We start from the raw sequence: 53968 nt of genomic DNA on the forward strand, positions 1-53968 counted from the left end.
GGGAAAGGAAACGTGCAAAAATCTCAGCGCTCCTTGCGGGACAGGAAAGGCACCATTTCCTCCACGGCCGTGCCCGGAGCGGCCGGCCGGGCGGCAGGGGAGCGCGGGGTGCTGGTGGATGCTCTCCCCAGCTCGCTGCCCGGCAGCGGGGCTGGCAGGCACGTCGAGCACCGCGCCGCCGGCTGCCAAGGAGGAGCTGGGGCCATGCTGTCATAAATATTCCAGGTTTTGTGGAAGAAAGAGAAAATAAGCCAACAAGGAGTCCTTAATGTGCCCTGGAAAGGCTGCACAGCCTGAAATTCATTTTTTTTTTTAGCATTTTCCTTCATGCAAAGTTCAGTCTCTCCATCGCTCGCAGAGCTCTGGCTGTGGTCCCCCGGCTCCCAGCGTTGCCTCACATCCCTCACCCAGCCTTGGGCCACCACCAGCCCCTGACCCTGTCTCCACCAGCTCCGTGCCACCCATCCGCTCATCCAACACCATACCAGGGTCCCCTCCGGACCATACGGGAGGCAGGTTTTGTCCTCTTTGTGAGAGTCACGGGGGAGTCTGGGGGAGCTCTCAGCCGAGCTGAGCCACAGCCGGCCATCAGAGCCACTTTGTGCTCCTCTTCTGAGCTTAGTCAGCAACGCTGAGATGCACTCAGAGGCCAAAGAATCATGGGAAGGTTTGGAAGTGCTCTCCAGTGATCACCTAACTCAACCCAGTACAACCCATGCAACCAACACAAAGCAATCTAACCAAACACAACCCAGCACAACCCAGTATAACCCAACCCAGCCAATCCAACCCAAAATAAGCCAACTCAACTGAAGGTAACCCAACCGAAGGCAACCCAACCCAACCAAAGGCAACACAACCCAGCCTAACCCAACCCAACTAACCAAACCCATCCTAACCAACATTACCCGACACAACCTAATCAACCTATCCCAGCCTAGTCCAACACAACCCAACCAACTCAACCTAGCCTATCTAACCCAACCCAACTAACTTAACTCAACCTCCTGTGCAAAGCAAGTCTCCCCATCGCCTCCCATGCAGCCGAGCTCAGCCCTTCTGGGACGTTGTAGGGGTTTCGGTGGAAACATCTCCCTCCTCTTGTGCTCAGCAGCCCCCAGGGGGCTGAGCCCAGCAGGGAGCTGAACCATGTCCCCCCCACCAGCACAGGAGCGTCATAGACTGTCTGAGGCTCGTCAGGAGAGTCAGGCCAGGCCGCGCGGGGCCGTTCTGGGAAGCTGTCCAGCCATTCGCTGGAGAGAGGAGTCTGCCTAAAAATGACTCTCCTGGCTCCTCTCCACGCTCCGACCATCCCATATGGAACAAATGTACATTTTCCATCAATTGTTTGTATTTTTCATTTAAAGAAAGAAGGAGGGAGGGGGGGAAAGACAGAAAGCAAGCGGGCTGTACATATATACGAAGCGTCGGTGACAGCAGATAGGCCCCATCGCAGAGAGAGAGAAACACTGGCCGGCGTTCAAGAGACTCAAACGTATGGTATGAAACAATAAATTTTAAGTGTTTTGACATATTTGGTGGTCTCTGCCTCACGCTTAATGAGCGTTGGTCCACGTTACGGGGGAACCGCACAGCTCGGGGTGGTTGGCAGGCTGTGCCGGGCGGGGCCGGTGGCCAGCGAGGCCGGAGGTAGACGTCGAGGTGGTCCCGGCATGTGTGCCCTGAGGGGACGGGGCACGGGGATGTGGCAGGGGGCATCGTGCCGGCGGGCTCAGAGGAAGGGACGCTACAGGCAGCGCGGCGCCTCGGCACCCGTGGGGGACGAGCCGTGGCAGCGGTGATGCCAACTTGCAGGAAGAAGAATCGGGAGGTGGAGTTGGGTTGAAGGCGGTAGCGGGGGACGTGAGGCGATGGCGATGTCCGAGGGCAGCATCCCTCCCCACCGCAGGGCTTGGGCAACCTGCGCTCTCGTCCCCAGGCTGGGTCGCGGCCGGGCTGCGCTGCTCTGCCTGCGAGAGGACCGCGGGCTCCCACATCCCCATCGCCGCGGGGAGACAGCCCAAGAGGGTGGAAGACGCGGCAGGAGAGGCCAGCGCAGCTCTCTTGCGCCCCCGGCATCCCCCGCCGCTGTGCCAGGCTGCCCGGCTCCCCCCGTCTGACAGGGCTTGATCAGAAAGATGGACATGAAAGTGGAGCTTGGCTCTGGTTTCTCTCTCATTCAGAACATTCAAAAGCTATTAACTGTGGTGGGGGTAAGCAAGCAGCTGGTTTTAATATCGTGCTCTTCCAATTGTGTTGGGATTTTTTTTTTCCCCCTGCTTTTCGCGAGCACTTTAAGTGACATGGTTACATGTATTTGATTAAAAAGCCGTAATTCAACGAGTGCGTTTTCTTGTACTGTAGCAAACGGCTTAAAGACGCAGGATTTATTTACGGTGGTCCCCCAGTTTTCCAGCTCTGCTGAAAGAGGAGATGACAGGGAAATCGTGGAAGGGGGGGATGGATAGCAGCAGAGGAGGACACTCTGGCTTTTCCAGCATGGGGACCTCGACCAGATCCTTTCCTCGGCTGTGAGGCTCAGGAGGAGCCTGGCCAGTCTGGTCCTTGGGGCTGGCCACCACACGAGCCCCTTTTCGATGTCCCCCTCAGCTTATGATGGCTGGCAGAGAGGGCACAGCGAGGCAGGGACACCTGGGTTTTGACCAAACCAGTCCCCATCTCACCCACAGAGAGATGCTGCAGGACCTGGTGAGGTGGGGGAGATTTTTTGGCCCATGCCCACCCCCTGCCCGTGCAGGACTGCTGCCAGCGCTGGGGAACCTGTCCCAAGGCTCGGCTCCTTTTTCCTAAGGAGGAAAAAAAACCTGTGTGAGATGCCACCAAGGAGCCATGGCCCAAGGAGAGCCCTGGATCATCTCCCACTAACCCCAGCATCTCCCGCGGCACGGCCAGGGCTTGGAGCCACGCGCACCCACACCCTGTCCGCTCGAACGCTTTGGAAGCGATGTGTTTCACCCCAAAAGGCAAGCAGGACGCTGTGGAGGGGGCGATGAGAGAGCTGGAGGGGGGCTGCTCCGCACCCCCTTGAGCACCCCCATAACCCTGTCTCCCTGCTCTGCCGGCCCCGAGGAGCCGCAGCACGGCCCCATCCCATCCCCGAGCTGGCTGCGTTCCCATGCGTTTCCCGGGCCTGGGATGCAGGCGTGTGCGTGTGCGTGTGCATGTACCTGTGCGTGTGCGTGGGTGCACAACAACATCCCTGCCGCAGAAAGCCGCTCCACCCAGCGCAGCTTCACCCCTCTCACCCGGATTTTTCTTATATCTCATAAAAAAACAACCCAGCCATGCCTCCGCCTCACCTGCCCCAAAGCCCCTGGCGTGCAACCCCAGGGACAAGGACGTGGACCCTGCCATCCCTCACAACACCCCAGAGCATCCCACCCCATCCCGGCCGTCCCCCCCCTCCCTGCCTGGGGGGCCGGGGTCGGCCCGGCTGCCGTGGCTTTTCCTCGGCCCGCTGCTGCCCGGGGATCACCTGCAGTTCGGCTGATTTATGAACGGAGAATTTTTCGAGCTCCGTTTCCTTTTCATTGTTGTTTCAGTTGCTGCGCTCGCTTCCGCCCGCCTTTGAATAACTCCTGCCGCACTGCGAGCGGTGAGAAAGGCGGCGAGTAAACACTCACACTCGGCCCGAGACAGGGGGGCGACAGCCTTCTCCCCTCCCCAAAAGCAGGGGGACGCGGGGTTACCCACCAGCCGGCCCCACCTGCAGCGGGAGGATGCTCAGAGGGAGCAAAGCCCCGGAGCGGATCCCGCTTTTCCCGCGGCTGTGGTTTGGGATGGGGGAGCAGCCATCCCGGCCCCCCGCCTCGCAGCACGGTCCCCGGGGGGTGGCAGTCCCGTGGGGATGCTGCTCTCCCACGCTGCCGCTGGTGGGGAGGGGTCGCAGTGGGTGGTTTTATTGCAGGGACCCTAAAAAGTGTTTCTGAGTGTGTGGGGGGGGTCATTTCCCCGCAGAGGGCAGGCTCCCCCAGCCCGGGGCTTTGCTCCACCGCATCTGGGCTCAGTCGTGGTACCCGGCTCCATCCCCGTTCCGACGCCGGGGTGATGCCCAGGTGGAGTGGGATGCGGGTGGGGGGGGGGGTCCTCCAGCCAGCACCACCCACCGCGGCGCAGAAAGGATGCTCTGGAGGGAGCTTGGCTTGGTTTACAGCAAAACCCGTAAAGAAAAGGAGAAACAATAAAAGGAAAAGAAAGAAACCCAAAGAAACCCCATCCGCAATCTCAGCTTGGCCCGGCACCCGCGTCCCCACCGCTGCCACCTGCCAGCCCCGCTGTCACCCTCCTGACCCCTCCCTGCCAGCCCCATCCAGGGCCACCCACCCCCCCCAGCACAGACCCCCGGCAGCTGCCCCATCCCTGCCTGCCCCCATTGTCCTGCCCTTCCTCCCCGCGCCCCGCAGCCCCCCGTCGCCGCCCCGGGGCCTGGGGGGGGCGGGGGGGCGTAAAAAACAGGAAACTCTCCCCAGCACGCTGCTGCGGAAATGAGACAAGCGGGCTGGAGCGGCGGCGAGGACGGCGGGAGGAAGCGGACGGGATATTTGGAACCGACGGCGAATTCTTGGGCTTATCTCTGCGCCGCAGAGGCCCAGGAGTCCTTACAAAACAGCGCCCAGTTGGAGCGTGGCCCGCAGTTGGGGACGCGTCCTCATCCCCGCCACCAGCCCTGGTACCCTGGCTCGGTGGCGGGATGCTGGCGGCAGGGAGGGGCCACCCGGCCTGCACGGTGGGTGACGCCCGCGTCCCATCGGCGGTCACAGAAGGGACCCGACGCTTTGTTGCGGGGTGGGGTGGGGATGGGCAACCTCCAGGTTGGGTGGTCCCCAGGGTGCGGGTCCCACCCTTCAGCGGGGATTTGGAGAGCGGGGCACCCCAGGGTGAGATTCCTGCTGGTTTGTGAGCCTCCGGGGCCAAACCCCCCTTCGCCCACGGGGAACCGTTCCCAGCCCTGCCAGTGCTCTGCACTGGGACACCTCACGCCCATCCCTTCCCCTTCCGCTCCCGCAGGCGCCGGTGGCCGAGCTGGGATGCGGGATGCTGGAATGTGGGATGTCAGTCCCCTGCCCGCCCCACAGCCCTGCGCTGCCCACAAAGGGTTACGGCCAGCCCAGCGTGCTCTGATTTCACCCTTCCAGCTGCTGCTCGCCCCTTTTTGTTGGGTTTTAATTATTTTTCGTAACAATGCCGCCCTGCTTTATATTCAGTGTTGCTGGGCCTGGCTGGGGAATAGAAAGCGGATCTGGGCTGGGAGCTGGCGAAGGTTTCTGCAGCGCTTCCTAAAAGCGGGCGGGAGAGCAGAGGCAGGACGATGGCACCGTCCCAGGGGAACCAGGGCTGCGGCCAGCGCCCCGGGATCCACAGTTAGACTTCGGTGGGGTCAGCCCCTCGTTCGTTCACCAGTTGTGAAAATTAGGCAGGAGCCCCACGGGGTCAAGGCCAGGAGGAGCCGGAGATGAGGCACGGCCATCGTGGCATGTCCCCACAGCCAGCAGGGACCCTTCGGCGGCGGGTGCCCAGCGTGACGGCAACAAGGAGGCACCTTTGGAGCTGCAGAGCGCTGGTGATGCCGACGGCTGGGACCCTCTGGAGAGGGCTGCGGCAGCCAGCAGAGCCGAATTTGGTGGCTGGGAGGGGGGACAGGGTGTGACGGGTCACCCTGGCAGAGGCTGAGACTCCTCCTCTGCGGGGAGGAGGACAAAGGATGGAAGCGGCTGGCCCGTTGCAACACATCCCCGGCGAGCACAATGGAAATGCCATCCTCCGTCTTGTGAAACAGGAACCTCATATGATCTCGCTGAAGGGCTGGGGACGCTCTTGTAGGTCTGAGCGTGACGCTCCCTGGGATCCTTTCTCCACCCGCGGGGAACGGGGACGGCGAGGACTCCCCCTCTTCCATCCCCTGCCTCGGCATGGACCAAGCTGCCACTGCCATCCCTGGCAGCGCCGGGAGGAGGGGACCGGGGCTGACCCCACAGCGGGAGAAAATCCATGCCCTGCGAGCCGCCCCAGGGCCAAAACACCCCCAGGTGCCCCCTAAAACGCTGTCCCGTGGAGTCACACGTGCCCGTGGCCCCGCTGAGCATCCCCCATCCCACCTCTCGGGCCCCGCTCGAGAGCTCCTAAACAAACTTCGTTCTCCCTTTATGTTCTTGACCCCAGATTTAATTAGCCCCCCTGCTTCCTGCCTGTATGAAAAATCGCTTCCCCAAGCAGGTGGCTCCGATACCACCGGGGCTGTTGTTGTTTTCTTCAGGGCGGGGGGAAGGTGGTAAATGGGAGGAAGAGTTTGTTGTTTATTTTTATATTTACAAAGCGCAGCTTTTTCCTGGTGCCGGGCATCGGAAGAGTGGCAGGATGTGACCTTCATCCATCTCCTCCTCGCTCACACAATACGGCCGCGAGCGCGACGGGCCATGGCCGGCATTGTCCCCCCGCGGCCGGCGGGCACCTCCCGCCTCGCCCCCGCCGGCACCTGGCGCCCGCCGACACCCGGCACCGCTGCCCCCCAGCTGGGCCCCGCCGCGCGCGGGGAGAGAAAAGGAAAAAAAATAATAGCGGGGAAAAAATAATAATAAAAAATAATAGCAAGGTTGCCGATTTCCTCTCTGGAAAACAAGCGCCGAGCGGGGCGGCGTGTGGGAAGGAGGGAGTGGGGTCCCGTTGAGTCCCCTGGGAATGTCCCTTTCTGCAGAGGGGGGGTCCAGGGCACGCTGCCCCCCACCTTCGCTCTGTGCATGGGGCAAATGAGCCCTTCTCCCCCGTGCATGGGGCAAACGAGCCCTTCTCCCCCATGCGTGGGGCAAACGAGCCCTTCTCCCCCATGCGTGGGGCAAACGAGCCCTTCTCCCCCCGTGTGTGGGGCAAACGAGCCCTTCTCCCCCCGTGTGTGGGGCAAACGAGCCCTTCTCCCCCCGTGCGTGGGGCAAACGAGCCCCTCTCCCCCCATGCGTGGGGCAAACGAGCCCTTCTCCCCCCATGCGTGGGGCAAACGAGCCCTTCTCCCCCGGTGCGTGGGGCAAACGCCTCCAGCCCCAGTCCTGGCCGCAGCGGGGCCGCAGGCGAGGAGGGGGTGCAGACCAGATGTGGTTCCCCCCTCCGAGGCCATGGGGAGCACCCCGCAGGCAAGAGCCCACCCAAACTCCAGCCGGGACTCGCAGAGCGGGTGCTGCTTCCCCATCCCCATCCCACGCGGCTCCTCCAGCCCTCCGGAGCGTCCCAGTCCCCACAGCGACGCGGGGCCGGTGGCGGTTGCCGGCCACAGCGGCTGTTGGCCGGCTCGGGCTGCCGGCAGAGCCGCGGTGGGCTGCTCGACGCAGCCGGCCTCGGCGCGGCGTTGGCACTGCCCGGCTTCCCGGCGCCCAGCGTGGGCCGGATGAAGACGTAATGAGGCAAAATCTGCTTTCCGTCATCCTTCTCGAGAAGCGCCCGCGCTCTGGAGGGCTGCGCTGCCGCTCGATCCGGGGAGAGACGCGCTCCCACCTCGACTCCATCCGTTTTCCCAAATTTGCGTCTGCGGTGATGAATGTCTGACGTGACCTCACCCCCCCGCAAACTCAATGCGTGCTACTCGCCGGTGGCATCGCTGCCTCAGATAAAGGCATTTTGCAGGGACAAAGGGTCTGTCACCCAGGAGCATCTCCCTCGGCTGGTCCCGCCGCGCGGCCGAGCTCTGCGCCCCATCCCACCGGCCAAAGGGGCCCCGTCCCGCCGTGAGCGCCCGCGGGAGCAGGTGCGGCCCCGCCGGGGCATGGCACCCCCCCGTCCCAGCACAGACCCCCCCCACCCCAGCACCCCCCCCCCCCCCCCCCACGGGACCCCCACCCGGGGACCCCCACCCACGGGTGCCCGCGGGGGGAGCGGGAGGCGCGCTCGCGCCCGCGCCACTCGGCGCAGTTGGTTATCGTTACGTTTGGCATCAGTCGCTGCCATTGGGCTCCATAGGGGAGGGAGAGAGAAAAAGGAAAACTCAGCTCAGGGCGATTTAATAAGTTCAGCGTTACGAGCTGGGGAAAAGCTGTGGAACACACAAGTGGTAACGCAGGATTAATCTTTGCTTTAGTCTTGGGAATTATGTTTTCATTAATCCTAATTTTTCCAGATGTTTCACTCCTTATACCATGCTCTTCAAAGCCTCTGTGGCTGCAAATTCTAATGAAGCCATGAGAACATTTTAAAGAGAAAGATTCAAAGCTTAAATTGCTTCCTTTTTTTTTTTTTTATTTTCTTTTTCTTGATTTTTTTTTTTTTTTTCTCTCCTTCTTTTCCCCCTGGTTGGGCTGTCGGGGAGTGCATGCGTGTGCGGTCCCCGCGCCTCCACATGTTGTGTTACACAATGTGCTAACAAGATGGAGAAGGCCACTCGGACCGCGTGATGCCGGCGTGACGTCTGTTCGGCTTTGTGTCGTGTCCCCCCCCCCCCCTCCCTAGGACCCATCTGCGAGGGGCTGGGGTTGGGGTGGGGGGGGTGGGTCTGGCCCCCTGCCCGCCGCCTGACAGCCAGCACCGGGGCTCCTGGGGTCAGAGCTGGACCAGGGCTTTTAAATCCCTCACTCCCGGCTGGCTTAGACAGCACGTGGGTGTTTTTGTAGGACCTACAGAAAGGTCGGAGTGGGAAGCGAGCATCATTCCACGGGCAGCCCAGCTTGCTGGCAGGGAGCGGGAATTTTTGGGGTGCTCCAGGGGAGAAGAGCGATGCTGAGGCCGAGGATGCTGGCAGCACCACACGGTGCCATGGCTGAGCCGGGCATCCCCTGCCCCGCCGGGATGAAGCCGGAGCTCCCGCTCCGTCCCACCCGTCTCCAGGTGGCAGCGCCCCGCTGCCCCTGCATCACCGTGGCATTCCCAAACCTCACACCCATTCGGGATATCTCCAGCCAACCTGCAGCCGGCGTGACCGCGGGATCCGGCCGCTGCCGCCCGGCTGGGCTGAGCATCCCCGTCCTCGCCGGGAGCCCTGGTCTGACGCAGGAGGTCAGACAAGACGATCGGAACAATCCCGCCGGTCTCCAGCGCCCGGGATTCAGATCCATGTACTTATATGGCCTGCAGAAGGCGGCGGGAGCGTGACCAACGTCTGGAAATCCAGATATGACTAGATCCCTTCATTAGTAATTTCTTGTACATGACTTTCTAGGCCGTAGGGATTTGTTAAATTCGCAGGAGTGTTTTCTCACAGTGCCATGGGCCGGCTGCTGCCAGCATACATTGGCTCGGATCGGTCGGATCCCGTTGCCTTATATGACCCTCGGTTAATTCAGCTTTTCTTTGTATCCAGCCCTCAGCGGGGAACTCCTCTCGCGGCCCCAGCGCCGATCATGCTAAAATGGTTCCGCGGCCCTCCCGCCGTAAAACAACTGCCCACACAGCGAAAGGGGGACGCGGGGGGGTGGAATGCAACCGTCCCCTCCCCGCCGCCCCGGCCCTCGCCAGATGCTTCCTCCGTCCCCGAGTCCCGCTCTTTCAGTGCCGAGAGAAAACTCTTCATCCCTGGAAAATGTTACTGGAGGGACCGGACCTTCCCCCTCCATCCCAGTGCCGGGGACCGCGGCATCCCGCCGGCGCTGCCGGTTAATCATTGGCCACCCTCGGGAGCGCGCCGGGGCCGGGGTGGGGGGGGACTTTCACCTTTTTGTCGACCTCTTGAAACTTCGACCTTCTTTTATGGGTGCCATAAAGGTTGTTTTTTAATCTGCGCCCCAGCAGGGTTTCCCCCCTCTCTGCAGCGGAGTCTTCGGGCATCGCCGCTCCTTGCGCCCCGTCTGGTTTGGGGAGCGAGGGGGCCGAGCGGGATGGCTTTTGTCGCAAGGGAAGGAGGTGGAGGCACCCAACGGTGCAGCAAAGGAGCATGGCTCAGGCCCGTGTTGGATGCAGCAGATCCGGAGATGCTGGTGGGAAGGATGCGAGGGGGTCGTGGGGAAGCCCCTCCATTGGCCTCTGCCCCTCTGGCAGCCTGGATGGGCATCCCAGATCCCTGAGTGCCACCAGGCGAGATCTACATCCCAGACCTCCCAACATGATGCTTGTCCCCAGATCCAGCAGTGTCGGGATGCTCTGGGAGGCTGCATCTCCTCCGGCGCCTTCCTCCTCCTCCTCCTCGCAGGAGGCACCATGCCAGAACCTTGCCATCTTCAAAGCTCTCTGCTTCTTAAAAAACGTGTTCAAAAGCTTTTTCTTTGAGTTTTTTCTTTATCTTCACCTGAAAAAAAGCCCTGGACCGAAGCGGGAAGGGGAGGGGCGCGAGCACGCGGCACCGCGCGCTCCGGTGTCCGGCACGCCGGGGTGAGCCGTACCCTTGCTCACGTGCAACTCCCACACTCAGTCAGGGCCAAAACGCTTCCCGCAGCCCCTTAAGAGCAGCCCGGCTCCTCCATTTCGGGACGGCGTCCCGCTCCCAGCATCACCCTGGGGTTTGACCTCACCCACCGTCAGCCCAAAAAATCCCTTTGGCGGGCTGACGCGGCATGCAAGCGGTCACAGGTGAGGGGTCAGGGGGCTGGAATCGCCTTTTTCTGCCCTTTTTACACCAGCAAGAGGCGGGGGAGGCTTTGCCCGCGTCCCTCCCCGCTGCCCCGGCAGAGGTGGGAGCCAGCAGCAGCCGCGGGCACTGGGTTGGGCTGTGGCCCAGTGTGGGCGCGGGCGCGAGCAACGGGAGCATCCTGCCCACCCGTCCCACCCCGTCCCCAGCCACCCCGGGGACACCGGAGGGAGCCAGACGGCACCGCCGGGACCCCGGCCCCACGTTTCCTTGGGCAAGGGATCCCCAGGGGAGCACCCGCCGCCATTAGCGCCATCGGCCGTGCCGCAGGGACACGTTACGGGTGGACGAAGCAGCCCGGGTCCCATCCCGCAGCCCCCTGCAGCCCTCACCACCCCTCCATCGCCGCTGGCCATGGCTTGGGCACAACCCAACCCCTCCCCAGCCCCCAAAGGCGCTGCCTTCAAGGCGCCTCCTCCTCCTGTACGTTGCCCCCATTTCCAGCATCTTGGGGTTGAAAAATGGCCGGGGAGGGTTTGGCAGAGGAGCCTCGCGCGGATTATTCAACAATTGTTTCCCATTTTGCGCCCTCGCCTGCCTCATCCTCCAGTAACAATGACGAAGAGCGGCGCGGAGCCAGCGCCCGCGGCAGGGGTGTTGAGATCAGGGACAGCACAAAAATATCTTCTCTCTGGAACAAATATTTACCAACCCTTCTGCCTTTTGTTCTTGTGGTTCTCATATATTTCTTTTTTAATTTTTTTTTTTTTTCCAGACATTCACTGGCAAAATGTCACACTAAGCAGCAACCCAGAAACTTCGGGGTAGCTGCTTGGCTGCTCTGGGCTTTGTTTTTCTCGCGCGCTAATTGTTAATGAATTTCCAGCCATTCAAGCCAACGCAAACCTGTGAGAAAACGAGCTTTTCGGCCCCGGTTTCGGAGCTTTGTGGCGCTTCGCGAAATCCGGGCGGTTGTTGAGCAAAATGTGCATCATCCCGCGGCGTGGGGCTGTGGCGGTGCCGGAGCCGTTCCCGGTGGGATGCGGCAGAGCCGGACTGGGAGCTGGGGGGGGTCTGAGCTCCCAGCATCGCTCTGGGGGCTTCGGCTGCATGGTTCCCCACTCCCGGGATGGGTTAAATGGGGGTGCGTGCCGTGGTACCCTCGTCCCTCGTTGGCTTCTCGCAGGTCAACCTTCTCCCCGCGCCGCTCCACGGCAGATTTTTCTCGTTTCCCTTCAAAATCATCACCCCCCTCATGTCCACTTTTTATGGCGGCCAAACAAGAGCACGCGGGTCGTTTATGGGCATTGTGTTTGAAGAAGGGCACGTGAACTTACATCGTCAGTTAAAAATTAACCGCGGCCATAAAACCCCCACGTAGGGGTGAGCGCAGCTCGCCCCGCGGGTGCCGTTGCCCTGCGCCCAGCCGCCCTGCCGGTGACCGTCCCCTCCTGCCTGCCCCGGGATGGCCACGCCACCCCCCACCCGCCCCCGCTGCCTCCTGCCCCTCTCCCTGGGGCTCTTCCAGGGCGCCCTCCTCCTCTTCTTCGCCCTCTTCGTCACCTACGGCGAGCCCTCGGCATGGGAGGAGGAGGCCAACTTGGTGGCCAAGCAGGTCTACAGCATCTTCCCCTTCTTCCAGGACATCCAGGTGATGCTGGTGGTGGGACTGGGGCTCCTGCTGACCTTCCTGCCCCACTACGGGCTCAGCGCCCTCACCCACAACTTCCTGCTGCTCAACTTCTCCACGCAATGGGCACTGGTGCTGCAGGGCTTGCTCCATCACTTCCACCATGGCCAGGTCCACCTGGACCTCCGCAACCTCCTCACCGCCGAGTTCGCTGCTGTGACTGTGGTCATCTCCGTGGGGGCTGTCCTGGGGAGGACCAGCCCCTTCCAACTCCTTGTGGTGGCCGCCTGCGAAGTCCCCGTCTACCTTGCCAGTGAGTGGGCCATTGTCACCCGGCTGGGCGTCCTGGACGTGGGGGGTACCATCACAATCCACGTCTTCTCCTGCTATTTCGGCCTCGGCGTGTCCAAGGCTCTGTTTGGGGCAGCGCGGTGGCCGGGGCACCCCAAGGAGACCCCAACACCCCACTCTGACCTCCTGTCCTTCGTGGGGACGCTCATCCTCTGGGTGTTCTGGCCCAGCTTCGTGGCCGTCCTCTGCCAACCAGGAGATGCCCAGCACCGCGCCATCCTGAACACCGTCCTGGCCATGAGCGCCAGCGCCGTGACCACCGTGGTGGCCTCCAGCCTGACGGAGAGGGACGGCAAGCTCAGCCCCAGCCACCTGCAGAACGGCAGCCTGGCCGGCGGGGTGGCCATCGGCGCGGTGGCCAACATAGCGCTGCCGCCAGTGGCCGCCCTCGCCCTGGGCAGCCTCTCGGCCACGGCGTGCGTCCTCGGCTTCAGGTTCTTCACCCCGCTCCTGGCGAGGAAGCTGGCGCTCCAGGACCAGTGCGGTATCCACAACCTCCACGGCTTGCCTGGCATCCTCGGCGCCGCGGCCAGTGCCGTGGCCATCCTGGTGACACCCGAGGACACCTCCGCGTCCCGCTTCTCCCAGGTGTCCCCCACTGGAGGCAACGCCAGCGAGGTGGCATGGGGACGGCAGGGGGACGGCGGGGCGGGCGGGCAGGCACTGTGCCAGGTGGCCGGGCTGGCGGTGGCCGTCGGCGGCTCGCTGCTCGCCGGGCTGCTGACCGGTGCCGCGCTCCGGCTGCCCTGCCTGGCCCGGCTGCCCGAGCGGCTCTGCCTCGACGACTCGCTGTATTTTAAGATCCGGGATCAGACTGAGAGCCCGGGGCGGGGTGACACCGCCGAGGAAGGAGTCCTAGCTCTGAAGGAGCGGGTTTAGGCACTGGCATGTACGCAGCTCTGGCAAGGGCCAGCGGATCAGCTGAGGGGTCAGCGCTTTCTGCCCCCGTCGCGCTGCCTGCGCCCGCTCCTTGCCCGACACCCGGCTCTGGACACCGAGGATGCTGGCAGGGCCAGCGGCATCGCTCAGGGTGCGCACCCTGACCCCCAGCCCCAGCTCCTGCTCGCAGCTCCCGGCTCGCTGCCGGCCCCGGCCGCGGCACCGGGCCAGGAACTCAGCATCCTCTGCCTGGAGGCTGGAAACGCAGCAGTGGGGTGAGGTGAGATGAGCTGAGCTGGCCTCAGGCGAAGGATTTCTCAGGGATTCGATAGCCTGCGCTGGGCAACCGGCTCTCCGGGATACACCGCAAAGAGAGGTGCCGGCTTTTTTTACCACCGGAGCAGCAAGCGGCGACGGAGGCTCAGCCCGAGCACAGCAAGGACCCTCGGAGAGAGACGGGATGCAGGAGGCACCCGCGCCCCACAGCACCCTCATCCCGTCCCAAAGCCAGGGCTGGGAAAGCTGCGGGGCCCCGCAGAAGAGCGGCGGCCCCATCCGTCCCATCCCACCCCGGGCAGCGAGCCGCTTCCACCCCGCCGAGGACAAAGCCTGCGGTCCATGGCTCGCATGTGGCCAGCTGCGAGCGCGGGGCCACATCCTGCCCAGAGCGCGAGGGCCGTGATTCACATCCCCCCACCCCGAATCCGTGAGTCACCGCCGCGGATCCCGCTGCTGCAGAGACAATGGCGGCAGCGATGCTCATGGGCTCCCGAGGGGGTCGAGGCAACCGAATCCCCCCCCCCCACCAGCGCCGGCGGCAGAAGCGGGGGGCTCTTGGCACGGTTGGGGGTCCCCAATCCCAAGGATCCCCTCAGCGCAGCGCGGCCCCAGGCGGAGCCGACACCGAGAGGGAGCGAAGCTGGGGAATTTGCCCTCCAATAATCACAAACAGGCTCGAGAGCCCGGGCGTGTTTGGTTAATTGTTAGAATAAAATATTGCCGAGCTCTGACAAAGGAATCCTGCCCCGCAGCCCCGCGCGGCCGAACAATGGGCCCCGGCGCGGGACGCCGCGGGCCGAGCAGCGGGCCTGGGGGCCGCGGTGGCGGGGGGCAGCCTGGTCCCCAGCTGAGCCTCGGTGGACCCCCGGCTCCTCGGCAGCTCGGCGGGGATGTGCTGCGTGCCGCTGTCGGGAGCTGTGGCGCACGGAGGGGGATTGGGGTCCGGCCGGGCCCCTCGCCGCTGCCTGGCTCCCGCCGGGCGTCGAGAGCCACCGGAGCCAGCGCCCGCCCGGGGAGCGCGACACCAACGGGGCCCCGATCGGCAGCATCCAGCCTCCGAGCGAGCTGGCGCTCCCGCTGAGCCTGGCATCCCGGTCCCGCCGGCTTCCCACCGTGCCCAGGCCTGTCGGCTCCAGCGCCCGGCTCCGGCTCCAGCTGCGGCGGCAAGGAGCGGGGCGCAGGGGGCCGGTGGTGCCGGGGGCTGCAGCCACCCCCTCGGGAAGGAGTCGTGGAAGGGAATCATGCACACGCGCCCATAAAACAGCATCCGTGCATCCACGCACGCACACATCCATCCATGCAGACACACACAAAACCACGTGTAGGCACCCAGACATGCGTGCTCATGTACACACGTGTTCACACACACGTGTACGCTCACATGAGCGCACCCCGAGGCCGTAAACATCTTGCTGGCAGTGGAGCGGGACGGAGCTGCCTTCCAGCATCACCCAGTCCTTCCCAGTAAGGATGCGGGCGACGGGGGGGCATGGTGAGGGGACAGAACCCGGCTCCGGGCCGGCGTGTCCCTGCTCTGCAGATGCCTTCAAAACCAGTAACAGGACTGGGAAACAAGGGGGGGTTCAGCACTTTCCTCTTGCCCAGAGGCGCTCAGCACCCCGCCGTTGTCCGTCCCCATCCCCCGGGACCCGCCAGCCTCCAGCCAAAGCCGGTGTGTGCCGTCCCGCGTCCCCGCTCCTCCAAATCCGAAGGATGGAGCGGTGAAATATTCGGCGGAGCCCCCGGCGTTCCTCACGCCGTAAATCTGGGCTTTCAACAACCGTGCCCCGTAGTGCACCCAAGGGCACCAACCGCATGCCAGCCCCCCGCCTCGCCCGCGGTCCGGGTGGGCTTGCGCAAGGCGCGCGGCCGCGCGCCTTGCGCAAGCCCACCCGGACCGCGGGCGAGGCGGGGGCTGCAGGGGGCACGGGGGCTGCTGGAGCCACATCAGAGCAGACTCCCCCCTCCATCCCCGAGCAGCCGGGAGCGCGCGTGCGGCGCTGCCCTCGAAGGAAATGCGCTCACTCCCATGTGCCGCGCACTCGGGTTCGCCTGGCTGCTATTTTTATTTGACTTTTCAAGGCCCGTTTCCTTTTTCCGGCTTTTTTTTTTTTTTTTTTTGGCATGCGCTTCGACCTCGCTTTTCCCCTCCACTCCCTTTTTTTTTTTTTTTTTTGCCTCTTCCTTCGTTTTTTTCCTTCCTTTCCATGCGCTCATCCCTGCTGCCATGCCGGCTTCCCTCTCCCCACCTTTCCCGATGTTCAGGATTTGCCAGGGAACCTTACGGAGCCGGTTATCGCTCCGGTTTATACGGGAAGGTGCTGAAGGATCAGCGGAGAACGGGGCGGGAGGGGGACTTTGTTCCAGCCTTGACTCCAAAAAAAAAAAAAGGCGGCGAGTCACCACGTCCCAAGCCACCGTCCTGCTCACGCCAGCGAACGAGCCACCGGGTCCCAATGGGGCGTCGCGGTCTTCCCAGCCGTGCCGTGCCGCGATTCCTGCGGCACGGTACGGCCGGGACAACCGCGATGCCCCCGATGGGACCCCCAGCCCAACCCATGGGATATCAAACATCAATAGGGATACTTTGGGATGCCGGTGGGATGCTGGGGGCGGGTGTTTTCATATTTGGGGACGGTGGTTGGGATGAGTGGGGGGAAATAAAAAGAAAACCCAAATCCAAACCCACCCCGAGGAGGAGGATGGAGCTGGGAGGAAGGAGCCCAGGCGCGGTGAAGCCGGTTGAGGAGGAGCACGGCACGGGTGGCACCGCAGCGGAGATCCAAGAGGGCTCCGGCATCGGGATGTGCCGAACGGCGGCTCCCTGGACGGGCCCCACGCCACACAGATGGCGTCTACTGGGACCCATGGGCTCTGGGGCGACCCCAAAACAGCAGCAACCCCCTGGTCTCACCCCGCAAAGCAGGGTCCCTGTCCTTCCCCACCAAACCACGGGGTCCTGCCTGCACCCTGCTCAGCCCCGGGGGTCCCACTGTGTCCGGGGGGACCCCTCTGGTACCGACCCACGGCAAAGCAGCCCCCCCCCCCCTCCAGGCTCCACTCCCAGAGGCAGAAGGGTGGGCAAGGACCCCTGGGCGTCCCCCCACCCCAGCCGGCTGCTTGAAGCCCCCGGTGAAAGGTGCCCCCCCCCCCCCCCCCATCCCCTCATAAGCAGCACCCACCGCCTCCCCCCAGGACCGGGGAGGGTGGAGGAGGCACCGGCGGGGACGGGGCCAGGGGGTGCCGGCGCGGCCGCGGGTCGTGCCCGTGGGGACCCCCCGGCCCCGTGGGCAGCCGTCCGGCGCCGCTCAGCGCTCGCAGCCCGCTGCTGCCACCTCGTGTCCTCCGCGGCCGGGCTGGCCCCACTCGCGATCGTGACGTGGAGAGGGGCGGGGGAAACTGAGGCACGGGCGGCACCGCCACCTCTCCCTCCCCCGGCCGCTGCTCCGGGAGGGGGAACGGCCCCAAAAAAGAGCCGCCGGGTCACCGGACAAAGCACCCAAAGGGCTCCCAGGGAAGTGGGGGGGGTTTATTTCTGGCGTCCCAGAGGACGGGGGAGCGGGGACCCCGGCCAGGGCAGAACCCGAGGGTGCTCCTGGTCTCACCGCACCCCACATCCCTCCAGGCCGGGTTTGCCAGGGGTGCCGGGTCCCCCACGGTGCTGCCCGTCCCAGAAGCCGAGCCGCAGTCTCCAGCCCCGCAGTTGCCCGGGGTTTTGCTGTCTGCTGTCGTGCGCCCAGGTTTCCCCGGCCGCCGTGGGTGTGCGGCTCGTCCCAGCACCACGACAGGGACACACGTCCCTCTCCGCAGCCTGGCCACCCTGAGAGCCTCATGGGTGTGCAAGGGGCCCGCTCCCAGCAGAGCCCTCCAAGCCACGGCCACGCGCATCCTCTTTCCGCCCCAGAAACAACCATTGTCCCCAGGAAAGCAGCAGGTGATGTAGGGCCAGCAGCATCACAGAAATCCAGCACCTCACCTCCTTTTTGCAGTTCTCCCCCTTCTTATCCCCATGTTCCTGGTGCTCCAGCTTCCCACTGCAGTCATCCCACGGCAAACCGACCTGCCAGCCCCCGCCACGTGCGCCGGGGTCGGTCCCCGCGTGCCGCTCGAAGCAGGAGGACGAATCCAACTCGGGCACCCGCCGGTAGCAATTCCACTGCCTTCAGGGTTGAGTTTTCCAAACAAGATGCCAGCAGGCACGGTGTCGGAGCAGCGCGTCCCTGCGGCGCGTGGCAAGGGGTCCCTACGAGTCCCGGGGGGCGCGGCGGGGTGCGTGAAGGGCGTAGAGCTTCTCCCAGCAGGTCGCCAGCCTCTTCGCCTTCCTCCCGATCTCCCGCAGCTGCTTCCTCCTGCGGCCAGGTCCTCCGCGCCGGGGTCGTGCCGGGGTGGGCGGTGGGCTCTGCGGTGGGCATGCCGGAGAGAGCAGGAACACCGCACGCCACCACGGTGCAGGCGTTAGTCAGAGGGACCAAAGCCGTGGCCCCACTGCCGAGGACACGCACCGGGGACACCACACCCCACACGTGTGGGGTTTGCGTGGGCCAAGCAGCAGGCTGGGGCGGCCGAACCACCCATGGCTGCACCCAGGACGCTCTCTCGTGTCCTCCCACCCCAAGCTGGCAGCACACACCCCGCGGCACATCCATGGAGAGGGCAGAGGGCCAAGTCGGGGTCTGCAAGCGGCTTTCCAGACTGGCAGCATCTCCACCCTGCACCAGCGCACGCCGGGCAGGGTTAGCCCTGCCGATTTCCCCGGCGATGGCGGGGAGGATGACCCCAGCCACGCGCTGGAGCTTCACTGCCCAGGGGTTTTCCCCATTAGTTAATGAGTTGCTGGCGAGATGCTCTCGGGGTTTCCCCAGCACAGCCCTGGGGATGCCGGCGGAACACAGACCAGTCCTTTGGGCAGAAATCCCACCACAAGGACCCAGGAGCAAGAGTGGGACCAGGCGAGCCCACCCAGCGGGACAAGGCGTTGCGTTCCCGCCAGCCACGGCATCGCAGCACGGGCGGACAAACCCGCTTGGTGGTTAAACCCCACCAGCCCAGCCCACACTGCCACAGCCGGCCAGTTTAAAGGGAACTGGGAGCTACTGGGGTGACTGGGAAGGGGCAGGGCTCCCACCTTGCTGATTTTCCTGCAGTTCTCCCTGAGCACGAAGTCGGTGTTTCTGGCCACCTTCCGCACCGCCAGCTCCTCGGGGCCGCGCAGGGTGCCGGCCGCCAGCTCCCGCAGGGACATGCTGATGTTGTGGATGGACAGCAGGATCTTCTGGTCCTGGAGAGGAGAGAAGGACACAGACCCGGGCAGGGAGCGGGGCTCAACGGCTCTGCCAGGGGCTCAAGCCTGCACCATGCCCCAGCCCTTGGCGCTCACCTTGTCCGAACGACAAGCTGGTCCGGCCCTTCCGCTCCTGTCCGCCAACCCGCTCAGGTTTTTCTGGAGAGATGAAACAAGAGGATCACGCATCCCGAAGCATCCATGTCTCCTACACGGGGGGCAGGAATCCCCCGTTTAAACACAGCATGCTCCCCAGTAATGCCAGCAAAGCGGCCAGCCCCATCGCGAGCTTACAGGCTCATCTCTCCTTGTCTGTGTCCCGCAAGAGGGTCGCGTCCAGCTCGGCAGCATCCCCTGGAGCGGGGAGCCAGGGCCCCCGGGCAGATTCCCCCTGCCCCGCCCCACTCACCAGGTTCTGGATCTCGTGGAAGATGACGGCACGGTACTGCCGGAGGATTTTGGTGATGCTGCACCTCTTGCCTCTGCTCAGCACGGCGAGGAGCAGGAGGAGCAGAACAGCGCAGGAGAGTGCCCGGGGGAGAATCTGCGCAGGGAAGGGCTCGGTGTCAGCGGAGGGAAGCCAGGGGGAAGGGATGCCTTCAGCCCCGCACCATGAGCCCCCGCCTGACCTGTTCCCCATCCCTGAAGACACAGCGTGTGCAGGAGGGGGCTCAGCTCTGTCCTCTCCCAGACAACATCCTCCCAGCTGAGCATCTCCTCCTGGAGCCAAGCCCTGGAGAATCTCCTCCAGCTTCAGCCCAGGCTGCGCTCCCCACGGCACCCAGTGACTCTCTGGTGCAGCCGGATGCTCGACGCGGAGACGTCCCAGGGACCTTCGCAGGTCTACAGGATCGGTCCCCCAGCTCTCTGCCCCAACAGGGACCCCGAGCAGCTCCCCAGCTTGTGGCATCTCAAGGCCAGGCCCTCAACCATCAGAGACCAGGGGGAGAAGAAAGGGACATGCCCTGCTCTTTGGAGAGGAGCTGGCGGCAGGGAGCTGCCTGGTTCTTTGCCAGCAAACCTCCGCACCTCGACACCAGCGGCTTCGGGCACCCTCAGAAGGATGGTCTCCGCGCCGCCGCGGACCCCGCGGTGTGGACGCGGTCATTCTGCATTTTCCAGCTCCCTGCTTGTCCCCGGGTCGGATGCCCTCACGCAAGAGCCAAATGGAAGCAGCACAAGCGCTCGCTCTCATCAGCGCGTCCCAGCTGCCTCTCAGCTCCAAGCCTTCCCGGCAGCCCCGAGCCGGCCCCGGCAGAGCGGGAAAACCCAAGCGCTGACATCTGAGCTGGCGATGGAGCACAGGGAGACAGCGGCCGGACCCTCAGAACAGGGCTGAAGAAAAGCCAGCGTAACCTCAGGTGACCGGGACTGGGGATATTTGAGCGGTCCTACAGCAGCAGGGCGAGGAGGGGAAAGCCCGACGCGTGCAGAGCGTCTGCCAGGAAAGGAGCCCGACAGCTCTGCACGTCTCCGTGCCTCTGCGCCATGGCACAGCGCTGGGGCCCCATCCTGGCACCGGGGTGCTTCTATCACCTCCCATTTGTGGGAAAAGCCCCCCCAAAAATCCCTCCCTTCCATTGCCCCCCCTCACTCTGGGCGTCAGGTCCAGGCAGGCAGAAAGCAGCTCAGCTCCTTCCAAATCCATAAACCCCTGCGCCGCAGCCAACGCACAAGGGAGCAGGAAGGGGCAGGGGGCTCGCATCCCGGTGGATTCACTGCCACCTCAGCCACGTCTGCCTCTCGGGCTTGGCTTTTGCTCGAAGCCAGAGGGAAGAAGTTCCCTTGCCAAAGTCCAAGCCAGGGCAGATGCCGCCCATCCTGCCCTTTGGTGGGAACTTGCACCTGCTCCACGCTTCATAAATGGCTGGTCCCAGCTCCAAAAGGGCCAGGAAAACTTTCCCCACCTTCCCGCTGCCACCCTGCAGCAGGAGCAATGGGGGTTTAATGCCAGGCAAAATCCAACTGGAACCCACGGGCACTGGCATCACCTTGGAGCAGAAACACGTGCGAGGAGATGAGCAAATCCACATGCAACCAGTACAAATCCCGCTGGACTCTTCATTTGCCTTCCAGTAGGGCCGTGCTGGACCCCATCCAGGGGCCGGGAATGGCAGGGAAGACCCTCCCCGTGCTGCTGGCTTTGCTCTCTGCAAACCCACGGAGAGATCTCGCCCCAGAGGCGATTCAGCCAAGAGCCGAGGGTATAATCCTCAGGGACGCCAAGGAGAGCGCTGCTTCCATGGGGAGACCCTGACCAAAGTCTAAGGGTTGCTCACAGGAAGCCTCTGCCGCCAGGAAGACAAAGCCATGAGATTTTTTACCATTAAGCTGGGAATGACTTCCCTGAAGTGGCTCATTAAACAACTGGGACCAAATTCCAGGAGAAAGCACAGCATTTACAGCATTTCCAGGCAGCCGAGCCTGGCACTGGGCTCTCAGTCCGTAGCACGGGAGGAAGTGCAGCCGGCCGTTAAAAAAACTCAGGGACCAGCTGGGATGGGAGCTCAGAGGGTGCAGTGGGTGCTTCCCACCACCCCCACGGAGAGCAGGGAAGCAGCGCTGACAAGAGAGGGACACTGGGGAGAGATGGAAGCTGGGAAACCCCAGTCCTGGCCGTTGCTTCCCACCCTTCAGGATGCAGGAAGATAAATTGAGCAGCTGATTTGGGGTCATTCCTCACTCCCGTCCCTGCAGCAGCAAGGTCCAGGCAGGGCAGCGCTGGGACCAGGCACATCCCAATCCTATGGGAATGCTGGCAGGGAAGGAGCAGCCAGGGCGGCGCGGGTGCGGGACGGTGACAGCGTGCTGCGCCTGGCAGGGGAAGTTAATCTCTTCCCGGGCTCTAATCCTCCAGCAAACACGAGGAGATAAGGGAAATCACCATTATTGACAGAGCAGCTCCTGGTGGCACCCAGCTGCCCGGGCAGCGAGGGGCAGCACCGGCCACCTGCCCGGGACCCCCAGTGGGGTCCCCAGGTCCTTGCAGTCAGGGGGACCCTGTCCCCAACGCCCTCTTGCCCAAAGGGACCCTGCCACCCCACAGAGCCCCAGCACCTGCTGCAGCCCTGGGCAGGGACGGACCCTCCGTCCTCCTCCTTTGGACCAGCCAGCTCCAAATCCAATCCCGACCAGCTCCAAACCCCATCCCGGTCACAGCAGCCTCGTCCCAGTCGGACCAGCCCTCCCACTCGGACCGGAGCCCCTTCCCCACCAATTCCATCCCACTGCGACTCTCCCAGCCGGGTGCAAGCTCCATCCCGAGCCAGCCCAGTCCCGTTCCGACGGGTCCAAGCCCGTTCCCGGTCGGACTGGTCCCATCCCGACCAGTCCGAGCCCCTTTCCCGGTTGGATCAGCTCCTTTCCTGGCCTGACCGGCCACTCTCTCGGCCGCTCCAAGCCCCGTCCCAGGAAAACCAAGGGGTCCCAAACCCCACCCCGGCGGTGCGGCGGGCTCCGGTCGGGGTCCTAGGGCGGGTTTTGGGCTCCCCTCCCCCTCAGATCGCCACCTCCCCGGCCGGGGAAGGGGCAGCGGCCCCGGCGCACTCACCATGGAGCCCCGCGGGAGCCGGGGGGCCGCCGGTGCGGACCCTGGGGAGGGTCCCGGGGAGCCCGGTCCGGTCCCTGCGCCGCGTCCCGCTCCGCGCCGGGGTTGCCGGTTTGAACTTGGCTCCACGGTGGGAGGGGACGGGACACGGCGGCCACACCACCGCCGCCGGCCCAGCCCCGGCCCCCGGCATCGCCTCCCGGCCCCCCCGCCCACCCCGGGGGCAGCGGCTGCGGGGGCAGGAGAGGTTCCCCTCCGCCCTGAAAGGCCCGAAGGGGCCCGCACCCCACGCTCTCACCCAGCCAGGGATCCAAACCCACGCCGCAGCAGAGCTGGGGCTGCGTTTCATGGTGCAAAGGTGCGCGGGAAGGCCAGGAACGCAGAGCGCCCCGAGCCTCAATTTCTGTCAGCGTCGGTGTCCATCGTTATCCTTCCAGATCCACAGGCAGATGCCACGAACCCCACGTTCCACAGAAGTGACCCCTAGAGCACCCACGCGCGTCGCGTCCCACGCTTTCGCCCAGCTCCCCTCCGAGTTTCCACACATCAACAGAAAACCGCCCCGACGCAGTTTCGATTGCTTTTGGACGATACGCAATGGAAAAAAAAATACACAAACCGACAGCAACAGAGGTCCACTGAAGAGCAGAGCGCGTGTGCTTCAGTAAGAGATAAAGGAAATGGTTGAATAAAGCAGCACTTGACAGCTTGGCAAGAACGCTCCTCCGTGGGAAGCAGGAACCACAGCGTGCACAGCAACACAGCGCGAAGACAGGGCCCCTGTAATTCTTTATTGAGCTCTATACGTAGTTAAAAGTTGTAGGTGCCATAATCCATTTAAAAAACGCAAAGACATCTACACCCATTCAAAGGCTTTAAGTTTGACGACCCCTTTTATCTAAAAAACCCCAACCAATCCCCAAAATAAGGAACTTAACCCCCCTGGGCGAGGGGAAAGGGAAGGTGCAGATTCAAAGAGCAGGTGACAAAAGGAGCCTGGTGCCGCGGGGCAGCATCCAGCACAGGTCCCCTCGCCCAGGGCTGCCGGCACGGCTCGGTGCGCAGCTCTTCTCTCCTCTCACCGCTAGCCAGTTCCACGGCCACACCAGAGCACGGCAAGGCAGAGGGATTTACGCCCCGCTGGCACCCAGCTTTCCCATGCACATCACTACTTCCCTGAACGCGGCTCATCAGCAAGTGCCGCAGCAGCCGAAACACCGTGCTCCCTCCCCAGAGAGGCAGGATACAGCACCCATGTCCCAGCACTTGCCCAGATCACGTTGCAGAGGAAGAGTAAAAGCCATGTGAGAAGCGCAAGGGCCTGAAGGACAGCACGCATCGAAAACTATTTTTTAACTTCCTTTTTACTCCTGCAGTTTCTGGCTCTGAAATCCTTGCCCAGCCACATTCCCTTCCCTCTCCTTTTCAGAGTGATGTCTCCACTCTCCTCCCCAAACTCCCCTCCTTTCCCCTCTGCAGAAACCCACATACCAGAACGATGCCGATGACAGCGTGAAATCCCCGAGCAAGAGCTTCTCAACTCCCAACGCCTCTCACTCACCTTTGGGAAACCACAATTCCACGGGACATCCGTCATCTACGCCCTCCTTCACGAAAATGCAGCTTCACGCGCTTTCACCAGCCATTCAAGGGACAGCACAGCAGTTTCCGTTACAGACCCAAAGGAAAACAGGCTTCTGCTTCAAGACCAACCGCTCCTACTTCAGTAGAGAGGGCTCTCATCCTTTTTGGCAGAAGGCTGGAGCCCAGCTCCGTGTAACCACCACTGGCAGACACGTCCCCGGAGTGGTGGGAGCCTGATAAGTTCAAAGGTTTCTGCTATCAGACCCACTCTTCCCAGTCAGAGCCAAAGGGCAAGAGCGCGCTCAAAGAGAACGTAAAGGAAACAAAAAACCCAAGCTGTATTTTATACATATCGTCCAAACAAGTGATAAGGGGTTTTCTCCTCCGACTAAATACGTTACATAACGCACACGCACAGACCTGGGGACTTCTGCTAGATCCTAACACATAAAACATTACAGCTTTTCATTCAACGATCGCAAGAAAGTCAGGTTTTGGGGGGTCAAAATAACACAGATCACAAGTGTAGAAAATTGAAGACAGCTTACAAAGGGTCCCAAACACAAAGCTTTGCTTCTCATTAGTTTGCTTTTTTCCATCTGCACCTGAAGAGAATCATTCCAAACATCCCAGCTGGAAGCAGTTGCCACCGTAAAAGCGCAGGGTCTCTCAATGGCTCTGAATAAAGGTGATCCCTGCAAAAGGGCCTTCAGGGTTGGATTTTGCCTTGTTACCTTACCACTGTGCTTAATATGCTTACTGAAATCAGACACCTAAAAGAATAAGGTTATACTATACACATTTTTAAAATTCAGCAAAAGGGTTCTAAAAAATGTGCTCTTCAATCTCGCAAAATGCTCCATCTGCTCAGGTTTGAGGAATACTTTGAGTTGTGCTGCAGCTGGCTAGCAGGAGACAAAGCTAAACCAGGCTCGCAACAAAAAAACTTAAAAAAAAAAAGGGGCCAGTCCAGCCCTCCCCCTCAGCTGCTGCTCTTCCCTCAGTAGAACACCGCTCATCTCCTCCATGGACATTCAGTGTATTCAACCAGCGACAAACCAGACCTGCTGACAAGGAACCAGCATCAGCTGGGCCAGACACCAGAGAAACTGCACAAGGGGGACAGGGCAGGATGGAACGCATGCTGGGAAAGAAACCAGAGGAACTGCTAAGTGTCAGAATCCGTACAAGCACTAATTAAAGCTTGTATTTACAGGGGGGATGCAGGCATCGAAATGAAAACGCCAACGGAGCCTCACAAGGCTGCTCATCTATGTGACACCAGCAACAGCGTTCAGACGTGCTGCAGAAGCCAATGACTGTGTTGTGTGAGCCAAGAGCACTATCACTGGGAAGAGAAGGAAGTAGCTTTTCTGTTTGGAAGGAAGATCTTTCATACCGCCACCCATCTCCCGTCCTCCGAAATCTGTGCCACCATAAGGGCGAATGCACCCAAAGCAGGTAAGCAGACAAGTCCTACAGCCATGACTGAAGCCGCTGAGGCCAGCATCCTCTAGAATGTATTTTTAAGCTTGGCTGCCACAAGCACGAGAATCTCCCCGATCTTTTTCTGCCAGTTCTCTATGTCCTTGGAGACATCACACCAGAGCTCTCCGTGGCGAGGTTCAGCATTCTCGCAGCGCTTCCTCACCTCTTCTTGTTGTTCCTATGAGGAAGAGAAACAACAGTTTGAAAGTCTCTTAACACTCTGGTTTGTTCCAGCACAGAGCCAAACACTTAACAATCCCCTCCCTGATTCAAACACTCTTCCAAAGCTTATGGTGGGTTTTTGTTTTGATTTTAAAGGCAGTATGGAAGCCAAAATTCAGCGGCAGCAACTCTCCTGCCTCACTGAACAAAGTGGTCGAATTACAGTCAAGCAAGTTTTGGCTACACCAGAGAAGTTCAGCAGAAACTTCCTTTGCATCACCACCTGCGTGAGATCTGTCAAGTGAGAGGTCTCTCTGAAGTCAGAAGATAAACACTCCCATCATTTCAGTAATATCAGGCAGTAAAAACTGCTGTAAGAGATTAGAACAGACTGTTCCTCCAGCTGTGTTCACGTGCAAGCTGCACTTGACACTTGTGAAGAAATGGGACTAGCTAAAACCCAGCATCGCCACTATAGGAAAATCTCCTACAGGAAAGCTTGCATTTTACAGAAGGAAGATTGATTTCATAGGTTTTTGCATGAACTAGCATGACTGTGGACAGCAAAGCAGTCTGAAAGACAGCTCAGCTAATGACAGAGCTTTTTAAAAACCACCACACAGGCCTGTTCATGCTCGTTCCTGACCAGGCGTGACAGTCGCAGCCTCATCCGCGAGCCGCAGCGGCAGTGTGCTCAGCCCTGCACGGCAGCAATCCCCGGGACTGGGCACAGGATTCCTGCTGCCTTCCCCAGCTCCGCGTTCCCAGCCGCACACTCACCTCCGTGCCATGCTGGAGCTCAAACTTGTAAAAGAAAGCCCAGGCATCCCCCAGGTCAGAGTCTATCTTCACCGTTCGGTGGAACCATTCTCGGGCCTTGGTGATTTTACGCTCACTCCAGAACAGCCTGTTGAGAAAAGCAAAAGCGATTTTAGCACCTAACAATTAAATAACTTCCAAAAGCGGACAATTGCACGCGCGTTCCTGCAGCCGTGGCTGTGTGCAGACAGACGCTCACATGCACGAGGCATGCTCTAGTGGAGCAGACCCATCTTGTCAGCTCCGCTTTACGGGGAAAGGCGAGCACGTAAGCTTCCACGCTCAAAGCCCAGGCTGGCACCCAGCCTGACCGCTGCCATTTCATAAAGATATTTGTGAATTCTGAAATTTCTCCCCAGTAATTAACCAGCTGAGTCAATAGTCTCTCGGTTTCACTCCTTTGCATTAAAGAGTTCATTGAGCTAGTAAGGTCTTTATCAAATCAGACAGCCATCCCTCATAAAAAGCTTAGCCAGTCATAAAATTATACAGCTTATGTGATTGTTTTTAAGCCCTGTAATACTCTTGATTGTTCCGTGTTAAATAAACTGTGATTTAAAAGAGCACGAACAATGACAGCAGAGGCTCAACACCTGCAGGCAGCGGCCATTTACAGCAACACATCTAACAGAAGCTTTTCACAGATGTGAGACACTTACAGTACCACTGTACCTACACGAAAGCTGTGACAGGAGGTGGAAGCTGTTTGTGTTGGGATTAGCTGCTAAACTGTTTGAGGTTGCACCAGAAGGGGCCTGGAAGCAGTTTCCATAAAGGAAAAGTTAACATTTTTCTCACTTGCTGCTAAAGCTGAACGAGTCAGCTGTCGTTATCTGGCAGAAGCCAGTGTGGCAGTCACTGGAGTGTATCCTACAGTTTTCTTTGGCTTATAAAAAAGAGTTGTGAAAGAATTGGGTAACTGTTTGGGCAACACGCTTCCTGCATTAACCTCTTCTGGTATTCACAAAGGAAGACAAGTTAAGTTTCTTCCAATCATGACTGCTGTAGAGCCATTCGCACATCAGATTGGAAAGGATACGGCCTGAGTCAATTCTAACAGAGGTTTTTCTGTCGCCGTAAACCTCACATCTCAATCCAGACAAGAAGACAATTCCTAGTAGATTATCTTCCCGTTTCAGAGAAGCAAACTACAGCATGACTGATACTCTGCATTCCAGGAAGGGTCAAGAAAACTGACACAGAAGAAATTCAGGAGGGGAGAAGACTACAACAGCATGAAGTCTAGCTTAGGATTAAAAAAATCTGACAGAATCTAAGAGAGAGAAGAGACGAAGAATACGCAGTCAGTCACGTAAAAACTGACAAATAACCAGCAGAAATTGTCCGTATTTTCATGAGTAATTAAAACATATCCTATAAAACTTAACTAAGCCTGGTTCATCTGAAAGGACACTGTAACCCCTTTCAAGGGACAGACTGAAAGCCATTTTCAGAATGCCAATCCCCGGGACTGTAAAAGGACTCCGTGTGAATGTACAGTTGTCTGTGCCGCAGTCCCTGACCCACCAGAGCAGCCTGAGGTCGGGCTGACATCCCCAGCTTTCAATCAAGGGAGAGATCTGCAGTTACTAGGAGACAGCGTGAGAGCTGTTACTTGCTTTTGGGGTTATTAGAGCTGCCGCAGCCAGAATCACACAGCCGTGCTCCAGTGCAAGGCTTCGTCACGGATGCAGCCACACACAGAAACAGATATTTTTACTACACCAAGCGCAGGAACTCACTTGGCCACAGCCAGCAGGACATGGGGGTCATGTTCACACTTCTTGAGAGCATCCACACTCTTGGTCTTTCGTTGTGGTCGCGCTTCAAGGAAAATTGCCTCTGACCACAGGATTCCTTAATCAAGGCAAGCAGGAAAATTGTTTAGCATTATTTCCAAAATTAACCCTCCCCATCCCATCGTCAGGCCATCTCTAACGCAAGCAACACTACTGCCCCCACCCTGGTGGTTATCCATGCCCCCAGCTCTCTCTTTCTGCAGTGATACTTCATTCAGTGCTCTGAATTTTTAGCTACCACCACGCTGAACCTTCCATTCTGAACATCCGTAGCACAACCCTGCCGCAGCTTCAGCACTCCCTGCACCGGTGTGTGCTAACCCAGAGCTCAGGCCTTTCAGGTGAGACGATGCAAGCGGTGGAACAGGGGAGGGAAAGCTAGCCCTTCAAAAGTGAGAGATACCCCTTTGTCTGAATAGGAAACTGCAGCGGCAGAAGTCAGCCCAGGAGGTGCAAAGTACACCGTCTGGAAGCAGTTTCAAGGGTGCCAGAGAGCAGCAGCCTTATTGATGCTGGCTCTCCACACCTACGATGAAGGACAGAGCAGGTCCGGGAAAGCCGGGTGTAATCCCTAGTTCCTTTCACTGCCAAGAGCAAGAAAGGAAATACGCTCGGAGGAGCATGAAATCTTCAGTTTCTCATGTCAGCCAACCATACCTGCTGAGCCCTTCAAAGCAAAGCCTGAAAGCTTGTGTCTGCCAGGACTCTATCAGAGTGCTCTCACTTCCCATGAACTGCCGCAGGGAACACACACAAGCTCTGATGACTGCAGCAGAACTTTTCTTGCTCTTTACATCTAGGGTCAAACCACATTTTTCAGGCCTCTATTTTCAGGCCTGCTGAGGACACAAACACCATTTTCTCTCAATTTTATTCTGTGCAGCCTGCCCTACATGAGTCATAAGCAACTGGGAATCAATTCAGCAATCAATGGATGCAAGTCTCTGGTTTACTCTGGACTGTAGGTGTCCAACCAGCCAATTCCCACAGGCTTTTATTCTGGTTTGTAGAGTTTTAAGATAAGAGTTGGAAGCATTTTTATTTAAACAAAAACTGAGAGCCTGCTGACCATTTCCATAGCAACAGGCAGATTCTTAAAAATGCCTGTGGCAACAAACACTCATTAAGCATTAGGTCATTCACAAAACAAAGTGGGACTTGGGTGGTGTTGCTTTGTTGACCCATCGCATGGCGAGCAGCTTGCAGTGAGCTTATCATGCCATAGAAGTCACAGAATTCCCAACTATTTCACTGGGGCTTAAGCAGTTGCCAATTAAACACCTTTCAAAACCTAGCCTGAAGGCAGGCTAAAAAGGCTCGCCCTGCAGTGGCCTACTCCTTTTATAGTTATGTGGCATCTTCTCTCCAAAGATGTCAACATGTTTAAACAATTAAGCCTTCCCACAATTCTGAAAAAAAAAAAAAAAAAAAAAAAATAGGGAAGCATTATGCACTTTCTCCTCCCATCCCAAGAGGCAAATGTTTCCACCGCTGGTTAGAACCCATTGACTAACACTATACGACCTATTAGCCTTTTCTTAAATTAGGTAAAATAACGAAAAAAAAAAAACCCAGAACTAAACATTTAATTTACATGTTCCCATAATCATGGCTGTGACTGAGATTTGCTGCCAGCACAAGTTATTAAGCACACAGTAGTGCAAGCAGTGCCGGCAAACCAACAACGGGAAGTCTCCAGGCAGCCGGACTCCAGCAAGACAGGGAAAAACCCATCTCTTTTCCACTGAACTTCCTAACTACACACACTCCAGTCTTCCTTCTATTTTAAACTTTGGCAGACTTCTACCAGCTTCAGAGAAAAGCCATCCATATCCACGAGGCTTTCCCAGGAAACCTGGGTACAAACTGTGGAGCACAGCCTCAATAATATACCAGATACTGCAGCAAAATGGATCGAACACCAAAACCCGTGACCTCTCTGGTGCAAGACAGCACAAAGACCCTCAAAATTTCATCTGCAGAAGGATGACTGACACCCCTCCAAAACACAGTATTCTGAGACCTGGCCAGAAAGCACATCTTGAAAAAAAGATGTGCCTTTATCACATGGGCAAAACAACCACGTTTAAGATAGAAATGAGATCCAGCTCACCTGAATTGGGGCACTCTTGCAATGCCTTGGCCATCAGAGTATTTGCAATATTCTTTAGCCCAGCTCGGTACTCCAATCGCACAGACTCTAACCTGGTAAGGAAGAGACTCCGTGATGATATTTGTGACAACGTATTCACTACGCGGAAACAAACAGCAAGTCACATGAAGGTCACTGGAAATTGCAAACATCTTGTATTCTGAATATGTGTAGGCGACTGACATCCTCCCTTTTCTCTCTGTCTAAAAATAAACATGACCTTTATTCTATAACAGCCTCAATCAAAAACAATCTGAAAAAGGGACTAAAGAGAAATGAAAGATCCCTGGGGCTTCATGCTGGGTGAACTACAACTATCAGTAAAGAAATAACTATTCCCCAGCTCCTTAGAGTAGCTACATACTAGCCAGGGTCACCACAGCATTTCTGGCGTTCAGGAAAAGTTGTTAGTCCAGAAGAAACTCTAGGATGGGCACAGTCATAACTTCCAGGCTCAAATTCAGTTAATCTCCACAAGAATGCCTTGACTTTGTACCCCAAATTCAGTTCATCTCCACACAACTCACCAGAGATCTGGATTCTTTGGATTCTTCAGGCGAGACTTTTCCAAGATGGCTCTTGCTCTAGTCAACTGCCCAACTTTCTCCTCCAGCCTGGACAGCAAAAGCCACAGGGGTATGGAATGGGGGCACTTTTTCAACTGTTTAAAAAAAAGTATGGTAATATTTAGATTTGAAAATAATCTTATAACCCGTATAGAAAAGTACTTCACTCCCTACAACTTCCTGGAGAATTTAGAAGAGAGCAAAGTTAATTACATCGCTCAAATTTCTCCTAGGACAGGACAGAAGTCAAGTTTCTCCTATATCCAAAACAGCTGAGTACATCCACTGTGACTGAGCTATCCCAGTAGCAAGAGAAAGAACACATCTCCCTTAATAATACGTCTACGATTTGTGCTCTCTGGAGATGGAGGGCTCTTAAACATAACCAAACCACAGCAGAGTGTGCAGGCTGCCTCTGAAGCCCAGGAAGTCATTAGGACATCAACGCTGGCAGAAACCTGCTTCCACCTTACTGTCCTGGCTGAGGAGCTCAGAAGCACTCATACCCAAGGACACGATTACCATTTGAAAGAGACACCAGTGCTCTGCAGGCCACCTCCTTTTACGCTGTGTATCTAAGAGGAGGCTTTTCTTTTAAGAGTTCTGCTTTTAGTCTTTACCGGTCTCACAGAATTAGTGTGCAATGACTTCTTTCCTACCAGTGAGGAGTCACGCATACAGCAAATTCTCTCAAGCAAGAAAGTGAATTTTGCACACAGATACTGGATAAGAAATACTTGCTGCTTATTTCAAGGTCCTATTTTTTTTGTTTTGTTGTTGTTTTAACCAATGGCAGAGAGAAGAGAAACCATCTCTTCGGTTAGTCTGGGACAGAGCCCTCTCCATTTTGATTTACAGATATCTCTCCATGCCAGAAGCGCAAAGCAAACCTGCAGTAACATCCATCTTACCCCTTGATTATAAGCCTCCCGCGCTTTCTCCACCAGCTCCTTCTGTTCCTCAATTTGTCCCTTCATCATCCACAGCTTGGGGAAGTCCTCGTAGTGCTTCAGGGCTTCCTCACAGAGCTCCTGGGCTGCAGCAATGTTCCCAAGCACCCATTCTAACTTCACAGACTTCATGAAGACCTGAGAATCAACCAGAGCTGTTCAGCACTAGCAGCCACTGAAAAACCGTTACTCCGTCAGTGCAGTGGGTTCCCACTTTCACACACTCATTAGAATGTTATTGATTAGCTACAGTTTTAAGTAAAAAAATAAATACCAGGGTTAAATAATAGCAGGAACAGACAACAAGGAGAAAGGTAAATGCAAATATTAAGGAATTGGGACAATGTGATCAATTGTATCTCCCCTGTTAGCACAGAACCGACATTTGTACAATATTTGTACAAACAGCATAGCTTTAAGAGCACAACCAATTAACAAATTTGAGCCTGCTTCATCAGCACAATCTGATCTCTTCAGATCCAAGCTACCACCAAGACCACCTATTCTTTACGGCTTCAAGTTGCAACTGTTATCCTGCTAATTACAAACTGGTACATATACTTCTCTGCCCCCAAATGCCTTTCTTTTATCTACACGTGGAAGTTACAGCTCTGAGAAATACACTAGAGACCAAAGGCTGCTTCACTACTCTTTGATCCCTGTCCTCCCCACGTTCAAACTCCCCCCACCAGGACTTCGCAAGAGAAGCATCAAGGCTGAGACCAGAGCTCCAGTCTCGGCTGCCAGCTGGAAAGAAGCTCCCTGGCTGGCAAAACAGGAAGAGGACAGTGTCAAAGATCCAAGATGAAGGGCAAATTTGCGGGGACGAGGAGGCAGGGGGAAACCAAACTCATTTTTCTTTTACTTGGACATGTTAAAACGGTTCTGTACGAACAGCTGAAAATCGACAAAGTTTATCATACCAGGAGTAACTCTGGAGACAAACACAAGAGCATAACTTTAAGCAGCAAACTCGATGAGAGCTGTCTTTAGCACAGCAAGCATAAGTGAGCCTTCTGTGAAAGCATTTTCTCTCTTTTTTCCAAGACATGCTTTTATGCAACATGAACATTGCACCAACAGCTGTAAACTGGGAATTTCCTGACTTTTGCCATTTGTGTAAAAAAAACCTGAAACCCTTCACTTGATCCTAGACTTTTTTTCCCATCATGCCGTGACTTTGTGTCGCAATTCACTGGAGAAGCGCTGCAGCAAAGCGGCCACATGCCTGCGAAAGGCAATGGCAGGGAGCCATCTGGTCAATCACTGCGGCCGCAGAACCGAAGGAACTCCTCCTTCCGCCTCAACTCCCCCACGGCCAAGAAAGGTCTCAGCCTCTCCACCCTTCACACATCCTTACCCTTGCAGTGGGGGCACTGCTGCGAGCTTTTGCCAGCAGCCTCCTTGCTCTTTCATATTCATTGTTTTCTGACTCGAGCTTCACGGCAGCCAGCCAGATCTCCTCGCTGTTGGGGTTGGCCTGCAAGAACATAAAATGACAGACAAATGCATACAGTGAATCAACAGCAGATTTAATCCTTCGTTTGATCCAGATTAAAATTGAAATCAGAGCTTTGTCAATCCACACTAGGATTTTTTTCAATTCAAGCTCCTCCCAATCTTCTTTGACCTTTGAAGTTTATAGAAATTCTCTAAAACAGATGCACAGCACAAAGATATATGCCAGTTTAGAATTTGGATGCTTCTCAATTGTTGAAAAGCATTAATGCTTGATCTTCTGAGCTTCCAGTTTGAATACTGAAAAGATCACAGGGTCTGCCACAACGGGACCCTCATTTTATTATCCCTGAGAAAAAAAGCTGAAGCTTGAATTCCCAACTGAGGTCTGTGAACACTCCTCCAAAGAAAAGCCATTTCAGTGGCAACCATGTCAAGTAGTCTTTGGGATGGTAACAAAGAGCCCCAAAAACAAATCTAGGAAGTAAACATTTTTTATCTTCCATCTCAGGACCCGTTATCTGGTTTTGCCATCACTTGGCTTTTAAGTCTCACTCCTAGTGTTAGAACTGTATCGCTCTGCCCACCTTGCTTTCAGCATCCAGCAGACAATTCCCTCCATTTTGTTGTGGATTAGTGGGTTTGGTCCATGTCATAGGTAACACCTTTACCTCATTAACTAGGGCAGACCACTACCCTTTTTACTGAGGAAACAAATGACCCAACACAAGGGGATTCTGATCCATGATCAGGGTTGGTGGGAGCCATGGTAGCAAAATTAATTATTTCCTTCCAGCTTGCTGCTACTTTAGAACATCTTGACACATAAAACAATCAAGGAACAGCAGAAGCTCCCATCATTTTGAAAGGCAGTAGGAACCAGGTGTTGACAGAAAAAGCCTATTCTGTATTCTTTACCAGCTGTATTTAACACCATCACGCAGATCTAACATACCCACCTGGAAAGCCAGGGCCAAAATGCTTCTGGCTGCTGGCACATCTCCCGCCAGCCACTTTGATTTGGCTCCCATGAGCCAGAGCACTTCTGCTTTGGGACAGTGAGCAACTGCTCTCTGCAAAAGAGCCTCCAAGGATTCTCTGAGACAAGAAAGAGCAAGTTACAATCACTCGAAATCCTGCCAAAGGCGAGCTCTCGCATACCATTTCCACTATCACTCAATGTTATAAATATTGTTGCAAAGTCCAATGTTGTAAACCTTGATAAGTTGTTTCATAACAAGGAAAGGGTGGGGTCTTTTTTCACAAGGGTTCTGAAATCAGCACTCCACAAACGGCTCATTGTTCAGACACCTTTGTTTGATAGCCTCTGCGGAAAGGCCCTGCACACAAACAGCTCATTTGTCTTGGAAAGAGCCATTCTTCTCAACAAACCTTAGCAGAAACTGAGACAGGAAGTTTTTCAGAATTATTAGATTAAGCTGACTTGATCTTATTGATTTTTTTTTTCTCCTCTGGAAAAATGTATTTTTCGGATAGAACAAGGGGCTTAAAAGCTAGCCACCATTAAAAAAAAAAAAAAAAAAAAGGCTTGAATCTGCAGTCACTTTACAACACTTCACGGATCATCTCGTAGCTCTTCTACCTCCCCAACCTACCAGCCTGTGACAAGGATGAGCCCCTCCACCCAAGGGTTACGCAGCACACATACCTCGTTCCGTGGTTCTTTTCAAAGTACGCTGCTCGCAGCCACACACTCTTCTTGCTCGGGAAGACTTGCAAGGCATAGGCGTAAATGGCACGGGCACACTCCAGAGCGTTATGAGCAACACACTAAAGAAAACCAGGTCAGAACAAAGTCAGTTTGCACCGAGATCAAGTGCAAGGAGGAATGCCACATGCATGATTTAACACAGAACTCAGTAACTCAGACTAATACATGAATTGGGGCATTATATCTAACAGTTACTATCACCTTTTAAAAAGGAAGCAGGGAGGAGGAAATTTTCAAGCATTCCTCTAGAGCACAAGTATCACTGGCCTTTCACTGGAACTGACACACATAGGCCAGCTTGAAAGTAAGGGATTGTAAAAGCTTTCATGTTTGCACTTTTTTTTTTTTTTTTTTAACAGGCAAAACTGTAAGCACCACAGCATATGCCCCCCTACTGCTGTAAGCCCCATTCAAGGCCAGTGAAGTGGACATTTCTCATGCTGAAATATAATTTAGCTTTTAGTGCATGTTCAAACTACTCCCCTAAAGCAAAGAAAGCCTGGTAAAACTTTCACCCACTCCCCTGTCCAGTCTTAGATTAACTCTTGAGCTACAACGTTTACGGCTTGAAACTCAACTGCCAGTTCCTTTAACCAGACCTCGATCTCTGTGGATGTCACATACATAAAAAAAAAAACCAACAAAAAACCCTAGCAAACAATTACAAGATCAACTTTTTTGCTTAGTAAAAATTCAGATCTGAAAAAAGCTCTACAATACAATAACCTGCTGAGAAGCAGACTGGCCAAATGCAGGCAGGTGTTGTGGGAATCACATCCACTTCCACTGACAAATAAAATGTCATTTCCCAGGGTTCAGTTCAATTTCCTCCACTTAAAAAAAAAACCAAAACCAAACAAACAAAAAACCAGCATCACAGCTGGACATACACTGTCTGCGTCTTCCATCCAGGTATGCTTCCGATCTTCTTCCTCAATCCCAATCCCAATCACAGCTCGCATGATTGCCTGGCATGTGGCCACGCTTCCAGCTTTATCGCATTCCTCAGCGTCCTAGAAACAAGAGTAAAACTCTGCTCATTTGGAGAAATCAGCACAAGAAGTTAGATTCTGCAGTAGCAACTCCTCACGCGCAAACACAGAGACATCGTGGGTCACTGCCACGTTGAAAATATCTTATTACTTACAGATATCCTGACGCTAACCAGTGAGCCTACACCCACAAGGAAGGCGCTAGAGTTGTACACAGAATCAATCAGAAGTTGGTTAAAAAACAGAGCACGTCAACTGCATCTACTGAAAAGGAGTAAGTGAGACAATGTGTGACCTTTCCAGCCTGAAAAGTGTCCTCTTACAGCTCCACTGACCTGCCCTGGGCTGGGCAAAGCAAGGACACAATAAAAAAAAGCAAGAATTTCAGAAGGAAGAATTGTAACGTCAAAACTGCTGATCTTCCTTCAGCTTTGGGTGATTCCTAAGTCTTAGTAAGGACTATGCAATAATCGAATTTAAACGAATACACCCTTAATCAGTACTAAATCAAAGGTGCAAAGGCTCTCTCACCAAAGCATATACGGAAAAGCGGAGTTTTCTGACATACAAAGCTTTCGGAAAGCCAAGCGTGTCTTGCTTAAACTTGTTAAAAAGGCCTCTGATCAGGTAACAGAAACGGAACAGTTCTAGTGCTGAAAAGGAACCCGAGAAGACAGTGATGCAGAGGCTGTGGTGCTGTTTTTTCAAACAGAAGTTGAAATTAACCTTTAATTGTTTTACTGCTGTAAATAAAGTTATAATTATTTTAGACATTAATAAGGATATTCGTTTAATATTAAATACTTTGTTCATTGTATCAAAACTCTTAAGCGGTGTGCCAAGAACATTTTGCTGCCTGGACCCACTGTAAGTGATTTTACTAGTGAACCGGTTTAAAGACTTATGCTCAAACAAAGCACAGTACGCCTTCAGGAGGAAGGAGGTTCTTTTCACCTGAACATCCAGCCACTCAGACGGCACTAGTCTGTGAAGTGTCTTGCTAACTCAAGAAATTCAAACACCACAGCTTTTGAACGTGACCAAAACACTGGGAGCCCCTACAACTTTTTGCTACTATTCTAGTACAAAACATCAAAAAACACAACAACCTGGGCTGAACCTCCACAGAGGCTGTGATTTGTAAGCATCACTGCGCATCACGGTTCCACGTGTCAGCTGTGACACGTCGCACAGCCTCAGGACTACAAGCCAAGGACTAGCCACGTTTCCTGCCTGCTGCATATGCAGTATTTGTACTGACTTCTTACCACACCATCCGATAAAGACATGGGCAAACAGATACCTTTTAAGCCAAAAGAGAAATAAGCAAAAAAATACATAAATCCTTCACTGGAGGCTTAAAGACTCTGTCCTACTTAAGGCAGCAGCTGCTTCAACTTGAAGCTAGTTATCGTCCAAGACCGAAGTAAATCAGACATTCCTCAGCTCAACACCCGCACTGTTACCCCAGGGTATCACCTAACTATGGCCTCCTCAGCTATTTAGTCTCTCCTCTTGTACTTTCATTGTGATCTCCACTGACAAGTGTAGTGCAAAATTACTCTCTCCTACAATATCTCGCATTAATAGCCTTCAAAATTGAACCTGAAGAGTTCATCTGGGTCTCTTACCAGGATCAAGCAAATACCTGTATCCACTGCTCCCTGTTGATTTCCACACCGTTAGCCCTAAGAGATGTGATGGCTCTGTCAATTATTTTCTCCACCATCTGGGTGTTTCCATTGGCTTCCTCCAGTTTGGCAGCAGTAATCCAGATGTGACGATCCGTTGGAATATTCTCACGGGCTTTGTTAAGGACTTTACGAGCATTCTCATATGTCTCCAGCCTTGCCAGCGCAAGCCACAGCTGCGGAGTAACAAAAGATGTATTTTAGATTAGAACAAGGAGATGACAACGCCGCCGTACGGCGGTGTCGGCCCAAAGAGATAAGCAGCTTTACGCTGTTTGCTACCGGTTGGCAGTTGTCCTCAAATAGTATAAGCAGGCTGCAGCATACCAACGGAGAAACAGTAGAAACAGAGTCTACTCCTGTCTGTAAAGCTCAGTCCTAGTCACCTCAAGACATCACTTCCATTTGCTGTGTTGCACCCTTATTTTCTGTCCACATCATCTTTTAACAGCTAAATGTTACAGTCTGGTTCAGCGGTCCACTAACAAGCAACTGTGGTTCTGATTCCCCAGACTACACGTATGCTTACTTGCACAACCGTCGAGGCACTAAACATGAATGCAAATAAGGCTAATTGGCTACAGCAGGCACAGCAGTACGCTGGCATCACTAACTTAACAATTACACAGGAAAATGAGGCATATAATGACCACCAAACAACTCGCCCTGAAGGAAAAAAAAGCACAGTCCACTACTCATCACATCCTTCTCACTGTGGCATGAAGTCTGTGGTAGAAAACTCAGGCTGCACCTACTCTGCCTTTTGTTCTCAAAGCCCCACCACCAACCTGAAGCGGTGTGTAGAGGTTGCTTTATTCTGCTTTTTAAAAACTTACTTCAACACTAGTCGGACAGCACTCCACAGCACGACTCAGCATGATTCTGGCATCCTCAGGTTCTTCTAACTCCACGGCTGCCTTCCACAAACGCACCGAATTTGGAACATGCTCAAGCGCTGGAGAGGCAAAACAATCATGTCAATTATGACAAAGTAGTTTACCAAAGAGAACTATATTTTTCAAAGATGATATATTAAAGGCTTTGTCCTATTACAGACGAAATTTCAGAAACTCTTTTCCAGAGAACAGAGGGAACTGTACTTGTACTAGCTGTTGCTTCAACAATGAGAACTTAAAATCAGAAAATAAAAAAACGTACTTAACAGTTTTAATTGGAAACAGGCTTTGGAGAGCCAACGGCTTTCCCTGTACAAGCTGTAATCTCTCTTCAGTAAAACACCTAGCTGAACAACACCTCCAGTGACCGGGGAGCACAGTCACGCTGGGTCTTCTTTTATAAAAAAGGAACATCTTCAATTTGAATGACAGAACTTCCTTAGATGTTGAAACTGTGCCTTCACAACTTAGTTTTCCTGTAGGCATCTCCTGACAGCTTAATGGATCCCAGTTTAGCTTCCTAAAAAGTTATTGGCCCGCTATGTAGAAATAAAACAAGAAGATGTACAAAAACTTAAAGGCATCGCTGGAATTAACACCCAAAGGCACTGAATCCAAAGTGTTCTTTCAGCCATCCAATATGAGATCCATCTAATCAGGAGTCTTTTGGGCTTCCTTTTTCTAGTCCAAAAGTCGGCTACTGGGAGACACTGCACTCTCTGCAGACTGCCCTGGCTGTGCTGTCTGAAACACTGAAGTCAAAACAACTTTTCTCAGCCTGTCTCTTCATAACCTCATATCTTAAAGGAGAAACTAAAGAGGTTTTTTTAGCCCTTTGTCACCACAACTTACACCACAGATTACCAGTATTAGCCGCATTGCAGTACTAGTTTCATCGCTTCCATGGTGATTGCACACAAACACGCTATAGGAACAGATGACTGAGCATGTCCTTCTTCAATAAAGCAAGCATCATTGCAGGACCACAGAATTGGGTAGAAAGAGGCATCTAAACCTACTTTGAAGGTAGCCAGGCTTCTAGGCTGTTCCTTTAAGCATTCCTGCAAAGGCAGAGGCATACTGCTGAGCTTGAACTTCAGAGCACATCCCAGCTCTACAGAAACGCACAGCGCATTTACAAGTAGCAATGCGCTGAGGGTTTGGGCATTAACCGTTTCCCTTCGAGCCTGCAGCAGCAGGAGATTTTTCTGAAGCATTTTAAGTGAATAATATCAGCCTGCAAGAGCTGAAAGCGTCACTCAGCAGGACAGAACATGTTTTCACAGATAGAGCATTCAATTTTTACACCTCAAGATGTATCTGAAACACAGCTTGCTGGCTCTCCAGTCAGAGAGGGGCTTTAAAAACTCCAGAGGTTCTGCTGGATGGTAGGAGTGCACACAGCCAGCAGACAAGAGAAACGCATTATGAAAGATCACACTTCAGTGACGTTACCTGGTAGTCAGTCTTTTTTATTTTTTTTTTAATACTGGGTTAAATTGCCCCTTATCTTAAGGCTGTATAGACAAACAGCTCCAAGCATCGTGTTAGTGATGCTCCCTAGGTAGTGGAGGAGCACTGTGAAGCTGTTAACAGGCAGAAACTGGAAACAGAACGATAAATCACGTTCCATTCCATGAACAGCTTTGTGTCAGAGAATAAGTAGGTGGTTTCAAAAATGAAGCAAGTTGTTTTTCTCTTCCCAAATGCAACGCTTAAAGCAAAACTCAGTACTTAATGCGTAAGTACTCACTGCTTTCACACACGATGCTCTCGTACTCAAGCTAGACTCCAAAACCTATTTCTGCTCATGTAAAAGTGTTTTCCTGTTCAGCACCTATTATTGTTCTTGCAGAAGGACACACAGAGTCATGGAAGAGACACTCCACAGAACACCGCACCGCCTAGCCAGCGAAAATTTCAAAAGCTACTGAACAGTTAATATCTGAACTCTTACAACTCCAAACCCAGCAACCTTTAAGTGCCTTTCATCCATATGCAGTAAGAGGTCATTTCATTTACACGCCATAGCTTCAAAGGAAGTAAATTGCCTCCTACCTCTTACTAAGCCATTCAATACTGTAGACTGCTTCACAGAGATTTAGTAAACATATTAAGTTCAGACCCTTTTCCCTGTCTAGAGTAAAGTCACAGATGTAACTGATACAATTCAACAGTCATCCAGGATCTAATCTCTACTGATACCGGCACAGTAACTTAAAATAATCAAACAATCAATCCTATGAACTTGCGAGGAAGACCTGGCTCAGGACAACATTGCAAACTGCTGTTAAAGAGATCGTTGTTTGGAAAAGACAATCATTCCACAAAAGAGGAAAACTTCCAAGTGCAATCAACAGGAGATGTAAGGTTTTAGGTAAGCACCAGAGAAAAGCTCTTTGCCAAGAACACAGAACTTGCTACACTAAAGCAAAGCCCAAGGCCACCAGGCTCAGCGACATGAGAACCCCAAGGCCTCTAAAGCTCTCCACCAGGAATCACCGTGGTCTCTAACAGGTTACAGACAAGCTGGAACTCAAACACAAAATCCAGTATCTTTTCCAAAACGTAACACAAGCTGACAGTTAAAACACCCTTTTCTCCTTAGAGCATCACTTTTTAATTGCTTTCACCTACCTAATATCGATCAAATTGGAATTGGTTTTGGTGAGTGAAATGTCGTTTTGCAATTGCTCTTGTAACAGCAGCTTACTGCCGAGGGATGTTTCACAAACACTACAACCAGTCTACTCTCTGACTCAACAGCAGCATTAAGGCACACATTGACTATTTTCACAAAGGAGACAAAAAAACCCCACACTTTAAGAACTTAGGGCTGATCTTGAACAATTCACAGTGCAATAAAAGCAGAGGGAGACTCAAAGACTTTGTTCCCTGACCCTGCAGAAGCTCTCACCTTTCCTAAGGACACGTTTCTTTGCACGGATATCTGTCTCCAGCTCTGCTGCTCTGATATAAATCCGGACAGACTGTGGAAGGTGGCGGACAGCTTGGGCCACAACAGCCTTGGCTGTATCCCCAGGCTGAAGACGAGCAGCTTCTAACCAGACGTCTTCACTCTGTCAGGAAAAAGAAACAATCCTCCTTTACACCAAAACAAGTATTGAGAGCAAGAACTTAAACTCCAGCTGTTAGCTAAGTACGTAACCACTTTTCCTACTGTCCCGCAAGGATCAGCAGGGAAGCAAAGCAATTCTGACCTTGGGGCACATCTCCGTTCCTTTCATTATGAGGTTTCGAGCCACTTGGAGTTTGCCAGTGACTTCCTCCAGTCGGGCTGATGCTATCCAGGCTGGCGGATGATGAGGATTGGTCTCTCGTACAGATTTCAGGAGCAAACGGGCTTTCTTGATATCACTAAAGGAGGAGGAAAGACAGGCAGAAAAAAATTCAATATGCTAGCAAACAATTCTTCTGAATCCATAAGTACTTTACAGTCAGTTCTTCACAGCCAGGCTCAGATGCACAGCAACTGTGACCTCAAACGTTTCCATACTGATGACAAACTATATACTACCAAAACAAGCTTACAAATGTACACTAACACAGAAAGATCTCAGCAAAAACCGGTTAAGCATTTAAGTAAGGTTTTTAGGAATTACACCTGGGCACTTGCAGCTGGAAGCTGGTAAGCATCAACACTTGCATCTATCACTTTGACTTAATTAGCAGCTCTTTATGAAACAGGTGTCAAACTTCAGGTTAAAGAGGTTTTCAGAGGCCGTCAACCAAGCCCATATTAGCAGTACACAGGTATAATTAACCAGGTTATTTCCTAGCTGGCAGGCAGCCACACAGTGCCATTACTCTGGCATGTTAGCCCAGGGATAGCATAGAAACAATCCCCACAACTGCTGCATTCAGGTCAGATGCTAAATACCTCAGCTGAAAGACTATACCAGATCATGTTACAAGAATTCATCCTGAAAAACCCACCTAGCACCTTCCACAAATTAAACACCAGCTGAGAGCCACCCGTTCAGACAGATTTCCAGTTACATGCAGGATCACAGCCACTACTAAGAGGATAAATCAGCTAATCCTTCTTAAACTTACTTGATATCTCCTCCATGTGTGGGAATCATCGAATTCAGGTCTGTCAAATATCCTTTCGGGTCCACTACAGTCTGGCCACTCACAGAGTCCGACACCTGGGAAAGTCAAGTCAGCGCTACTGAAATGACCATTCATAGCTCCACAGTCTGCCCGCATGCATTAGAGACTGGAAAAAACACTGCAGCTACACAGAAAAATCCTAGACATTTATCTGTTACCAAAACCAAGGAAGGAGGAAAACACAAAGCCCTGCTGGTTAGCTTTGTTCCACTTCTAAAATACATGACCTTAAGGATAAAAGTTTAGTACCACTGAAAACCCAGAAAACAAGCACCTTGGCTTTCACTCACCAAAAGGTTTTGCAGCCTGCCAGCTAAAGCCCATCTTATTAGTTTAAATCACATTTAGATGTGAAAAATCAATAAAAAAGAACAGAAGTCAACAACAATTTAAAAGTAGTCTTTTTTAGCATTTTGTCCTGCATCCCTACACAGGATACAAGAGATGCTTCCATTGGTAAAACTACCAGCGCTGTTTGTCCGACATCCACCTCTGCTATAGCAGGGCACTCTGTTCTCCCACAGCGACTTCGGGGACAAACTGTTCTTTCTCAGGAAATTTTATTATTGTAGAGGGTGTGAGATTTGAGGAGTGTAAAATTATTTCCAGTCACAGCCAAGCTATTTCGTCTCTCCAACACCCAAGAAAATGACAGACTTGTCTAAAACCAGGTCCTAAAGAGCAGCACAACACCAACGCAGGGTGCACCCGTGACAGATCCTCCCTCTCAGCATCCTTACCTGGCTTAGCCTCATATCCATCAAGGTGTTCCTGGCTTGGCCAATCTTCCGCATATCCAGTTCGCCTGTCCCCGGTGTCATTAAGCCTGGCGTCATTCCTCCTGGGTAGGGAGTATTCAAGCCTCCTGGATATGGAGTGTTCAATCCACCAAATTGCTAAAAACAAGAGCCAGAGAAATACATTCCTAAAAACTCTGAGGAAATTTCGGAAATAATTCAGGCTGCCGGCTGATCTGCTCTTCTCCAGCAGATAAAGGGTAGAAACACCAAAATGCCTTCAGTACTTCTGAAACAGTGACTTCCCTGAATCCCAAGACATTTCTCATATAGATTTTACAAATCTGTATGTTTTACACAAGTTTAGTGAAGCCAGTGAAATATGTAACAAGAAACTAAGTGAAAAATCTCAGCACAAGCTTCTAAGCCTAGCACATTTAAACAAGAGTATCTACAAAATGGTCCCATGGACATCCGGCGCCATGGGCCAGTCACTCCTCATGTAACTGTACGACCACAGTAGCCTGTGGCCACATAGCAACAAGCTAAATTGCTTAATTTTCAGTTGACAATAAGGCAAATCATTTTTAACACAATTGCTCCAGGGTTGAGCAAACCGTGAGGTGAAACTGAACTTTATTTTCTGTTCCATTCTTGCAAAATGTTGCTATAACAGAAACGGATGCTGGTTATGCTCACCAAGACTCATTATCACCATTCTACAGCCAGAGAAAAGGAAAAGAAACACCTCCTTCCATTTCCTCTGGCAATGGGTACGCACCGAAAGACTCCAGCAAGCACAGGAGTTTAACACCCAGTAATTCCTTTGACAGACTCACAGGCTACAGGAGGCTTTTCTGGTTAAGTATTTTTTTTTCCAAATGCCACCAACGAAAGCAAGATTTAACCCCTGTCTCTAATTATAAAGTACTGATCACACCCTCAACAGGCCTGCTTTCCTACTCACCGTCTGGCGTGGGTCCACAGAGGTGTGATTCTCCCCTGACTGCAAATGCTTTGCGAAGAAGCTGTCGGGTACAGGAGTCAGCTTCTCATAACGAGGATTCCTCTGACGCTTGTTCCTGGCATCACCAACTTCTGGAATACTCAGCCACTCTTCTTCCGTGACCTCCGCCAGCTTCCGCTATTCAAATAGGAGTTGTCATCATTATTTGTCATATATTTTTTTTCTTTTTAACTGCTCTTATTCCTTAATAGATTTTTTTCTTCTTAAAAGAATTCAGATCAAGTAAGGACCTAAAGGTCAAAAACCAGATTTTGTCTAATCCAATATAAAATTAATTAGATGCATTTAATTAGAATTTGGTTTTAGTCCAGACTGATATTCCAAATCAATTTTGTTATTAAATTCAGTGCTACAAATATTCAGATTAATCTCAGTGCCTGCAGCATTGAGTGTTTTATTATTATTCATCACCAATAGCTTAAAACAGCACATTTCATTTAAAAGAAGATTTAGAGTCAGGAGATTCTGCTCAACTACTATTTCAAGTTATCAGTTCCTCAAAGACAGAAGTGTAACACCTTCTCAAGAACTGATGTGAAGTCGCAATAAAGAACAAAACAAAAGCCTAGTGTCAAAATTTGCATAAATCTCACTACCTTGTGTATCCACAAGAAAAGTGCTCAACCTGCAGAATCACAGATGTGTTTTCCCGCATCCCTGCACAGCAGCTTACAAACCCCCGCTCCCATCAGCTGGGCGCAGCCCGGAATGCCGCTGTCAGTAAAGACAGGACGGCCTTGTCGCTTACTGCGGATCCCATCACCACCCTGATTTAACTCAGCACCGCCAATTACACCGTCTGTAACCGGGCAGCTGCCACCGACTGAAAATTACACTGCGGCACTCGAGAGAGCTCCAGATCAAGAAGAGGTTCTGCACCACCAGCTGCCAGCTTCATACTCCTTTACTTGTTTTTCCAACAGAAAGTCATTCTCATCTAGAGACTAACGAAGTATTGTTTGCTAACACACAAAATCTGAGCAAAGAAATGCAGAACACACATCCACCTCTCACATGTCATAAAGATAAAAGTCACATTTCAGATTTTTTTCCTTACTTTCAAGTCCGAGAACTGCTGCTGAATTTTGGGTCGTTCCATACGGTATTTTTCTATTTCCTCCTTCTCTCGTTGTTCCCTTAGGAAAAGGAGTAGCGAGGTTACGCTCAAAGTAACACCCACCAAGTCTTTCAACAAAGTAGTGATATTACAGAAAGATGTGTTTGATCACAGCCAAGGCATAAAAAAAAAAAAAGCATTTTTTCCCAAGCTTAGATTATCAACATTATGAAAGAGATGTCTTATCAAACAATATCATAATGTGAAAACAGACGTTCCCACTAGATGAACTTCAGTCTCTAACATCCTCTTACCTGCAGACCAGGCAGTGACTTTAACAAGCTAATTAACACCAGTTTACAAGACCCCTGCATTAAATGCCTTTTCTCACAATTTCCAGTGTGCTGTGCACTGTGTGCCGTGTCAAAATCTGTCACCCAGCACCTCTCCGCATCATCTTAACAAACCACAGCGAATCTTATTCAGCTACAGCGAAGCAATTCAACTACGTCAACTCTCAGAGCGAGCTGTGCAAAATATCCATCATCCTCAAAATCAAAGGCACAGCATTAAAACGAATAAAAATTGTGTGCGCTTCTGAAAATGTACCCAGTAGATAAGGACAAAATCTGAACTGGAAAATGGAAGAGGTAGAGGAAAACTCTAAAACACAAACTAAGTAGAAGACAGCCCACGCCAGTGTTGCAATTTATCCTACCTTCTTTCTTTTCTGCGTTCGTCCATCCTCTTATCCAAAGCTGCATAAATAGCATCTGCTTCCTCATCATCTTTTTCATAGGGACCACTCGAGAACAGGCTCCCAGCATACCCATTGAACTAAGAATTTGGAGAGAGAGAGAGAGGGGGAAAAATAAATAAATAAATAAATAAAATAGCAGTATCCTCAGTTTCGAGCTCCTGTTACATTCCTCCTACAGCCAGCAGTCACCCAAACAAGGAAGACGCATAAGCAGGCTATTGCCTGTTGCTAACAACATTGCACCAGACCAACGCACCCCGAAATAAAAGCAGCTTTCTTCCACCACCCCTGGTGTTTACTCTCCCACACCATTTCAGAGCAAAACTGCTTCTGTTAAATGAGATCCCAGTATAGAAAGGCCATTTTCCTCCACTAACCACTTAAAAAAAACCCTACTGAAAGCAAACAAAAAGAATAACACAACATTTAACTAGCCAAAGCGGGATTTAAACACAAGAGACTACACAGGCCACATAAAGACAAATGCAAATCAAAGCACTAGAGCTGAGATTTCATTTGTGCAGAAGAACGCCAAATACATCCCCTGAAGTACTGAAACGAATATTTTATTGGTGGATCTCTTCCCAGGGCTCTGTATAGATAATTAAACCACAATACGTGGACCAACGCCACAACAAAAAAATCTGTAAGCGCTACACCATTATGCAGAATGAGGTCTCAATTAAAACAAGAAGAAAAAAAAAAAGGAAGTGCTGCCAGCAAATGACACGAAATTCTGACAGCCCATACAGGGTTTCACAGTGAGACAGCGGGGAGCTAAAGGACTCCTCTTCCACTTGGGGAAAAACATCACCAGGATGATGAAAACCTCATCACCTCATCATAATTGGTGTCGTTCAAATCTTCATCGTCATCATCCGCCGTCTGATTCTTTTTCATTTGGTCCCCCACAGTTCTCTTCCCCGGCGGAGCATGACGATCGTCCACGGGGTCGTTGGCATCGCGGGCAGGGCCGATGTCGGAGCGGGTGGTGAAACCTGTGGCTCTGTGCCAATAAACCAGCAGTAGCTATTTAGCATGGTGCAACCCCACCGCTGCGCAGGTAGTCTGTCAAAGCTATTACTTATAACAGACAATAAAAACACCATTCTTCTGCAGGAATAGCATCAGCCAGTCCTGATCCCTATCGTTCACAAAGCCTGCGGGGAAAAAGCCTGTGCTGTTATCGGGAGAGGTCTACCTACACAGACACTGCAGCCTCACGGCTCACTGCCCAGCCATCCATCTGGTACTGAGAGACGGCTTCTCTTCTAAACCGTGCGCCTCTCAGCAGGACGCATTAAAAAAGTGGATCCTGCAGGTTTTAGGGCACTACGGGGTGGGGGCCGGGGCGACCGGGGCTCATCAGAAACCCCACGTTCAACCGGCCAGCGTGACAGCAACAGAATCACCCCAGCATAAGGGCTCCCACAAATGAGCGGAGGACAAACAGAACTCACACCCAGCAAAGGGCAACTCCTAGCGCCTGGCTGGAACCGAAACCTGCCTGTCCCTGCTCCCAGCACAAACGCACCCAGGCTTAACGATTCTTGACGGGGCCCCGCGTACAAAACCCGGAGATGCACAATCCCCTCCCAGCCAACGGCGTCTAGAGCACCCAGGAACTTATCCCCGGTACCAGGTCCGCGTTTAAATTTAAAAAAAAATCGCCATTCTGAACAGCAACGCGAACCATCTCGCAGGGATAACGCTGAAAAGCCGAGCAGGCCGCGCGCGGCCTCCGGCCCGCCCCGAGGGGACGGGAATGGGCAGGATGGGCAGCCAGCCAGGCACGAAACGAGGCCTGGGGGGTCCTGGGGTCCGGTGAGGAGGGCGGGCGGGCGGCTGGGGGGAGCCAGGACGGGGAGGGCCCAGCCCGGGCCCGCGGGGGTGGCGGGGGAGCGCGGGCGGTGCCTCACCCGCGGCCCAGCCCCGGCACGTAGCCCAGGGGCGCGGGCATGCCCAGGAACGGCTTCTTCTTCTTGTTCATGGTGCCGGTGGCGGCGACGGCGAGGTGGGAGCGGGGCCGAGACCTCCGGACGCCACCGGGAAACCGACGACGGCAGCGGCGGAAGCGGCGGCGAGGGCAGGCGGAGCGAGGCGGGGGGAAAGCGCGGCACTTCCGCTCCCGCGGGGAAGCAGAGCGCCCCCTGGCAGCGCGGCGGTCGAAAGCGGGGAAGAGGCGGGGCGCTGTGCCGGGAGCCGGGCGCGCATGCGCAGAGCTGCCGGAACCGGCCCGCACACAGCCGCGGGGACGCGCGTGAACGCTCCTGTGCGCAGGCACAGGAGTTTCCGCGGACGGACGCGCGCACACACACGCGCCCTCCTGTCCCGTTTGCAACCAGCGGGGCTGATGGGGCGCGCGTGGGAACGAGGGTGGTGGGGTGGGGATGAGGATGAGGATGACTGGGGTGAAGATGATGGGGATGGGGATGAGGATGATGGGGATGGAGATGAGGAGGATGGGGATGAGGAGGAGGATGATGGGGATGGAGATGATGGGGAGGAAGATGATGAGGATGAGGATGATGGGGATGGGGATGAGGATGAGGATGACTGGGATGAAGATGATGAGGATGATTGGGATGAAGATGATGAGGATGATGGGGATGAGGATGATGGGGATGGTAGGGATGAGGATGATGGGGATGGTAGGGATGAGGATGATGGAGATGGAGATGAGGATCATGGGGATGAGGAGGAGGATGATGGGGATGAAGATGATGAGGACGAGGATGATGGGAATGGGGATGAGGATGATGGGGATGAGGATGATTGGGATGAAGATGATGAGGATGATGGGGACGAAGATGATGGGGATAGTGATGAAGATGATGGGGATGAGGATGAGGATGATGGGAATGGGGATGAGAATGAGGATGACTGGGATGAAGATGATGAGGATGATGGGGATGAGGATGATTGGGATGAAGATGATGAGGATGATGGGGATGAGGATGATGGGGATGGTAGGGATGAGGATGATGGAGATGGAGATGAGGATCATGGGGATGAGGAGGAGGATGATGGGGATGAAGATGATGAGGACGAGGATGATGGGAATGGGGATGAGGATGATGGGGATGAGGATGATTGGGATGAAGATGATGAGGATGAGGATGATTGGGATGAAGATGATGAGGATGATGGGGATGAAGATGATGGGGATAGTGATGAAGATGATGGGGATGAGGATGAGGATGACGGGAATGGGGATGAGAATGAGGATGACTGGGATGAAGATGATGAGGATGATGGGGATGAGGATGATAAGGATGGGGATGAGGATGATGGGGATGAGGATGATTGGGATGAAGATGATGAGGATGGGGATGAGGATGATTGGGATGAAGATGATGAGGATGACTGGGATGAAGATGATGAGGATGGTGGGGGTGGGGATGAGGATGATAGGGATGAGGATGATGGCAATGATAAGGATGGAGATGAGGATGATGGGAATGCCGAAGCTGCGCTATCACCGCATTTAAAATGTACACCTGTTATTATTATTTTTATTACTATTTTTATTATTAAATAAGTAGCTACTGAGGATGGCTTGGAACATCCCCGGAGCTGAGCATCTCTGCGGGGGGGCGCAACCGATGCCCTGTATTTAGCAGCCCCCAGCCAGATGGGGTTAAGAAAAGGGGCGAAAGGGGCCAGAAACGTCCCAGCAGTGCCCGAGCTGGACGAAGCCCCTGCCGCGCCTCGCCTCACCCCTCCCCGGCCCTCGCGCGCCGGGCTGCGACGCGCCAGCTCTGCTTTCCCCCAGCTCCCCTCTGCTTCCCACCCGAGGGGCCGAGCCGTCCCGAGGGGATGGGGGGGCTGGATCCGGGCCCTGGGGGCTGGGCAGAGCAGCAGCCCCTCTGCCCGCAGCACCCATCCCCTGACCCGACGCGGCCCGGGGGGGCTCCTGCCTCAGTTTCCCCAGCCAGCAGCACCGGGATGGTTTTTCTCGGTCTATAAGGGCAAGGGGAGCCGGAGGGGTGCAAAGGGTGAATTCGGGGGCCGTGCCCGTCCCACAGCCCCCTCCCAGCACCCAGCCCTGCCTCCCACTGCCAGCCCCTGCCAGATTTCCGCGCTCCAAACCTCAGAGCAGAAACCAGCTGCGGGGAAGACAAATAGCCCCATTTTGCATGCTAATGGCAACCCAGCCCCCAGCCGCTTCCCAGCAGGCTATTTTGGGGTTTTGCAGAAGAAAAAAAAAGAATTAAAAAAAAAAAAATCACTTTTGCCAAACAGTTGGGGTGACGGAGCGGGGAGGGAGGCTGCAGCGTGCCTGGCCTCCTCTGTCCGCACCGAGCCGTTTTACGCTGCGTCCGTGCTCCAGCACATCCCGCGCCACCGAGCTCCGCGTGAAACCCAGCGGGTCTGCACCTGGAAGCTGCGGGAATTTCATTTTTGAGGGAGGTTTTCCTGAAAAACAGAGCTGAGGTGCGGGATGGTGGCAGGGTGACCCCAACGCGGAGGGGATGGGCTGTAAATCCGCTCTCTTTACACAGCGCCGGCACAAATCCGGCCTTTCCTAGGCAGAAGGGTTTCCCTTCTCCTGTGGCTGGCTGGCGCCCACAGCACACACGTGCTCCAACCAAGGAAAAAAACTCAGAATAACGTATAGGTTGAGTAAAATCAATGGTAAATGATTTTTAATCATCCCTGCGCGTGGGCTCGGGGTTTGTAATGCACTGGCGAGGGCAGGGCAGAGCCAGCAGCCAGGCACCGGTGTGCATCCCACCGGCCCTGTGCACTGGAGGCACTGGGAGTTCTGGTTTGATCTTCCAGCCGATCCCGCGGTGCCGTGATGGGAAGGAGCGGGGCGTCTGCGGCGAGCGTGCTGCCGGCACGGATCTGCCCCGCAAAACCGCCCTGAGACGGGGCGAGGAGCAGGGAGGAGATGCTTTTTCCCCGGTGCAACAAAATCCAAAGGGGCGAAGGGATAATGGCACCGGATAAATGTGCAAACGTGATGCAGCACCCACGTGGATCTGCTGCCGGCTCTGCGTGTCGGCGCGGCGCATCGTTTCCCTGATGGAATAAATCCCCGGAGCAATGGAACCGCCGACGGTAGCTCCTGGATGCGCAGAGTCACCGGGACTCTGGTTTCGGGCTTTTCGAGCTCAAGCCCCTGCTAAGAGAAGCAAAGGCGCGCAGGGGATGCTGCGCACGTCGGCGCGTAATCGCTCGCAAAGGCTTGAAAGTGAAAAATCATCACTTAGGTTATTTTCCCCATTTTTTTACGGGAGCGTGACGCCGAGGTCATTTACCCTGGATGCCGCTGGGGACGGGGCAGCTCAGGATCCAGCCCGAAGCCGAGCGAGGAGATGTCTAGCCTGCGGCCAGGGCTGCTGCGGAGGGGTCACCGCCAGCCCCCTCGCTCGCACAAAGCCGCCTCTGTGTCCCGGGCGGGGGGAGAGCGGAGGCAGCGACGGCTTCTCCCGGGACAACGGGAAAACAAACCCCAGGATTCTCCTGCGGCTGGAAATTCATGTTTTTAGATATCGTGTAGCGCCGCAAGAATGCGGCCGCGGGGCAGGATCGATGGCGGGGCTCGTTCCCCAGCAGCGATTCCTGGTGCCTGCCAGTGCCGTGCCTGGAATCAGGGCATCCCGGGGGTACCCGGTGCTCAGAGAGACCAAATTTGGTCTCATTGGCACCTGCGGCCGGCGCGGTGCTTGTGGGGCCAAGGTGCCTCCGCTTTGCGCTCCTGGATGGGATGATTCCATGGAGTTGGGATGTGGAAGTGTGAGAAAAGACTAATCCAGGGGCTTAACCCCCGTCGGCTCAGCTACTAAATTAACACTTTCGGAGCCTGTTCGCGCTGGAGTATCACCCAGCGCCGCGAAATCCTCTGAAGACAGGATGTCCTACTTAGCGAAATCAATTCCGCATTAGGTAAATATACTTCCTGAAATTTTAATTAGTCCCATGCAACGACGCGGAGGGGCCCCCGGGACGCGTCTGCAGCGCCTGCTCCCCTCCAAGCACCAGCGCGCGGCGGGGAGCTCTGCCAGAGCCGGCGGCAGGCAGGTGCCGAGGTCCCGCCGCTGCTGGGAGGGAGCGAGGTGCCTTGGAATGTCTCCCCCGAAACCATCTGAGATCTCGGAGACAATTAGCGGAGGCCGGGAAAGGGTCGTCGACGCAGAGCGCACGCCCGTGGCAATCGAGAGACCGGAGCCGGCATCAGCTGGGGTTTGCTGGGAATAATCCCCAGGTGGGAGAAAGCGGAAGGGCGCGGGTTGCTTGCCAGCAGGACACTAATGATGCTACCCGAGTGGCGTTCCTTGAAATCGCCTTTTAATCCAGGGATGTCTAGAGTCAAGAGCTCTTGGAGATGGACCAACGTTTCCCAAAGTGCCCAACGATTCGGGCAGATGGGTGAGGCTTGTTCGGAGGGTCCGCACGCCGAGGGCAGCATGCTCATGGTCCTGCCCACCAGCCCGCTGGTCCCCATCCATCTCCAAGAGATCAGCCATCAGGAAAGCTGCCCTGGAGCCACGGGCTCGGGTTGGTGGGGTTTTCCCTTGTTCCTGCTGCTCAAGGCATTGCAAGCTCCAACCACAGGCAGGGCAAGGAGTGAAGCTGAAGGTGAAGGTGAAGGTGGAGGTGAAGGTGAAGGTCATGGTGATGGTGATGGTGATGGTGAAGGTTATTGTGAAGGTTATGGTGAAGCTGGAGGCGATGGTGAAGGTAAAGATGATCATAAAGGTGAAGGTGATGGTGATAGTAAAGGTGATGGTGAAGGTGCTGGTGAAGGTGAAAGTGAAGGTGATGGTGCAGGTGAAGCTGAAGCTGAAGGCCTGCTAAACATCTCCCAAAACATCAGGGCTCCCAGTTGTTTCCCAGTTCTGGTATTTCCCATTAGTTCTGCTCTCCCCATCTGTTCTGTGCTCCCATCCACGGCTCCTTCCTAAAAACTGGTGTCACTTTATCCACTCCCGTTCCCTGGACCCAGGCTGCTTAAATGAGAGGTGACACATTGCAACGGGGTGATGACCCTTGGGGAACAACAGCCAATCCATCCCGCTGCCGGAGAGATGGGACCGAAGGTGGCGGCAGAACCCGGAGCCCCGGGATGCGCGGATGGTTTAGAGCCTGGCGTTCCCTGACTGTTTTCAAATCCCTGATTTTCCAGCTTGGCTGCCCATGCAACCGGTTGCCAGATCCCACACCAGCGCGTGGCGGCAATCAGAGCACGGCAAATCAATTCCAGCCCGGCGGTACCTTGCAACGTAAATAATAAATCGGATTCCGTAAGCGGCTGGATGCAGCCAGCCAGCCCTGAAATCGGGCTTGAAGAAAACGGAGAACTTCAGGCTGCCGAGGTGGAACGGGGCCGTGGAAAGGTCATTAACCAGCTCGCGCTGGCTGGCAGCTAGATGCTGGAAAACCTTTCCCCGGTGATGGTTTTCGTTTGTGCCTGTTCTGGGCACTGAAGGAACAACCGCGGCGCTGCGGTGACAGCGATGCCCGCCCTGGGGGTTATCCCTGGTGCGGAT

The 53968-nt window shown here is 54.6% G+C and overlaps 2 protein-coding genes and 1 pseudogene across 2 annotated transcripts; 1 reads left to right on the plus strand and 2 right to left on the minus strand.

Moving 5' to 3' along the window:
• Nucleotides 1-11960: 11960 nt before the first annotated feature.
• Nucleotides 11961-13355, plus strand: LOC104479134 (ammonium transporter Rh type A pseudogene; annotated as a pseudogene).
• Nucleotides 13356-17199: 3844 nt separating this feature from the next.
• Nucleotides 17200-22593, minus strand: C16H20orf204 (chromosome 16 C20orf204 homolog). Its single transcript, XM_086761026.1, has 5 exons — nucleotides 22466-22593; nucleotides 19325-19459; nucleotides 19012-19074; nucleotides 18760-18912; nucleotides 17200-18033 (listed from the first exon to the last, which is right to left on the minus strand). The coding sequence occupies exons 1-5, from the start codon at nucleotides 22466-22468 to the stop codon at nucleotides 17878-17880; spliced, it is 510 nt and encodes a 169-aa protein (XP_086617152.1). The 5' UTR covers nucleotides 22469-22593; the 3' UTR covers nucleotides 17200-17877.
• Nucleotides 22594-23232: 639 nt separating this feature from the next.
• On the minus strand, nucleotides 23233-48552 carry PRPF6 (pre-mRNA processing factor 6). The gene is made up of 21 exons (XM_086760542.1): nucleotides 48389-48552; nucleotides 47307-47475; nucleotides 46428-46546; nucleotides 45710-45788; nucleotides 44593-44769; nucleotides 43629-43784; nucleotides 42829-42923; nucleotides 41973-42129; nucleotides 41669-41831; nucleotides 38692-38810; nucleotides 37813-38031; nucleotides 36063-36185; nucleotides 35110-35231; nucleotides 34400-34538; nucleotides 33343-33462; nucleotides 31944-32120; nucleotides 30994-31127; nucleotides 30428-30519; nucleotides 28258-28372; nucleotides 26477-26603; nucleotides 23233-25712 (listed from the first exon to the last, which is right to left on the minus strand). Exons 1-21 carry the CDS (start codon nucleotides 48457-48459, stop codon nucleotides 25560-25562), a joined length of 2826 nt encoding a protein of 941 aa, XP_086616668.1. The 5' UTR covers nucleotides 48460-48552; the 3' UTR covers nucleotides 23233-25559.
• Nucleotides 48553-53968: the final 5416 nt, after the last annotated feature.

The sequence above is a fragment of the Chlamydotis macqueenii genome, chromosome 16 (genome assembly GCF_036417535.1).
Source record: "Chlamydotis macqueenii isolate bChlMac1 chromosome 16, bChlMac1.mat, whole genome shotgun sequence".
NCBI classification, from domain to species: Eukaryota; Metazoa; Chordata; class Aves; order Otidiformes; family Otididae; genus Chlamydotis; species Chlamydotis macqueenii.

Coding starts and splice junctions, on each gene's coding strand:
- C16H20orf204 (XM_086761026.1), bottom strand. Junction 19,075..19,324: donor TCCACGAGATCCAGAACCTG/GTGAGTGGGGCG, acceptor TCATCTCTCCAG/AAAAACCTGAGCGGGTTGGC. Junction 18,913..19,011: donor CAGCTTGTCGTTCGGACAAG/GTGAGCGCCAAG, acceptor TCTCCTCTCCAG/GACCAGAAGATCCTGCTGTC.
- PRPF6 (XM_086760542.1), bottom strand. CDS start 48,459: ATGAACAAGAAGAAGAAGCCGTTCCTGGGCATGCCCGCGCCCCTGGGC. Junction 38,032..38,691: donor GCTGTCCGACTAGTGTTGAA/GTAAGTTTTTAA, acceptor GTTACTCCGCAG/CTGTGGCTTGCGCTGGCAAG. Junction 36,186..37,812: donor ACAGGGAGCAGTGGATACAG/GTATTTGCTTGA, acceptor TCTTGTTTCTAG/GACGCTGAGGAATGCGATAA.